Source organism: Apodemus sylvaticus, chromosome 5 (genome assembly GCF_947179515.1).
Source record: "Apodemus sylvaticus chromosome 5, mApoSyl1.1, whole genome shotgun sequence".
NCBI lineage: Eukaryota > Metazoa > Chordata > Mammalia > Rodentia > Muridae > Apodemus > Apodemus sylvaticus.
In genome coordinates, this window is record NC_067476.1 from 155,689,293 (window position 1) to 155,760,847 (window position 71,555).

The window sequence follows — 71,555 nt, forward strand, 5'->3', positions numbered from 1 at the left end:
TAGCGTGCAAAGGCTAGGTCTACACGCTGAGAGCCTGTCCAGAGAAACAAAAGGCATGGATGGGCATGGCAGGCTCAGCGCCTACATCCATCTCTGCTTCGTGGGTGTCAATCCAGTGCGACCAGCTCCGGCCAGCCCCGGCCAGCCCCGGCCAGCTCACAGAACTGTGAGCCAAGACAAACTTTGTCCCTTCGGTTGCTTTGTATCGCATAAACAGTAAAGACACTAAAGCAGACATTGAACATATGCAAACACATATACATACACATATGTCATATATATATATATACACACATCATTTTATTTTTATTCATTTATTTATTTATGTATTTATGTATTTATGTATTTATTTATTTATAAACACAGGGTCTCACTATGCAAGCCCTGACCATCTGGAACTCACAATGTGATCAGCCTGGGCTCCAACTGGTGGCAATCCTCCTGCCTCCACCTGCTGATTCTGCTGAGTATGGATTACAGGCCTGTGTCACCACACCTGGCTCAGCATTCCCACCTTAATGTACAAGCATTTGACCTCAACTCTAGAGGTGACGGACGCTCGTCCTTCCACCTCACAGTCCCCTTTATGAAATGGTGACAAGGACATTCACTCTTCACTGCACGGAGCCTTGGGAGCAAGCGAGCGAGCCTGCTTGCTAAACACTCTGCAAACTGTGGAGTCGTTTCCAGGGAGGAAAGGAAAGGCTGAGCTAACACCCCTTGAGGCAGAGAAATGGCTGCCACACCCTTTAAGCTCTGTGTGCCATCACACCCTTACCATTGACAACTGTACTCTCTCCGTCCTAAGAAATGGCCAGTTAAGACTTCAGGGACTCTCGGGGTCACTCACACCTGTCCATCTAGAACTTGGGAAGCTGAGGCAGGGGGCTCGCCACGTCTAGTACCAGCCTGAGCGAGTATGAGGCCCTGTCTCATAAAAACCACACTCCAAAATGGACATCAGTGCGTGCGTTTGTGTGTGTGTGTGTGTGTGTGTGTGTGTGTGTGTGTGTAAGTGCATTTCTGTGTTTGTGTGTTCCTGTATATGTATGTCTGTGTCTGTACGTGTCTGTGCATACATCTGTGTGTGTTCCTGTGTGTGTATATGTGCCTGTATGTGTGTGTGTGCATCACTGTGTGTATGTCTGTATGTGTGTTCCTGAGTGTATGTGTGTGTGCCTGAATGTGTCTGTATGTGTGTGTCTCTATGTACGTATCTGTGTATGCATCTCTGTATGGTATTCCTGTGTGTGTGTGTGTCTGAATGTATGTGTGTGTTTACCTTACCTGTTTGCCTGTGAACTTGTGTACTGTGCAGGTAGGTGCACGCGCACAGATGGTTAGAGGTCAGAGGTCACTCTCCACCCTATGTTTTGAGACCAGGTTTCTCATTGACCTAGGGTCTCATTGGCTCAGCTGGGGGGAGGGAGGGAGGCACCTACAAATCCTCCTGCATCGTCTGCCTCCCTGTGCTAGGATCATTGACGATTGCCACCCCAGCAGTTTGCGACCTGGGCCCTGAGGATCTGAACTCAGGTCCTAGGGCCCACACTGCACGCACTGTACCAACTGAGCCAGTCCCAGCATCCTCTGGGTTGATTTCTGAATAGTTAGAAAGCCTGTTTGGTAATCCCAGCACTTGTGAGGCAGAGGCAGGCAGATTTCTGAGTTCGAGGCCAGCCTGGTCTACAGAGTGAGTTCCAGGATAGCCAGGGCTACACAGAGAAACCCTGTCTGGGGGGGGGGGGGACGGGAGAAAGAAAGAAAGGAAGAAAGGAAGAAAGGAAGAAAGGAAGAAAGAAAGAAAGAAAGAAAGAAAGAAAGAAAGAAAGAAAGAAAGAAAGAAAGAAAGAAAGAAAGAAAGCAAGCCTGTTTGGAGAAAACAGAGGTGAATTTGTGAATTTTAGAGAAAGAGACATCTTAAATTCCCTTGAGAACACACAGGTATCTCCGAGAAGGTTTGTTTATTTTTTTTAAAGATGTATTTGTTTCATGTATATGAGCACACTGTAGCTGTACAGATGGTGTTGAGCCTTCATGTGGTTGCTGGGAACTGAACTTAGGACCTCAGCTCCCTCCCGTCAGCCCCACTGGCTCTGTCCCTGCTCGCTCAGGCCCAAAGATTTATTTATTATTATATGTAAGTACACTGTAGCTGTCTTCGGACACCCCAGAAGAGGGCATCGGATCTCATTTTGGATGGTTGTGAGCCACCATGTGGTTCTGGGATTTGAACTCAGGACCTTCAGAAGAGCAGTCAGTGCTCTTACCCGCTGAACCATCTCTCCAGCCCCTCTGAGAGTTTTAAAACTTTGTAAGCTCTAGCTGTCCTAGAACTCAGAGAACCTCCTGCTTCTGCCTCCCAGGCTCTGGAATTAAAGGCGTTTGCCACCACTCCCAGTTTACAACAACTTAAAAACATGTTTTTATTAAAGGGTCTAGGAGTTCCCTAGCTGTCATAATTATAATATCAAAGAATTTCCACCACCACACCCAGGAGAAATCAGGCAATTTCCCCTGGTGAGCACCGGGTGGCTTTTCATAAATAAATAATTACATGTGGTTGGGTTTGTTTTTTTTTTAATGTTTTGGAGATTTTTTAATTAGGTATATTTCCATGTATGTTTTGGCTGCATGCGTGTAACACAGGCATGCTTGGTGGCCTCACAGGTCAGAATTGGGCAAAGGAACTTCAATTGCAGATCACAGAGAGCTGCTGTGTAGGCGCCTGGAACCAAAGCTGCGTCCTCTGTAAGATCAATACGCGCTCTTGACCTCGGACCCATTGCTCCAGTCCCCTACTACAATATTTCCAAGTTGCAGGAAATATTCAAAAGAAACTGTCACGTTCCTGCGCTTGCAACTCTCTGCCCGGGCAGCCTGGCCAGCAATGCCGACCTGTTTTTATCTCGTGGAGATTCACTGGCCAGGAGCTCCTGAACCGTCTCCACCCAGCACGCTAAGTTCCCAGTGGCGGGTCACTACCAAGCCAGCCCCATGCTTCAGTGGAAAAACACAACACAAACTTAGTTCAGAAACAACAGTAACTCAATCGCTAGGTGCAACAACTAAAATCCTAACTTGTAAGCTTTATTAAATCTAAATCCTCCAGTTGCCAATCCTAACGGATTCGCCATTGAAACCAGGAGACACTAGTAATTACATCTGGTCTTCACACTCTGTCCAAAAAATGACCTAACTCTCTTCCTTCCTCTCGTGCCCTCTCCAACCCGGAAGTCCCGCCTACTCGCCCAGTTGATTGGCTCCTTCATTCATTAGGGGATTGGTTAACAAGAAGTGCATGTGACCTTATCTCCCAGGAGAGTGGAATCAGCATCAACATACAAACAGCACTAGGGCTGGGCGGTGGTGGCGCATGCCTGTAATCCCAGCACTCTGGGAGGCAGAGGCAGGTGGATTTCTGAGTTCGAGGCCAGCCTGGTTTACAGAGTGAGTTCCAGGACAGCCAGGGCTATACAGAGAAACCCTGTCTCGAAAAAACCAAATCCAAAAAAACCAAAACCAAAACAAACAGCACCAGGCCTACCCGCAACACCTACATGTATATATTTTATTACACGTATGTTTGGGGGATGGGTGGTACATACCACAGCATGTGAGTAGAGGACAGAGGACTGTATTCTCAGTCTCTACATCTGAGTCCATGTCAGCAGACATGGCGGGAAGCACCTTAACCCACCGAGCCAGCTGATTGATGCTGCTTCCATTTGAAATTAAAGAGCCTCTGATCTGACCACATTTCCCTCCTTCTCCCCTGAGACAGGCATCGCTCTGAATGTGCACCTTTTTTTTAAATGATTTATTTATTTATCTTATGCATATGAGCACACTGTAGCTGTCTTAAGACACACCAGAAGAGGGCATCAAATTCCCTTACAGATGTTTGTGAGCTATCATGTGGTTGCTGGGAATTGACATCATGACCTCTGGAAGAGTAGTCAGTGCTCTTAACCCCTGAGCCATCTCTCCAGCCCCCACCTTAAAAATATGTGTGTGTGTGTGTGTGTGTGTGTGTGTGTGTATTTAGGGGCAGAGTCGACACCAGGTTTCTTTGTGTAGCTCTGGCTGTCCTAGTACTAGTTCTGTGGATCAGGCTGGCCATGAATTCACAGCGATCCTCCTGCCTCTGCCCCCCAAGCACTGGGACTAAAGGTGTGTGCCACCACTTCCCAGCACAGGAATGCATTTTTCTCAGGGTCTCTTATGTGGTTTTCTGAGCTTCATTCTCTGAAGCTTACTCTGGGGGGAGGCAGGGTATGAGGAAGCGTTTGTACACCCGTCTTATTTGACAACAGCAGAAATGCTTGTCAAAGGCTGGATCCAGAGCCAGGCACAGGGCAAAGACCTATAAATCCAGCACTTAGACGGTAAGAGATGAAAACCGAGATCTAGGCCAGCTAGGCAACACAGAGCATGCGAGATCTGTCTGGACTACATAGAGAAAGAAACCCTCATTCCATAGCAGCCAAGTGTGATGGCCAGGGTCTTTAATCCCAGCACTCGAAAGGCAGAGGCAGGCAGCTCTCTGTGAGCTCAAGGCTAGCCTGGTCTACACAGCAAGTTCCAGGTCAGCCAGGGTGATACAGTAAGACCCTGTCTCAAACTACTCAGGTGCATAAGTAAGTTCTGACTTCAAAATGAAGAGAGACCGGGCAATTTATAGTAGATTCATGTTATATATAATCTAGCCGTTTGTGATCATTTACAATAGGTTGAGATTTGAAGTCAGGATGGGTAAGTGACAGAGGCCTAAACCCCAGTTACGTGTACAGCCAAGGCAAGGGGATCACAAGTTCAAGGCCCACCTGGGCAACTTGATGAGACGCTGTCTCAAAATAAAAAGCAAACACGGGGCTGGAGATACAGCTCAGTGGTCAGAGACGCTTGAGCAAGGAAGACCCTGGATTCAAATGCCAACACCACAGAAGGGAGGAAAAATACATAGACTCTGAGTTATACATAATGTCATTTACAAAACTGTACACTTCAGATGGTTACAAGAGTGAATGTTACATCCTTTACACATTTTAGCATACACCCAAATCAGTGGAGCCTGGGGGGGGAGGGGGGGCCACCATGGCCGCCTGTTCACATGCCCAAGGCCTGGGTGCGCAGTGTCACATCACTCACAGGGCCTCCTCAGCCACTCTCCGCTTTGTGCCATGAAGCCATCGCACGCTGCTCTGACTGTTGCACTAGCAAGGCCGCAGGTATCCAAGATTCTTCCTTTGCACGACGCCACCTTGCTTGCTCCAGCATTAAGGCCCTGGGAAGGGTTAGCAGGGCAGAATCGGGCAGAGGCCTGAGAGGCCTTCAGGGCCTCAGCCCCCAGATCCTCTCTAATTACAGTGATTGTTATGCTGCTGATCAGCCAGAAAGGGTGTCGACATTAAACAATCATTTATCAAACCCTGAAACTCTTTCTTCAATGGAAAATCATGACCCTGGCCCTGCACCCCGGCAAGCAGGAGCCATTTTAGTCACCCCTTGTCAGAGGGAGGCCAGGGTTCCCAGTCGGTTGAGGCACACTGACAGCGGACAGTAAGGCCTGTGTCACTACGCAGAGACAGGCCTGTCACTGGTGTGTGCGTGTGTGCATGTGTGCGTGCATGTGTGTGTGTGTGGGCGCACGTGCAAAAAAAACTGAGGCCCTGGCGTGCAGCTCACACACAGGCCTAGCTGAGTCTCAGGCCACTTGAAGGAGGGGAAGGGAAAAACCCCAAAAGTCTTTGTCCTTGTTCTTTCTTCTGAGACAAGGTCTTACCATATGGCAATGGCTAACCTGAACCCCACTGTGTCCACCGGACTGGCCTGGAACTCACAGTGATCCTTCTGCCTCTGTGTCTGCCTTTTTGGTAATTTTTGGAATTTAAAGATGTGCGCCACCATGCCTAGCTTCCATAATGCCTCAGAGTGAGTCCCTCTGTGTACCTCCTATGGCTAGCAGGTTGCCTCAGTGTATTCTCTCAGGGCAGGAGAGATGGCTCAGTGGTTAGAAGCACCAAGTGCTCTTCCAGTGTAGTGGGTAATAATTACTAATGAGTACCACCCCACCAGGCCTCTGCACCAAGTCCCGGCGGGTCTTACCCTACATTCAAATGCCCGGTAAATCATGACTCTTAACTTGAATAGGTAACCAAATATATTTATGTATATAAAACTCCCAATTACATAATGCCAATTTGCAATGATAAAATTTTATCCCAATATTTCCAACCTCTCCAAAACACCAGCAATATGTCTGAAGCCATCTGGATAGCCACATCTCTCTCTCTCTCTGCTCTGATCATCTGGTCCACTGAACCTCTCTCTCCCTCCTCCCTCACCTCTTAGCTCCTCCTCCTCTCTCCCCTCCAATCACTGGTCTCTCACTGCCTCAATGTGAATGGATAGGAAATATCTTGCAACATTCCAGGGGACCGACATTTGGTCGCCAGCACCCACTGGGTGGCTTACAACCCTCTGAGCCTCCAGTCCCGGGGATCTAAAGCCCTCTTCTGGCCTCCGTGGCACTGCACACATGTGGTATACATACATACATTTAGGCCAAACACTCATACCTATAAATCAAAATAAATCTTTTTAAAAGGAATCTAATCTCATAGGTTTTGGAAGTTTGGGATTCCAAGGCTAGGAATGGAGTGTGTCTCCTCACCCCTCACGGACGCCCATCCCTCCTGGAGCTCACAGCATAAAGTACACAGGACAGGGAAGAATCTGTCTCCAGCCAGCGAAAACTAAAGGCTATATGAAGTCATCGCTGGATGCTGGGCCCTTCCACAGCAGAAAACAACAAGGGATGCCCTAGTGCTGTATCACCGTCAGCATCAGGGCCACCTTGTCCCAGAGAGCTGTGAAGGACACAGCTGCAGGGCCAGCTACAGGGATCTGTGAGGGTTGCCGCTAAGAGCAAATAACGTAAGTTCGAAACTGCACTCAGGCACTTCTTAGCTGTGCAACGTAAGTGTAGCTTATAGTGTAGTTAACCTCTCCTCACCTAAAAACCTAAGGACGGAGGTTGGGAGGTGGGGCTCAGTCCGTAAAATGCTTGCCGAGGACACATCTCTGGCACTGCCTCACACTGGGTGTGGTGGCAGAGAGGACGAATCTTTCTGAGTTCCACACCAGCCTGTTCTTCGTGGTGAATTGAAGCCCATCTAGAACGGCCTGTCGTTAAAAAATAAAAAAATAGTAAAAATAAGTCTCGTTTTAGTTATGAAAGACAGTCATCATATCTCCTGGTCGTGTAACCAAGCAAGAATTTGGTGACCCACTAAAGATAGCACCGAACGCTGTGTCTGCTGTGTGGTTTGAGGGTGTCAGAGGGTTCCCAGAACCCTGCCGTGTACCCCGAACTCCAGCTTGCTTGTTGTTTGAGACATGGTCTTATGTAGCCCAGGCTATACAGCCAAGGACGACCTTGAAATTCTCATTCCCCTTCCCCCTACTTCCCCGCGATCGGGCACCACCATGGTTTATACAATGCTGGGATCGAACTCAGGATCTCCTGCATGCCAGGCAATCACTCTACCCCTGAGCTACATCCCTCCACTCACTTTTAAGACAGAGTTTTGGTGAATAACCCTGGCTGGCTCGACCATTTGAGCACTCTGTTTACAAGCATGGGTCAGCACGCCTAGCTTCCGGTTCCCCAACCTTCTGTGGACCGCTGCTCTGCCAGGCAGGCGCCACATTTTTTTTTTTTTCACCGAGAATCCCAAACGTGCGTACACTACATCTTGATCAAATCTACCTTCCACTCCTTCCAACTCCTCGATCCTCCTCACGGTCCTCCCCACTTCCTGAGCTCTTTGCATTTTGCATTCTCTTTAAAGCCGAGGCCCCCTAGGAAGAAAAACGGAGGCCAGTGCAGGGCTCTGTCATATCCCTGAATGTGGGAGGGTGTCTGGTTTCTCCTTCTCTGGAGAGAGGCGACTGAACGCTCGGAAGAATAGAGAAGGAGCACCGCCTTCCAGGGGCCCCTCGTTTACTTATTTACACCCTTATTGTAGAGGAGGGCACTGCACCAGTGCCGGGGGCCACTCCCTTTCCTCCGAGTGGGTCCCATGGACCAACTCAGGTCCCCGGGCCTCGAGACAAGCGTGTTTTACCTGCAGGACCGTCTAGCCAGCCCTCTCTTTCTTTTTGTACTTTTTTATTCAGTTGCATGTATGCAATGACCTGTCAGTGTATGCGCAAGAGCATGCAGGTGCCCCCCCCCCCCCCCCCGAGGCCAGATGCAAGCATCGGATGCCCCGGAGCTGTACTTACCTCCCGGCGGTTCTGAGCTGCCCGACAGGTGCTGGGAGCTTGGTCTTCCCGATAAGCAGGTAGTGTTCTTATCCGATGAGACGTCCCTCATGCCGTCTCTCATCTTTTAGTAACAGCCCTTCCGGATTTCCTTTGGGACCCACTCCTCCTAGTCCCAATAGATAAATTTTGGGGGTGGCTCATTTCCTGAGGATGGACAAAGATGAGTAATCTGACCCAACAAATCGGGGTGCACCATCTTCCAGGATACCATGACTAGTTCAGCCATCAGCTGTGTAACCAAGTCCAGCCAATGAGCATTTCCCTGGGGCTTAAAATTAAAAACCAGCGAGAAGGAAATGAAGGGGCCTCCTCGCTTCTGCAGTCCAGGCGTCCCCTACGGCAGCCGTTCTCAACCTGTGGGTTCGACCCTTTTCGAGGTATTGAATGACCCTTTCACAGGAGCCCCATAACAGATAATTCTGCTTATCGGATATTCACATTACAATTCATGGCACAAACAAAACTACAGTTATGAAGTAGTAGCAACGAAAATAGTTTTATGGTTGGGGGTGACCACGTGAGGAATTGTTTTAAAGGGTCAGTGCATTTGGAAGGATGAGAATCACGGCACTTGCTAGACTAGCAGTCAGCGGCTCAGGGGCAGTGTTAGTGGAGTCTGGGGCTAAATCCAGGCCCAGTTTTAGTGGGTTATAGATAAGAATCTCAGAGCCAGGGGCTGGAGAGATGGCTCAGCGGCTAAGAACACTGACTGCTCTTCTGAACATCCTGAGTTCAAATCCCAGCAACCACATACATCCGTAATGAGATCCAATGTCCTTTCCTGGTATGTCTGAGGACAGCTACAGTGTACTACATATAATAAATAGATAAATATAAAAAAAAAGTAAAATTAAAAGAAAAAAAGAATCTCAGAGCTTTGGGTTAGATGTGACTTCTTGTAAATGGGGTTACCTATTTTTAGGCAACCACTGCCTTTATTTTTGTTATTTTTGAATCATATGCATGCATGTGTATATGTGCACATGAGTTCATGCTGGAGCTGGAGTTACCGGCAGCTGTGCGCTTCCCAAGGTGAGTGGGACTGAACTCGGGTCCCATGCAATAGCTACTGACTTCTCCCACCAAACCACCTCTCCGGTATTTTGCTTTTTGTTTTGTTTTGTTTTGTTTTGTTTTGTTTTTAAATGAAGTTTAGTGACATTTTCCAGGCTGCCTTGTCCCCCTTTTGTGAATGGTAATCCTTAGCACTAATTTAACTTTGTTGCTGTATTTTTTAATAACCTTCCTCCTCTGGCAAAATCAAAATATGGCATCCAGTGACAACACTAACTGTTCCGTGCTGTTGCTCCGCGAATTACTGAAATCTATGAAGAACTGCCCCGATGCAAAATTAAATCTTTCATTCTCTTTGAAATAAAAGTATTTACCAGAGTTAAAAACAACAACAACAAAAACCCATACTCAGCCTGTGACAAAGTTCTCAGAGCAAAGCGAGGGTCTCCTGTGACCCCTGTCTCCACAGCTTCACACATCAGAACCTTCGATTTGATAGCCTCAGCCGGGACCTGGTGTGTATCTGTTTACTCACAGCCCAGGGATGCTGATTAATTTCCTGAACCTGGTCAGAATCCCAGGGACAGGTCATCTAGGCTGCTCTTCCGGCCTTTGTCTACAACTTGCAACCGGTTGCTCTCCTTGGCAAACGCTGCCCCCGCGTGGCTAAAAGCTGCATAACCTGCGCGAGGCCCGGGAGCCAGAGACTCTGCTACACCAAGCCAGGAAGTCGCCCTCATCGGCTTCCTTTACCACCAACACCTGACCTTCCGGAATACTCCAGAGAAAAGCAGCCCAGCCTGGCGAGGACTTCCCTTCAGTGTATCTAGACTTCATTGCTGAGGTCATATTGTGACCCTCGGCCTTCAGTTTCCCAGTTCATATCAAGGAGCAGAGGACCCCATACCCTGTGTGGCTCTGATATAAGAATTGAAAGCGAACGGCTCGGAGAGTAAGAGGCGCCAGACTGAGAGAGACTCCCCAGAGCCCACAGAAAAGTGAAGCAGAGATCAACTCCAAAAAGTTGCCCTCTGACCTCGTGTACAATGTCACACACACCTACACACAAGGCACCATATGCACACACACAATAACAATAAGCAAAGAAACAAATGTCAAATGCGCGAAAGCATCCGAGGTTGTTGAGCACAAATAAAGGCTCGGGAAACATTTGCTTTATTTGGGGGGGGGGGGTGTTCAGGATTGCTTTTATTATTTTTATTCTATCTAGGGGTGTGCATGTGGGTATGTGCACATATGTGCATGTACCCAAGGAGGTCACAGGGACCAGATGCCCCGGAGCTGAACCCCAAACTCCAAACTCCGGGCTTCTATTGAGCAGGAAGTTAACTGAATTTTTGTAGCTGGCTTGAGAACCACCTTGAGAACTAAAGGGCTTTGCAACCCTATAGGAAGAACAACAGTATCAACCAACCAGACCCCAACCCCCACCCCATCCCCAGCTCCCAGCGACTAAACCACCAACCAAGGGATACACGTGGTTCCAGCTGCATATGTAGCAGAGGATGGCCTTGTCAGGCATCAATGGGAGGAGAGGCCCTATGAAGGCTTGATAGATGCCCCAGTGTTGGAGAATTGAGGGCAGGGAGATGGGAGTGGGTGGGTGGAGGAACTCTCTCATAAAAGCAAGGGAGGGGGGATGGGATGGGGGTTTCCGGGAGTGGGGGAAACCTGGAAAGGGGATAACACTTGAAATGTCAATAAAGAAAATATCCAATACATAAATAATAATAAATAAAAAGAATAAAAATATATAATATAAATAAAATAAAAATATATAAATAGGTAATAAGAAGAAACACCTTGAAGAGCTGCAGAGATGACAGCTCAGTGTTAAGAGCACTGGCTGTTCTTGAGGGAGAACTGTCTCCTGGGAGGTGTCCTCTGACTCCCACTCACATGCCCTGGCACTCACCGCCACCATCCCCCAACAACAATGTAGTTTAATTTTTTAAAAAGAACTGCCAGCCGGGGCGGTGGTGGCACACACCTGTAATCCCAGCACTCTGGGAGGCAGAGGCAGGCGGATTTCTGAGTTCAAGGCCATCCTGGTCTACAGAGTGAGTTCCAGGACAGCCAGGGCTACACAGAGAAACCCTGTCTCAAAAAACCAAATCCAAAAAAAAAACCAAACCAAAACAAAACAAAAAAAACCCAAAAGTATTGCCTTCACAGAAAATAACTTAGGTTTTTTTTTTTTTAACTCATTTTTATTCTATGTGTGTTTTGCCAACATGTGTCTGTGCTCTGCTTGCTTGCCCAGTACATGCTAAGGCCAGAAGAGGGCATCGGGTCCCCTGGAACTGAAGGTACAGGTGATTGTGAGCTGCCACATGGGTGCTGGGAATCGAACCCAAGTCCTCTACAAGAGTATCGAGTACTCTTAGCCTCTGAGCCATTCCTCCAGCTCTGACTTGTCTTTGAGACAAAGGTTCAACTCTCGGTAGCCCAGGCTGACTTTGAAGGCTGGGGATTGCAGTCACGTGCCACCACACCCAGCCAAGGACAGACCATCCCAGCGAGGCTGGTTGACTCTAGACATTTCCCCTTGGAAGGACACCAGCACCTGTATATCCAAGTCATCCTGCCCAGCTAGCTGTGTGTCATTGTGCTCGAACAGTCCATGGGGTGGCGGATCTGGAAAGGCCAGAGTAGGTAGGTGGGGAAGGATTCCGGAATGGGGCTCAGGCTATACGACCCCTTGGTAGCCTTCATCCCTACTGGGTGCAGACCTTCCAATGTGGCTGTCACCTACATGCCTACTGGTAACTCCTAACCCTTGGAATGAACTTTGGTGGAATCACACCTTGGTTTGTCACAGGGTCCTCAATAGTGAAGGAATTTTCCCAAAGGGAAGGAATTTTAGCAATACAGTGCATGCATGCCTGTAATTCAAGCACCATGGAAATAGAGGTATGTTTAATGCCCTACAAACTTCCATTTTGTTGTGCTGAGCTGAATTCTGGAACATGGCCATGGTCTGGCTCAGAGGATAACCCTGTATACCGCATACCTCCAAACCCAGTGAACGTGGTTCTGAGGACAGGATCCGGGGTTTGCCTGTTACCAAGCTACAGCTTTTTGGTCATTGTTTGATTTGGTTGGTATTTTGTATGTGACAATGGGGGTTGGTTTTGAGACAGACAGCAACAGTATCAAAAATGCTCTGTAGTCAGCTGTGACCTTGACATGATCCTCCCCCTCCTTCTACCACCTTGCCAAGTACTGGGACGAACTGCCTTTGGGATCCGCTGCCAGAGCCTCTGTGCATCCTCTCAAAAGAAATCCAAAGCCCCAACATCACTCCAACCCCACAGAACCCGAGCCACAGGAAGGAGCAGCCGTACAGCCATGAGCCTGGTGCCAGCGCCACCTTGTGGCAAAGATATGAAGCTTCCTTCACTGGACTGTTCCTTCACTTGGACTGAAAGATTTTTGGCCAGTTCCTAAGCTTATGAGATTCATACATATTACCAAAAATGTCAGACACATAAAGAAATTTAAACCCATCCCTGTATGACGGTTGTAAAATTTGAGTGTATCTAATCTGACAGAATAAGATAGCAACTGAGCCACAACCTGTCAATCAAGGTGGAGGCCAATAAAGACTATTGCAGCTACATGATGAGTCTGAAGCCAGCGTGAGTTGCACTAAGACCCTACCGAGAGAGGAGAAAGGGGGGGGGGAGAAAGAGAGAGAGAGAGAGAGAGAGAGAGAGAGAGAGAGAGAGAGAGAGAGAGAGAGAGAGAGAGAGAGATTAAAAGAAATTGGGGGTGGTGGGACAAGAGAGACAGGGGTGTCTCTGTATAGCCCTGGCTATACTAGAACTAGCTGAATCTGTAGGTCCGGCTAACCTTGAACTCAGAGATCTGCCTTCTGGATGCTGGAATTAAAGGCTTAAGCCACCATGTCTGGCAAACACACACACACACACACACACACACACACACACACATACACACACACACACCCTAAAGGATGGAAAGATGGCTCTGTGGTCAAGAGTACTAGCTGCTCTGCGACTCCAGTTCTGAGGGATCCATCCCACGCTCTCTTCTGGCCTCTTCAAGCACCAGACACACAGGTGCACGTGCAGACCCACAAAGCACCTGCGTGGCCACCCTCCGCTGGTACTGGAGAACCGGGGTCCTGTGAGCTGCAGTGTGCTGGGAAGAGCCCTAGAATCATCTTTTTAAATGACAGACAGGAGAGGCACGGTAGAGCAACAGAAGAGACAGGCTTGACTTGCACATTGCTGCATGGAGGACCAGAGACTCCTCCCGGGGTTAGAAAGTTTTCCCCTCCAGGACGATCTACTGGGGTTTTTGTTGGCGGGTGACTTGTGTGTTCTCTTTTTGAGACAGACCAGGCTTAAACCCAATCCTCCTGCTTCCACCTCCCACACGCTGGGATTCTGGGGATGAGCCTCCTCGGGACACTTTGCCAGGCAGAAGGTGGTGGCATCCTAACAGGTGGGGAGCAGAAAGAGCCCTGACTGAGGTCCTGTTGGAATGCCTGCTGTTGACACAGGCATCAGGTGACAAGAATGCCATCAGAGAGGAAGCAAGGCTTTCCTCGGTCTAACGACAATGCACGCCTGACATGTCCACCATAGCTTTCTCCCCCAGGATGTTCGTTTATGTGCTGCTCCTACGGGGCCAGTCCTACTGAACTGAGCTAAACTCTCTCCTTGACCTGCCGCCTTCACCAGCTTGTATGCTATAACTCTACCTCTGTCCAAGTCGACATAATACAACTTCTGAGCTTCCCCTTAGGAGAGTGCTACGGCTTTTCCAGCCAAGCCCAGACTACCCAACCCCAACTTTCCTGTGTGTCCGTGTATCTCTTCACTCCCTCACTGTTCCGTCAGGCCCATTGCTGGAGCCAGGCTAGACACTGCAACCAGATTACAGAAGTCCATCCCCATCCTGATTTGGATGGTGTTGGGGAAGAGACCCCAGGGCTTCATGCCCTAAGCAAGCATTCTGGCAACCTTCTCGGCCTGGTTCGTTCTCTTTTTAAATTAAATTGGGTGGGGCTGGAGAGATGGCTCAGCAGTTAAGAGCACTGACTGCTCTTCCGAAGGTCCTGAGTTCAAATCCCAGTAACCACATGGTGGCTCACAACCATCTGTAATGAGATCTGATGGCAGCTAGAGTGCACTTAGATATAACAATAAATAAATCTTAAAAAAAAAAAAATTAAATTGGGTTTCTGGTGCCTCTGGGGGAAATACCAAAAAAAGACCTGCCCATTCTTCCTTGCAGCTGTGAAGTGTCACCACCAGTGGCTCCAGTAGGAATAAAGGCTGTTTCCTTGTTCCCAGCTTTGCTGTTCAACTGATACCCAGGGCAAGTTTTCTGAGATGTGTATGAGCTAACTGCAGGATGGCATAGTTTACACATTTATTATCTAGAGAGCTGCTTTCTGCTCTGTTCAGAGTCCAGTCTCCTCCCTGGCTCGCTGTTACATGGCTGTCCTCAAGAGGGAACCGATCCCACAACAACCCAGTCCCTGCCTGCAAAGGACCTGGGTGCTGCCGCACCCATGCCCATGGTGCCTGACCCAGCAGGTCTAGGGAAACCTGACAATCCACATTTCTAACGATTTCGCTACAAAGCCCTGCTTTAGACAAACAACTTCAAAAAGAAATTAAAGACCTCCATTCAAGATGCAGAGTGACACTGGCATTGTATACAGTAGGCAGAGGTCGTGGTGGTAATTATCACACAGACCCAGGGGTTCATACCAAAGGGAAAAGTCAAAGACTAGACTGTGAGCAGGCAAGAAGGGCTGGAGAGCAGGATTAACTCAGTAGGGTGTGCATGTGGGTGTCTGTGTCTGTGTATGCACACATACACACATACACCCTAAAAGACATTTTTAGGGAGGGGAAAAAAAGCCCCTCCCTGCTCAAAGTGAGTTCTAACCTCAGTCACATGCACATAATTAAGGACTTGAGAAACAGCTCAGTGGTTAAAGGCACTTACTGTTTTTCCAGAGGACCTGTGGTTCAATTGCCAGCAACCACATAGGACAGATCCAGCTGCCTCCAAGGATCCAATGCCCTCCTGGGTAGAGTGTATTCACAAACACGTGACATAATTACAAATAAGTCAGGCTGGAGAGATGGCTCAGAGGTTAAGAGCACTGACTGCTCTTCCGAAGGTCCCGAGCTCAAATCCCAGTGACCACATGGTGGCTCACAACCATCCGTAATGAGATCAGATGCCCTCTGCTGGTGTGTCTGGACAGCTACAGTGTATTTACATTAATAATAAACCTTTGGGCTGAAGACCCAGAGTGAGCAGAGGTCCTGAGTTCAATTCCCAGCAACCAAATGATGGCTCACAACCATCTGTACAGTATACTCATATACATAAAAATCTTTTTTAAAAAATGTTTGCTTTAATCCCAGCACTTGGGAGGCAGAGGCAAGCGGATTTCTGAGTTCGAGGCCAGCCTGGTCTACAAAGTGAGTTCCAGGTCAGCCAGGGCTATAACAGAGAAACCCTGTCTTGAAAAATAAAAAAATAAAAAAAAAAATAAAAAAACCAAAAAATGTTTATTTAAAAAAAAAAAAAAAAAGGTGGGCTGGGAGTCATGGTCAGGAGCACTTGTACCATCTGGGGTAGCCAAACACCTCCTACAGCTCTGGCTCCAGTGAAGCTCAAGTCCTTTTCTGACCCCTGTGGGTGCTCACACACAGGTGCACATACTGAAAATAGTTTTAACTTTATAATAATACAAAAGGACCCAAGATGAAATCTGGTCAATTCATAACAAAAGGGTAAGGCCACAATACTCGGAGCAAACCCTGGGACACCAGGAGACACTGCCACTGGCCAGATATGAGACTCTGGGCTTCAGAGTAGCCAGCTGCTATCACCCACAACAGTACATCCATTCCGGGGTCACTCCTGAAGGTCGAGGGGCCACTGAATCAGGAGGTAGTCAGAGAAACTCAATCTATTCCCAAGTCACAAAGCAAGTTCAGGGGTCCTGCCTTTGTTACTTTCAGGCTGGCACAGGATTCACAATCTTCCTCCTTCAGCCTCAACTACCAAGCCCCACTCAGAGTCTTCTTTATATAGATGAATAATGCAATCTTTTAATACTCTATTACATTTTATTAATTGTATTCATTTTATGTGAGTCTGTACGTATGTGTATGAGTACTAGGGACTGAACTCAGGTCATCAGGTTTGGAGAGCAGATATTTTTACCAAAGCATCATTACTCTGTGTGTGTGTGTGTGTGAACAAAGTGACAAAACCAGACCTCATCCAGGACAAGGGCTCAGTGTCTAAAACAGCGTCTCAGTGTAGAGAAGGGCTTAGGAGGGAAATGCATGGACTGGCCAAGGTCAGTGTATAAGCAATGGCTGAAGGACCCGGGCTTGGGTCCCACATGCTAACTCACAATGACCCATGACCCTAGCTCTGGGTATTCCATGCCCTCTTTTGGCACACATGGGCACATACACATGCATGCAGGTGACACACTCAGTCTTTATCTTCTAAAGATTCACTCTCATAGTTCAGAAATAAAATTAAATTCTAAGGGTTGCTTTCCAACAAACCCAGGAGAAACCAGGCATACAACCCCAGGATGTGGGAAACAGATGCACAATAGCAAGTCTGAAGCCACATGCGGAGTCTGACGGGGAGCCTGGGCTATACAGTGTGCTACAGAAGCAGTCTCCACATAAGGACATCTCCAGGGAGGGTGCTGGAAAGCCCTGACCTGAGTGCTTCCAACTGCCATGGGTGGCGGGGCGGCTGGCTCTGGGGGCCAAGAGCAGTTAGGGTCCTGCACTCAGCACAGGTGGCTCACAACCATCTATAATTCCAGTTCTCAGGGATGTAACTCCTTCTTTCTAGCCTCCATAGGCACATACAAAAAATACTTCTTAAATAAGCAAAAATTGAATTTAAAACAGGAAACAGGACCCAGACAAGACAGCTCAAAGGGTTAAGGATTTCTGCAGGCAAACCTAACACCTGAATTTGACTACCAGCACCCACAGGAGAAAACTAAGCCCTGAATGTTCGTGGAGCACACACGCGCACACTCGCACACACGCGCACACTCGCACACACGCGCACACACACACATCAGGAACACAATAAAAACCAGAACACCAAGACTGTAAAACACCAAATCTATATTTACATCCACATATAATAACATAACTTTAAGCTGAAATATCATAAATAAAGCATGTCTACTGACAACTTAAGTATGAACAATTAAAATAAATCAAACTGGAATGAAATAAATACATTAACAAAAATCCACCGAATGTACCTCTTCTCCCACATCCTGTTGCCTCCCAGAGAGAGACACACAGAGCCAGTAGTATCCCAGAGTTAATACTGATGACAAGAACACACTGACGCACAAAGGGCTGCTTAAACAAGAAAAAACCTGGAATTTTCATGCATTCAGAAAATGTAGCTTGAGAAATTTGAAAGCCCCCCAAATTTCAGCATTACATACACTGACTTGTTTTCTAATAGATTTGGTGATTTATTTTTTAATACAGGTTTAATTTTTGGCCCCTACTGTATATAACTCCGAGAGCGAGTTTCCTATACGCTCACTGCATTTAGGCAAAGATGGAGCCGATCACCTTGCAAATCTTCAAAAACAGGCTATAAAAGTGCAGACCTAAGAAAACAGTCCAGACTACGTACACATGGCTCAGCTTGGGGACAGGACCGGGGCCTGGTGTACATGTTCCTGATACACAAGCACTTCCTACAAGAGCAGACACAGCTCAACCCAGGAGGTGAGATGTCTCCCAGGGACCCCTCATGGTCCACAGTGAGGGCGGGGGTGAGGATGGGGACAAGTTGGGGTTCTTTGAGATCTTCACCCTTTGTCCCATTGAGAGAGGTGGGGCAAGAAAAATGAGCAGTGCAAATTTATTATTTTTGAAACAGTTTCTTAATAAAATATTTTGGGTTTGCTAAACCCATGAACTGTTGAATAAACTCAGACATCAAAGGAAGTCAAGTTTAAAACGCTGAGTGAGCTAGCTGGTGGCTGTCCTCCCTCCATTCCGAGCTGCCTGTGCACTGAGGAAATCACCCTGTAAAACAACCAATGGAGAGCCACGGGTGTCTTCCTCCCAGGAGACTCGGCCAGCAGTTCCTCACCCAGACTCAAGGTGTCCACGCAAACACGAGACACACCAAGACTCCAAATACAAACTAAAATATTCCCCAAACTTTCCACTCCCTTTAAAATTGCTTCCAAGCATGCAATTCACACAAGGAGATATGGCGTTATTTATCTAGACCTAACTCAGGCAACTCTCTGAGAAACCGAATCTTTCAAAAGAAAAGAACTTAGATACCTCCCCACAGAGCCTGGCGAGTGGGGACATCCACCACTCTACAGAGGCAGCTTCTCTGTAGGCAACACCCGCTCAAAAGCACCAGGCTGTCCATCCCAGGCAGCACACTGGGGCTCCAGGACACCCTGGACACACCAGCTCTAACAGTGCAGTCAAAGGTGCCAGCTTGGGGCCTGTTGGCCTCAAGATGCACAGCACATCTCCCAAGTGCCAACCCTTCCATCAGCCACGGGAAGACAGACGACAGACTCAGTGAGGATGTGCATGCATTAAAGCACGCTTTAAATGAAAATGGAAAAGCAGAAAACGCTCAATCACTGAGCTCCATGAGGGAGAGAAACACACAGAGAACTTAAGCAAGTTTCCGACGACGTCATATTTACAGTTACCTGAGGTGCAAGCTTTACAATACTCCCCACCCAACCCCACCCAACCCCACCCCACCCCAAATGATTCCTTTTCAGCAGCGCTCAAGTATGCAAAAAACTTATTTGGTCAATTCTTTAAAAAAATATTTAGGGACAAAATAGATTTCAGTCCCCCTGGCGCACAGCCAACTGCTCCCACTAGTTTTATTGCTATGTGGTACAAAGGTTAACAACTTTAGAGAATGTAGTGTTCCTTCTCTGCTCCTCTCAGGTCTATGTACAATTCAGTCACAGCTTGTTCAGTAGCTATCACCGTGTGCTCTCACGATGGACCAACGGGATTCCGGGCAAAGTATGCACTTGCATCCAGGGACCTGATGGGAAAGCATTGAGCCTGATTAGGAACACAACCATTAGAGGACCAGAGAAATGAGCTGACCGTGCCGGCTTTTCCAGAGAACCCAAGTCCGTATATCCCAGCACCCACGTTAGATGGCTCAACCCCCCAACTCCAGGAGCCAACACCTTTTCTTTTGTCTCCACAGACACCTGCACTCACAGGGCATTGATTCACAGATGCAGATGACAAAATCATAGGATCTTCGGGCGGATGTGAACACAGCTGGGGGGTGAGGAAGTAAGTACAAAGGAGTCCACTTCCTCCAGTTTACACAGCTAGATGGACTAACTACTCAGAAGAACGGGATAATTACACCAGGAGTCAAAACCCACTACTTGGTACATCATCCTATGTGGCAACTCCAACTGCCACCAATTCAGAAGGTGACATAGGTATGCTGGCTCACTTCTGTACTGAGGAAATTGTACAGGTTCAAAGCCAACCTAGGTTTCACAGCAAGACCCTGTCCCCCATTTCTTCCCTCCCCAAAAGAGGAAAATGGAAAAAGCTGGAGACGTAGCTCAGTGTTAAAAGCTCTTGGTTAGTGAGGGTCACTTGGTCAGACTCTCACACAGGAAAGGGAAGGAAAGGACCCAGGAATGCTGACATCCTTGTGACATGTAAAAGGACAGGCAGGCAGAGCTGGCAGCGTCTGAGCTCAGGAAGCTCATGTCCATCAAAGCTGTAAGCCCTGGATGAGAACACACTTCTGCCTAGACAGGTCAGGGCTTCCCAATGCTTTCAATCACCTCAGAACTAGACAGCAGGCCTAGCTTCACCTGTGTGACCCAGGCCTATCTCCTCACTGGCTTAGAGTGTGTGTGTGCCTCCAGCCTAGGGTCAGCAGACCCATGATAATCCAATGTCGCAGTTGTGGCAGGGAAGCGGCTATAGCACTAAAAGAGCAGTCAGTGCTCTTAACCACTGAGCCATCTCTCCAGCCCTTGTTTTGTTTTTAAAGACTGGGTTTCTCTGGCTATCCTGGAACTGGCTCTGTAGACCAGGCTGGCCTCTAACTCAGAGGTCTGTCTGCCTCTGTCTCAAATACTGTAATCAATGACATGTACTCCCACCATCCAGCAAGTATTATAAATTTTCAAACATCTTTTTAAAAAACAAAAATGGGGGAGGAGGGCCTGGAGAGATGGCCTAGTGGTTAAGACCACTGGATGCTCTTCCAGAGGACAGGGTCATATTCCCAGCACCCACATAGCAGCTCATACCGGTTATTCCAGTTTTGGGGAAGCAGACACCCTCACATAGACACACATGTAAGTAAAACACCAATGCACATAAAATAAAAAATAAATCATTAATGAATTAAAGGGGGGGGCAGTTAGATGGCGCCTACTGCTGAGCCTGAGCCTGGTCATTGGATGGGAGAACTCTCACACTATGGAAGGATTAACAACAACTAACACTCTCTCCATCTGAGCACAGACCCATCAATCCACAAACAAATATTCTATAACAATAATCAGTTTTAGAAGTTCAAAATGAAAATTAATTTGATATTATTCAAGTAAACCCATTACTTAATTTAAGGACAATAATGCTCACCTTTTCCCCAGGAATCAGACTCAAGATTTTTTGTCATTTGGTCGATAATGTGTATTTCCAATAAAATTCTCATAGCTTCTCTTTTGCAGCATGCTGTTAGATAGGTGCTGATATGACACAGGCCTCTTTCCTAGTTAAAGAGAGAGAGAGAGGTGACCCAGAGCCCAGCATCATGCACGGGGCTTCCATGTCTTGATGACAACACTCCCCAGCGGAGCCCCTTAGACTAAGAAAGGACAGCAGCACTGAGGGCACCTCTAGCCCCGAGTGGAGATGGAAGCAGACAGGGCTACACAATGTCACACTTTCTCTTTTTTTAAAAAGCAAGACCCGCCAGGCCTGGTGACACTTGCCCTTAATCCCATAACTTAAGAGGCAGAGCAAGGGGAATATCTAGAAATTTGAGGCTATCCTGGTCTACATAGTGAGTTCCTATCTTGAAAAAATAAATAACCTTGGCGCGCGCGCGCGCACCAACAAAAGCCCATGCACCAAGCAGTAAGCCCCTTACAGAGCCTGGGCCTGGAGAAGGGAGTGGTCTGTGGTGTGCGCTCATCCACACATCAACCACAGGCAGGTAAGCCTAATGCACAACACCAACTCTGCAGAGGAGGAGGGGTAGTAAGGCTCACACTGCAGCACACAGCATATCCGCAGCACGGACAGAGCTCAGCAGGCAGAGTGCTTCCCTGAGGCCCTTGGTCTGACACCAGCACCCATAAAGCACAAGGTACTATTTCAGGACAACTTTGAGACAATTCCCTGCAGTGGATGAAAACACTTGTTTTTGTTCCTAGCAGAATGTACCCAGAATGCACTACACTAATAGCTCTCAGGGCTTTACAAATGGTGTATAGTAGTGATCTTTAGAGGACTCAAACCCTCAATACAAATCTGCAAATTTAGACAAATCTGTAAGCGAGCACCCTGGTCTACCTTCTGCAGCACCAGAAACCTCCATGAAACACTGGAAAAGAAATGTTTCCTCCTGAGAACTCCAAGTCACCCACAAGGTGACCACTACATACAAGACAACCTGTCAGGAACGCACCAACAGCAACACCCAGTGCACCAGTGCAGTGCCATTCACACTCAGCTGATACAGTCTCTGTACTCAGGAGCTCCTATTCTCTCTGCTTCTGACAGGCCAAGGGCCCACCCACGTGTAGAAACTGACACAGAAGAATCCCAAACTCCACCACAGGAGATTCGTGGCAGTGACGTGTGTGTGTGTGTGTGTGTGTGTGTGTGTGTGTGTGATGACCCTAAGCAAGGTTTTATCGACACTCAGAGGTTTTCTTTTCCTAGAATGATCTATGAAGCCCAGGCTAATCTCCAGCCCCCTCCCCACCAGTGCTGGAATGACATTGGTGCCCCACCATGATCAGCCAGCACCTGGACTTCAACAGCAAGGAAAGGAACTTTTAGCTTATTTTTATTTTTGTTTTATTTTGTTTTATTCTACATTTCCTCAAGACTTAATCCTATACAGTTAAGCTCCACTGGCCCACAATCCATTGCTTTGTACTAGATATGCCTGCATCTGAAAACTCAATGCTCCTCCTGTGGGGTGTGTTCTAACCCCAGCCTTGTGCCTACAGTAATACCTTCAAGGGCTGGGCTGGCTCCTGTGTGTCCCACAGGTCCACAGGTATACAGGGATCCAGAGGCACTGTAGGGCTTCTGTACAGTCAACACACTGGGCGACTCCACCTCCCCAGGGCTCAGGAAACGGGCTTTGGGGGGCAGCACAGGTGGTGGGCACACATACTCTGGTGGTAACAAGGAAGTGATGCTCCTGACCACATGGTACTTGGGGAGCTCAAAGCCCCTTCTGCCATTGGGCCCAGGATGCTCTGTGTCCAGGGACACCCCACCGGACTTGAGTCTTTTGGGATGTGGCTCACTGTACTCTGCTGTGGCACTGCCAGCATTCCGATGGCAGTAGTAGTCTCTTCCTTGCTGTGCCCACGGGCCATCAACCTTCATGGGATACTCAATAGAACCGTTGCTATTGCTACTGCTGAGGGGGGCCTGAGATGGGGGAGCGGGCAGGGCCTTCAGTTTTGGCTCAGGTCTTTTCACCTTATCCAGAGCAGCAGGGACACCACCTTTGGGAAACAGTTCTGACTGCTGCTGCCTGGTGGCACTGGAGCCTCCGGCACTGGGCTGTGACTTGTGCGACTTCAGATTACTTGGGGCTAAAGTGCTGTTGTCCGGTCCTGGAGTCTGGGGAGCTTTGCTCTGCCCCGAGGTGCCCTGCCGAGCCTTCTCTGGGTGCAGGGACTTAGGCTGTGAGGAGAAGGCAGTCTTGGGCTTGGGCTTGGGCTTGTGCAGGCCGGGCAAGGGAGGTACATCCTTTCCCAGCAGAGCAGGAGGGCACCCTGTGCGCCTGTTCCTCAGCACAGACTTACTGCTGATGGCCTTGTGCGTGTCAGAGCTGAACCGGTGCTCAAGTCTCTGGTGCATCATAAGGACTTCCGGATAAAAGGTCTTAAAGGTACAAAAGGGGCAGGCAATGCTGGGGATGAGACACTTGCTCAAAGAGATTGCAGGGCAGGTATGGAGGGCTCCAAGGGATAGATTCAAAGGCCTGTCCTGGCAGCCAGCACCTGGCTTATGTCTGCAGTCAGCCTCCCGACCCGTCTTCTCCCTGTGGCCAGCTTCCCCTGCTAAGGGCCCAACGCCCTCCGATTTGCAGGCGGGGCTGCTGGCCCGAGGCTCCCCAGCTTTCCTTTTCTGCATGTCCAGATAAGGGGCAGGGCTCTTTCGCACTTTCTCGGCACTTTCAGCTGCATTTTTATGGAAATCCTGAGTATCATTGTTGTGTGCTGGTGAGAGAACACTCTGAGAGACAGAGGGCATCTCCTTAAGCTGCTTGGCAGGTGGGCTTCCCTTAACATCTTTGGCACCATCAAGAAATCTCTTTAAATTTTTGGTCTGCGCGCTGTCGGCCGTTAGTAGCGCGCTCTGTGGCTCCTGGCTCCGGCCTTCACTTTTGGACTCAGTGGCAGCATCCACCGGCTGCTTGTCTTTGTGGTGTCTCTCCAAGTGGTACCTCAGAGATGTCTTCTGGGCTGCAGCATACTCACAGAATTCACATTTGTATGGTTTTTCACCTAAAACGAGATATGCCACTGTATCATGACGTTTAGGAAAGGTGCCAAGAGAACTCTAACTGACCCAACCCGACCTGCAGCTTCCCTGTGGCAGCATCTACGCACTTTCCAGCGCAGTGGACGGACTGACCAGTGCGCCCAAGCCAAGGAAGCCTCACAACCTTCTCACCCGCACCACCACTGCACCTACATCCAAACAGCACCAAATACACCCTTGCTTCACTCCAAAATCATAAAAGCGTTTTAAAATGTAGCATTTAAAAATATTACAAGTTTGCCTTAAGCTATGGTAGCCATAAACCAACCTCGAACCAGGACCCAGCATTCAAGCTGCAGTGGTGCCGTGGATACACAACAGCTGCCAACACCACACACTAAAGCCATCTGAACCACAGAGCAGCATGGGATTGTTTTAGCTAACACGATTTAAAAACCCAGTCCTTTACCTGTATGCGTTCTGAGATGAATATTGAGGTAATAGTTTGAACGGAAAAACTTCCCACAGTAACTACACTCTCTCGAGGACGGGAGGGGCTTTGCTTTTCCTCCATCATCATTTTTATCTTAAAGCAGAAACAAAAATAATGGTGTCAGTCAGGCAAAGTGCAGGATTCAGGAATTTGGACTCCAGGATTCTCAACACAAAACATTTGGGGGAAACCATTAAAGAAGTCTTTTAGTTCTTGGTAGAAGTTTCAAGGGCTAAAATAACATACCAAATGCCATCGGGCATTGTTTAGTGTCTTAGACTGTGTGCTGCTGTTTTGGAGATGAGGTATGTAGCCCTGACTGGCTTGGAACTCAGAAATACAGACACAGGCACCCAGACAGACAGAAAGACAGACAGACACAGACACACACACACCTCCATAGTGTTAAAGTTGTGTGCCACCAGGCCTGGCACTTCCCTGTGTATTCTGAGCATAGCCTAGTGCCCTAGTAGAGGTTCATATTTCCATCATAAGAATGACCATTAATAGATGAAACGTTCTGTTCCTGACACTTGGCATATGCTACTCCTGGTTCATACTGGTAGATGTGCACTCACTGGCCAGAAAAACTGCAGGAACTCAAAACCCATATTTGGAGAATTAAAACCTCCCAACCACCAGCAGAAAACAGCCTGAGATTACAGAAGCTACCACTAGAGGGCGGCAAGCACAAAATAACCTCAGAAGCAACCCAGACTTGGCTTTGGGCAAGCACCTAGGAAAGCTGATCAAAATTTAGCCAAGTTTGGAAAAGTAGAATCTGTGGTTTCCAAGTAATCTCCTATTCAAAAGGGGCCTGGCTTCCTAGAACCTATTTCAAAGGCAAGGCTGAGGTGCCTGATGACAAGGACCCACTGAGGATTGGCTAGGGCTTTCCACTCTCACCAATCCACCAACTTGCAAGTGATGCTAGTATGTCAGTCTATCTGGGAAGTAAGTAGCTCTCTTGAAGTCTAGATCAGGGCCCTGGTGCAGCAGGGCAGTCAATAACAACTACACAAATGTCCCACCTGGGGTCCAAAATGCTTAGGTAAACTAAATTTTGCCTTAGAAACTTGTATTTTCAATTATAGGCCTCTCCCCTTCTCTGCCAAATGCTGCATTCTTACTAATAATTCCCAACGGCAGTTGATCCACATAGCTGGGCAAAAGCAGGTATAGTGGATGGACTAGTCCACCTCCATTACAACTCCCCTAAAGTTGTATAAGAGGCTTTGAAAAGTCATCACAGCCTCTTTCTGAACTTCTTGAAAGTAAGTATAAAGCAGGCTGGTGGGCAACATGGTGGGACGCCCTCAGTCCACTGCACTTACAGCTCACCCACAGCTCACTCTGCCTCGAGCTGTGTTGGGGTGTGAGCTTTGTTACATCACATGCAAGTGGCTCGGGACACCTCTCTAACACACAGGCCATAGCCTTCTCAACATCTGGCACCTGCCTTGTAGCCTGGAACTTGGACTATGTTGTTCAGTACAAGGCTGTAACTAATGCTGAGCTCATCCTAGGAAGAGTGCCAAAGGTGGATGATCCTATTTTGCAAACAGGGAAATCTCAAGGAAAGGTTGGACAATGTATAATGGTCACCAGAAACCACAGCCAGACTCCAGCACTCCCACCTGTGGCAAGCCAGACCAAAAAGCCTTGCGACAGGACCCCAGCGAGTTGTCCACCATGCACAATAGCTGGGGACTCTTTCAGGGAGCTACAGCGCTGATGCTGTGGAACTGCACAGATGCAGAAGCTATGTGTGAGTACACCACCTATCTTTACGTTTCTGAGGACTAAGGAGTGTGATACGATAAGCTCTAAGTTTGCACTGTCCTGGAAACTCAAGTGACTGAACACCAGTCATGAAAGGAAAGTTCCTCAAGTGCATTAGTGATCAGAAAGAGAATTGGGCAGTGGTTCACATGCTCAGTGGCTGACAGATCTGACTGTTCAGACTCACTCTGGTCTCAGAGAGTCCAGACTGCCCAGTGGCCACACACATCTGGAGGTGTTACAAGTAACCCATGGACCATGCCCACACATCAGGGGTGTTACTTTAAGTGGCAGAGCTTCACATTCAGAGACCTGAACCAATGGTTCAAATGGAGGTAAGCGGCAAGATGAGAAACAGGTCAATCTAATCCCAAGGTTCTAAGCTCATGCCAATAAGGAGACTGTAGGCAACAGCTCATTTCTATAAACACTATTAGAACACACTGAATTTGTGGAGCAGGCCCTCACCCTTGGATTTCAGCAAAAGACCATGTCAGGCCAGGCGGTGGTGGCGCAGGCCTGTAATCCCAGCACTCTGGGAGGCAGAGGCAGGCGAATTTCTGAGTTCGAGGCCAGCCTGGTTACAGAGTAAGTTCCAGGACAGCCAGGGCTATACAGAGAAACCCTGTCTCTAAAAAACCAAAGACCACGTCAGAAGCTCCCTCATGAACAGTGGCCTCACAAACACCAAGGTGGTCAGAGTACACAGAATAAGTAGGCCCACTGCACTAGTGGACTCTGAAGAAGCTTCCTTGTGGGAGCATTAGACAGCCATGTAGGTGAAAACATGAACACAGCCTGTGATAGGCAGCCCAGTCTAACAAAAATGGGAATGCCCTAGAGCTGGTAAAGTCCTAGCTCTCAGTCCCATAATTCCTAGTATTCTACACAAGGTCAAGCCTCAGTCCACTGCCTGAAGAAGCCATCAGCATCCTTGGTCTCTACCTACTGGTGCACTAGCTATAAAAACAAAGTCCTCTGGGAGCAAAAGATACAGAGCCCTTTCATAATGAGGTTTTGGGCCAGCCTTTTAACTCACCTCCTTATTAAAGAAATGAGAAAGGCCTGGGATGCTTCTCTGAGACTATATGGTGATACCAAAAAGCACTGAGATGAGAACCTGACTCCCAGAGGCCCCTGCAGCAAACGCTGCCTGGGAGGCAGCAGAGTACTCACCCAAATGGAGCCCTTCAGGGAGCCCATCCTCAGACCCATCTTCAGAGCCCCCTTCTCGGTCCCCGGCCCCACTGTCTTCCAGAGGGGTGCCGAGGTCTGGAGAGCAGGTCCCAGGCTGCCTTGCATCCACAGCCATGGTGGGTGATAGGGCGTCAGCCCTCCTGTCCTTCCTGTGCACCCTCGAATGCAGGACCAGCTGGTGGTATGTCCTGAAGGCTTTACTGCACTCAGAACAGTGTGTGGGCTTCTCCTTGCTACTGGGCAACTTGGAATCACCATCCCCAGAAGGCACTTCAGTATTAGTATGTCTAGACTTCTCTTTGTCTTGTGAGAGACCTGGACAACTGCTTCTATTTGTTTTGGACTTTCCAGAACCTTCGGCCTTACCCCCAACCCATATTTCTCCTAGCTCCTCTTTTTCTGAACATGAATCATCATTGTCCGTGCTTCCTTCTTGGCCTGACTCTTTCACCTCTTCTTGGGCAACGGCCACTTTTCCTTTGGTAGCCAACTGCCAGGCCTGGTAGGTGGTGAAGGGGTCAAGCTGAGGTATGCAGGCCCCAGGCTTCCCTGTACTGTCTGCAGCTGATCTGGGTCTCAAGTTCAAAAACTGCAGCAGCTCCTCCTTCGGGGATATGGGTTCCTCTGGGTGGGCATCAGGGGCTGTGTTGCTGGCACTGGGGACAGTTTCTTTGGCATGAACCTTGCTGTGCTCAATGAGGCTCTGCTTATTTGGGAAGAGGAAGCCACAGACCATGCAGATCTTGTAGGGAGTGGAGATGTTCCCAGGTGCATGTGCCTGAACCACTTCGTTGATGGTGACTGGACTCTCCGTGCCTTGCTGCAGCTTGCTCCTGGTGCCAGACTTGCCATTGTGTGTCCGCATGTGGTTCTTCAGGAACCACGGCTCCTTGAATCTCCTCCCGCACATGCTGCACCCATACGTGAAGGAGTCCTTATGTTTTTTCATGTGGCTCTCAACATCAAAAGCCACTGGGAATGCCTGCCCACACACATCGCAGCTCAACTCCTCAGTGTCTTTGCTACTCTTCTCCTTCGGTGGCTCTGTTGGCACCTGACCTTTATCAAGGGGACTTAGGTACTCGGCCTCCACACGCAGAACAGCTGGCTCACAGAGGGTGGGCCGGTGCTGCAGGAGCACATGCTGATTGAGATCCTCCGCATGAGAGAAGACCTGGCTGCAGAACATGCAATCCAGGGGCATGTGCCCCTCTGCTGCGGCCGTGCTCTTCTCCTGCGCAGCTCGGAAGGGGACTACAGCCGGCCCTTTTGTGGGCACAGCATCATCCACCTCCATCTGGGTACCTAGAGAGCTGCCAAGGACTTCCGGCCCGTCCATGTACACGAGGAGGGACTGCGTCGGCATGCTGCCAGCCACTTCAGGGTCTGACAGGATGGACAATCCAGCTGGTCTGCTGAGGATCTCTAGAGTTAGAATAAGGCCACTTGTGAGATATCACCACTCAAACCTCTTGGGAGCCCTGGGCTTCAAAATTAGAGCACCTCTAAGTTCAGAGGGCCGTGTGTATCCCAGAGCTTGGGAAGCTCAGTGATGGAGACGGGTGTTCGCACAGACAAGGCATCCAGGCTGCCCTGGGCTGCGATTCAGATGTGAGTCAGCATGAGGGCAACAGTCCTGTCCATCTCCACTGGGTGAGTGGCTCAGTTGAGCAAGACGCTGATCTGGGAGATATGAAGGCAAGGGACTTCCAAAATCTGAAAGGAAAAAAACAAGCCTCAGTGAGGAAGGCTCAGGAACAGGGCTTGGCCTATGAGTCACATGATCTTTTCCATAAAAAGGGACTAGACTCAACTACCTCACTAAGCCATAGTGCATCCTGCTAAACATGTTTCTTAATTAAATCGTTAGTATATTTACCAGTGGATACACTTACTAAGTGAGTAGAATTCTGACCAGTCTTTTAAGCCAGAGCTCTGCTCACTGAAATATAAACACGACACGTAGTTTAAACAGGAAGGGGCAATGATAGGCTGGCCAGATAAGCTACACAGTGAATTCAAAGCAAGACTTGTCAACATAAAACACAGTCCTGATCAGAAACAAATAGGCCAGACTTTAGGATAGACTTGTTACCACTGTGCTGTCTCGGGTGCCACTGAGATATGCGCTGTGTGTCCTCCACAGTGACTACGGGAGTTACAAAAGCACAATCTGGGAGAGCAGACCTTCAATCCCAGAGCTCATGAGAAGAGGCAGGTGGATCTGAGAGTTCAAAGCCAGACTGCTTTCCAGAGCCAGAGCTACATGAGGAGTCGTCCCTATCTCAAAAGAAAGAGAAGTTATGAAAATGAGCTGACAAAATGAGATTGGTCCAAAACCTCAGCAGAGGACACAGGAACCTTTCCTTGCATTAAGCATTGCCTTGGCCCAGGATCCTGATGTTTCCGGTACTGGATGCTGCTGGGCAGGGTTGGGCTTCAAAGGGTAAGTGACCTACTAGATGCAGATGCCACTTATTTTCCAGTGTCCACATTTCTAACAGGCCTCCTCAGACCTGGCTCTGTGTGGCTCATCCTTCCATCCGAAAATACACCTCCTACCCATCTCACTCTGCCTTCCACTGAGCCACTGACCAGGGAGAAGGGAGTGGCTTTAGTTAACACTCTAAGGACATCCCTAAAAAAGCCAATGTCTTTCAGAGAACAGAGAGGGTTTGTTTTTAAATAGCCCTGCTTCTTCTCCTAAAACGATTGTGAATTCAGTCCATGGAAACAAAAAGGCGCCAGACCACCTGCCATGGTAATCTCTCCCTCCTCTCGGCTCCGCCCCACAGCAGTCACGAAGCTGGTTCTTCCCTTCTGCCCCATGCGCGGCTGTGAGACTCCAGAGCACAGCCCAGCAGTGCTTTATCTTAGTTTCTGCCTTTGTTGCTATCACAATGGAGGACAAGTACCTGGGGTGGTTACCATCCTATGACATAACAGAGACCTGAGACCTGAGTTCCAGCCTAAGTCAGGACCTTCAAAGGTGTCATGGCAAAATGAACTCAACCCAGGGTGCACTTTCTGTGGTTAAAACTACAGCAAGGTTGACAAGCACTACACCCTGTCTATGGCTGAGGACAATTCCATACAACCAAAGCACTGGCAGGGTCTCAGCTTGGGCCCAGTGACTCAGATTTCTACATAGTCACTAAGCAGGCACCCACAACCCAGGCAGATGTTCACAAAGAATGAAGCACATAGTCTGGAAAGGCAGGACCACACCCTGCGGAACCAATCCTGTTCCATGTCAGAGGGTTTACTGCACCTGGAATACAGTCAGTTACCAGGTGACCTTTCTTTGAAGTTCTAAAATAATCATTTTAAAATTGCAGAAAAGCAATCACCAAATTCAATAGTGAGTTCCAGGCCAGCCAGGAACTAATGTGAAACCCTATCTCAAAAAAACTAAAAGCAACCCTGCTTGAGTTGGGGCACAGGAAACAGGAGAGGAGGACCAGGAGGGGAGAGTACCACTGACCCAGCAAGCCTCAGCTTGGGAAGGAAGAACAGTACTCCTCTACAAGGTCCCTTTCCAAAAGGTTATCAACCCCTGGCTCAAACCATGACCAAGCTGGGGTAGGATACCATAGATGCAGGAAGCACCTGTCTGTCCCAGGCAGTCAGAGAGCAGCAAAGCTAGAAGCACGTCCTCCTGAAGTTTCCAGAACAGTTTGATAATCTAACTGCTCAAATGAAGTCCTAGACAGCTTTAGTTACAGCATCTGAAGACTCAAATGCAAGCTTGTCCCACACAAGCCCTGCCCACCATCTACCAAGGTTCTGCTGTGACATGCTCAAAACTATATAGTCCACATTGAAAACCAACCTATAGCCAGACAGTGGTGGCGCACGCCTGTAATCCCAGCACTCTAGGAGGCAGAAGCAGGCGGATTTCTGAGTTCGAGGCCAGCCTGGTCTACAGAGTGAGCTCCAGGACAGCCAGGGCTGTCTCGAAGAGAGAGAGAAAAAAAGGAAAAAGAAAAACAACCTATGAGGAAATACAAATTTAAAAACAAAGATAAAACAAAATTTAAACTTCCATTTGCTGTAAATTATCTTTCTCTACTATGATCTTAAAGATTTGTAAAAGGTTTTCAAATATAAAAAAATAACACCTTCCAGATCCACAGGACAGAGCTGCTGGCTGCCCACTCTCTCTCTCTCTGGGACCTGGCACTGGACTAAAAGACACCCAGAACTCTGACAGAAACCAGGGACTGAAGCAGGAGACATCTTTCAGGCTATAGTCCCTGCCATCCCTGTACTGAGGCTAAAATGAACCATAAGTCAGAGGTTACACCCCATGACCAACCACTCCCTGCAACCAAGCTATAACAGTATTTAAGATACATGTTTATTCTTTTATTTGTGTGTGTGTGTGTGTGCGCGTGCGCGCGCGCACGCTGAAGGTTGGATAGAAGAGGAATGTCAGATCCCCTGGAGCCAGAGTTTCAGGCAGTGGTGAAACACCTGCCGTGGATGGTAGGAAGAGAACACAGATCCCTCTGGAGAGCAGCCGGTGCTGTGAACCAATGAATCATCTCCCCAGCCCTCCAAGATTTTTGATTAGCTTTTGTTTGTTTTTTTGAGACAGGGCTTCTCTTCACAGCCTGGCTGTCCTGGAACTCCCAGTTCCATGGCAGACCATGCTCAGCCTTGAACTCAGAGACTGCCTCTGCCTCCTAGCACTGGAATTAAAAGTGTCCACCACACCTGGCTTCTCCCAGATTTCCGCCCCAAACTATAAAGCTGACAGCCATCCCTGAGCTGAGCTGAGGCCAGTGTCATCAGTTGCAGAGCACTGGGCTACACCACCTAATGTGTAATGCTAATGTGGAAGTCTGGGTTGGCTCTGTGGTACTGACAAACAAAACTGTACTCCCTAAGCTTGTCCCCTCCTGTGGGCCACCAAAATCTGACAGCAGGTGCTCACCCTCCTCACTGAGAAGTTGTTCAACTCCAGCTGGACTGTAAGGCGACAAAATAAAGGTGCACGTGCACAAGCCAATTAAAATCAATTTGCTAAACTCTGCAAGAATTGCACAGTTGGGAGTTTGAGAACCTATCACCAGCTGTGCTACTGTAACTACTACCTAACAAGTGGTCCCCCTGCCTCACATGAACAAGCAAATGTAGCTTTCCCAAAATGCTCTAGCTTTTCTCCTGAAGTGCCGGAGGCACCAGGCCTCTCCAGAGCATGCTTCAATGACTGCTTCTTGACAGAACTGAGGAACATCACCGCAATTCAAATGTGTTTGGACGCCAGGAAGGCAAGGATTCTAACCACCAAAGCTGGTTAAAAAGTACTTGGCAGAGCTGGAGAGATGGCACAGGGGTTAAGAACACTGACTACTCTTCCAGAGTTCAATTCCCCACAGCCACATGGTAGCTCACAACCATCTGTAATGGGATCTGATGCCCTCTTCTGGAGTGTCTGAAGACAGCTACAGTGTGCTCAAGTACATAAATACATCTTTTAAAAAAAAGAAAAAAATAAGAGTACTTTGCCAAAAAAAAATAATAATAATAATAATTGTTTTAAAAACATTTTTCACTCTTCTTTCCTGTAAAGGAAACACTGAGCCTCCAGTCGCACACCCTGGAGCCGGCCAGGGCCTCCCTCAGGATGCCTTACATTCTGCGGCTTAATGCCCACAAGATTACTCTTTTATATACAACAACCTTTGAAATTCAGTAAGAAGCAAATGGCTTTCCGGGCATTGTTGGCACACGCCTTTAATCCCAGCACTTGGGAGGCAGAGACGGGCAGTTTTCTAAGTTCGAAGTCAGCCTGGTCTACAGAGTGAGTTCCCGGACAGCCAGGGCTATACAGAGAAACCCTGTCTCAAAACAAACCAAAAAAAGATGAAGCATAATATGGCTTTAACTGTTCAAGTAAGCTGATAATTCTCAAAGTCACTAACTAGACACTGATGTATGACTAAAATGTCAGTGAATTCTACCAGTACCTGACTGAAACATTATCAACGTTACAAGATACTGCAAAGGCCGATAAACTGCTCAAGACAGCTACCTGGGGGAACTGCCGCTTGTGACACCTCCTGTACTTAGGACTGAGAAACACCACATAACTATGCTCATTGCTAGCTGCCCACAGCCTTGCACATCTATCTATGAGTATGCTAGCTCCATTCTTGTGTAAAGGCTATCCCAAACTGCATCAGGAGAGAACAATAACTGCTGACCCAGCATTTAGACCACCCGCCATCGTCTCCAACCCTTCACTCAGGTAAGAGGTGTTCCTTAAGGCACTCAAATCACAGAACTAGGTTCTGGCCAATTTCTTTCTTTCTTTTGTTGTTGCTGGTTTGGTTTGGTTTTTCAAGACAGGGATTCCCCATGTAGCCAGGGCTGTCCTGGAACATGCTCTGTAGACCAGAGGCTAGTCTGGAAATCATGGAGATCCACCTCTGCCCTACATCTGACTCCTCAGTCCTGATCTTTAAAACATGCGCCCCCACAACCACCCCAGTCCCCAGTTATTTCTATCTTTAAAACTACAAAACTAGGACTGGAGACATGGCTCAATAGTTAAAGGCACTACTCATTACTCTTCTAGAGAACCTAAGTTCATTTCCCAGCATTCACATGGCAGCTCACAACCATCTGCAACTCCAGGTATGGAGGACACACCACCCTCTTCTGGCCTCTAAAGAACACATGCAGTGCTCAGAAGTACATGAAGACCTAACAACTACACAAATGACTCTGTGATGGGAAGAGCGCTTAAAATTTAGTTACTTGGGCTGGAGATGGATCAGCTGTTAAAGGCTAGGCTCACAACCAAAAATATAAGATCTACTTGAGTGTTCTGCCTGAGTGCACGTGTTTGCACAACCTGCATGCAGTGCAGGATCGCCTACAACTTGGAATTATGAATGGTTGTGAGCCACAAATGTGAATGTTGGGAACCAAACTTAAGTCCTCTGCAAAGCAGCAAAGGCTGCTAACCTACTTTGCCCTGAACCCTAACTTCTACGCCAGTCTACAAGAACAATCGAAACATACCACTTTTTTAAAAATCTATATTAATTTGTGTATGTTTGGGGAAATGTAAAGATCAAAGGGCAGCCGATTATAGGAAATCAGTTCTTTCCTACCAACATGGATGCTCCCAAGAATCAAAATGCAGGCCCATCAGACTTGGTGGCAAGTGGCCTGGCCTTTTGTGCCATCTCCATGGCCCCGAAACTTTTTTTGATCTTTCCACAATATTCCAAGGAAAAAGTGGCCAGGTCAACTTTCCTAGCCAGTAGGGGGTAGGGGGAATAGTTAGAATTCTCAGTTTAAATCCAGCATCCTAACCCAAATCACAGGCCAAACACTACTTTAAGGCAAGGTAAGAAGATCCTGGGCAAAGCAGCCCAGTATCTTTTAAAGTCCTACAGAAATACCCAACTCCAACAGAATGAGACCAGAGGACTGCTAGATATAAACTCCAACCCTTTCTTTATAAACTGGAAACTGCATGACTCACCCTTAATCAGTTCAGGTGTGCTCAAGGATCCAGTTTTACTTTCAATATTATCAACCTAAAGATACTTTAGGTAAACCGGCTTTCAAATAAATACCCCGTGTTCATCTGCTTTAAAACAGCTTATCGGGCAAAAGACATTCTTGATAATTTTCAATTAGGTGAGATGGAACATTGGTGTCCCAAGTTTCTCACTGTAACTTCTACTTGTTCAGGGCAACCTTACATGTCATGTGCTCTGAGATCTGATAGGACCAACTACACAGAGGAAGTTTCAGGAAACTAAAGCAGCAAACCCCACCTTTACCTCATCAACTCAATAGAGACTATGACTCAGTGTCTGTGTGCATGGCACATCTGTGTACACACACACACACACTCAACAAATTGTATGCCCATTATATGGCACCAAGAATTACACACTATGCCACTTTTGTTAAATGGCTAGTCTAAATTGGAGGCAATTAATTTAGCTAACTTCAAGTAGAACAGGAGCTCAGGAACACCCTTAAAGCCCTGGCTGTCCTCAACCTCATGGACCATCCCTTCCTACATTTACTAAAGTTAAATAAATGCTAGTTACCTGTTTATATCTCAAATTAAATAAAAATAAAATCTCTTTTCAATAATAAGACCATTCGAGTGGCCCCTTGTTCTAAAAAGACTCAGTGAAGCAGTATAGAGCAAAATCAGAACAGGGAAGTGGGAAGGGTTGGGTGGGAAAACAGGGGGAGGGAAGGGGACTGATGGGACTTTCGGGGAGTGGGGGTCCAGAAAAGGGGAAATCATTTGAAATGTAAATAAATATATCAATAAATTAAAAAAGAATAATAAGACCATTCATAGCTGGAAAGATTCACAAGTTAAGAGTTAAATAAATCATCAGCTACTAGGAAATAATAACTGCCACCAAGACCGACCTGTGTCCTGTTGAGTACTAGACCATCCGGAGTGTCAAACAAACCACTTCTTTACATGATAAACTGTTTTACAGCCACCCGGCCAGTCAGCACTCTTAAATCTGAACCATCATCACAGTCACCCATTATCAACTGGTGAAGCTAAAGAACAAAAGCCATGAGGACTCTGCACACACACCCTTGCTCAGCTGCCTCTCCAGGGTCACTGAATTTATTTCTCACCTTTGTCATAAAATTACAAAACCGGCCCCAAATTTCTAGTACCTTATAATGTTGCCAGCCTGGGCAGGAAGCAATAGACTGTTGGAAAGCTGCAGTCAACAAATGTTCAAATGTAAGCTCTCTAGGCAGCTCAGCATAAAGGGGTAAATTTGTGGTAGCAGTCAGCTGACAGGGACTTCACCCCCCCAAAACCCCCCTTTCTTTGGAAGCCAGACATCCAAGAGTTGAGCTTGCTCATCAAGACAGGAAGGTTAGAAATGGTGGTCTCTCCCCCCACCCCCACCAACTTCCTTCAAGGCAAGATTTCTATCTGCCCTCGTGGTCTGAATTCAAATCCCTTTGGCCCACATACCATAGCAAATTTGCCTGGCTATATTACTGGCTAGCCAAGATCCAGATCACCTAACTGAAAGGCCAGCTTTTCAGCTCCTACAGTGCCCCCACAAGGACCATTAAATGATATTCCGCCAGGCCTGCCCTACACTGCAAGGAGAAAGACACTTTCCTTGTGTAATAATATGCCTTCTTCCAGGAGCATTTAAACTAGTTAACACCGATTCCCCTGAAAATTCAGGAGCTGAGGTGTGTGAGCAAGCGGAGGCTCCTCCACTATCACAGCTTCCTTGCATGCCTGTAGCAAAGCCTTTCCTGGTTCAGAATATTTCTTAGAACAGAAATCCTTTAATTCAATTTTGGTAGCTGTTCTACATGTCTTCCAGGTTTTTATTTTTTAATACCTAAAGTAAAAATTATTCCATATGCTCCGCTGTGATCAGTTAACTACATTTTGATACTAATATTCAACAGTTTACCCAAACTGCCTGAAGTTGTTTCTTCTGATTTCAGAGATGGAAAGCCTCTTCTTGATGTCTCAGATCCCACTTTCCAGATTATCAGTTATACATACGGCCACGGGGTTAAACTGCAATGAGGAATCAGGAACCAGCCATTTAAAACAAATTATAGCTAGTGACCTCAAAAATCCAAAATGCAGGCCACACAGCATATGAGACCGAACAATCCCAAAATAATTATTTTCTAGCTGACTAGAAACTCAGCTTTCTATGCAGTACTTTAAGGCCCCAGTCATCTGTTTTCACAGCAGTCAGACAGCAGATCTTTTTATGACGTCCTGTGTTTTAGGCAGTCAAGGGTCATTAAAACTACTCCAAAGTTCTTGTCAACCAATATCATGTTTGAAACTAGTGAGAAAAAGAATGTCATTTGATAACGTGAAAAAGCAGCTCATCTTCTGGCACCCCGAGGCTCTAATCAGGCAGCTAGGAATGAAGAGGGCTCCTGGGCTGGGGATGGCAGCCCTGCTGTGGCCAAACAGCATTTCAGACTCAAGTGAGGTTACAGGAGAAAAGTGATTAGCACTTATCTGCCAGGAGACAGAGCCTGAGTCACCGAGGGCCACTGTAGGCCTCAATTATTTCATCAGTTTATAAGAGACTTGATGATTAAGTCTTATTTTCAGATTTCCTCCAAAATAAGCCCACTGGAAAAGGATTAGGGGCTCCTATCCACTCCAAATTTCTCTGCCAAAAGTGGAGGCTAACAAAGAAAATGCAAATCCCTCCCCCTTGAAGAAGCCAGAGTCAGAACTTTCTCTGCCCCTCTTCCTCCCCTACCACCTGGGGGGGGGGAGAAAAAGAGAGAGCTATTATTAAAATAGATTCTTCAGCATAAAGGGGAAAATTTTTCTAAGCAGTATCTTAGTTCCTTTTTTAAAGTAAGAAGTGAAAGGGAATAATACAAAGCCAAGACAATCAGGGAGCATCAACCTCTTCAATCTTGCCAGTTATTCCACTAAAAGGAGATCACACTGCAAAGTGTGGAGGTGTTGTGAGGATCAAAGGAAGTGGAGACTACAGAAACGTATTCTTCCCCCAGTTAGGTCTGTCTTTCCCCTGCTTCCTCCTCCTGTATACAGACCAAGGTAGAGTCTAAAGAGCCAAAATGTGTGTAAATTCCCAGGGATGACTACCCCTAACTATTCACAAGTTAAGTCTTCAGAGGTCACTGCCTCTTGGATTTTATACTTACATAACTGGAATGCTGGCAGCATGGTGGAGAGCCTCAACCAAATCATCAGGATTCAAAGTTAAAATCAAAAGAACAAAAAAGCCTAAATATACCACCAGACTCCATAGTTAAAAAAATCAGTATCTAAAATAAATGCGACTTCTTCCAGCAGGAGTGGGAAGTCATCACCATTAAGGACACACCTTAAAAGTTCTCAGCACATTAACTAAGGACACACTAGTGGCTTGATATATTCTCCAGACAGAAAGCAATTAGGTTACTTCTCTGCACTTGTCACTACAGAAAAAAAAAAATTTTTTTTTGAAACTAGACCTGTTACTCATCCTCCTCCAAGCAAAAACTTAGCATCTGAAATCTGATTTGGTACCAAGGTGACAGATTCACTTTGGGAAAGTGGTCAGGAAGAAGGCTGTGGACATCCTTCACTTACAAAGAGAGGTAAAAGGCCCCCTGAGGCCCCTACCTAGTTGCCAGGCATGGCCAGCAGCTGTGGCTACCCTGCCTCTTCTTTTGTTGGCCTTAATCTCATGTCAAGTTATTCAACCAACTCAAAAGCAATGAAGACATAATTGAATCAACCTGAACTAAATCAGACCTAGGCCTCTTAAAACATACAACTTAATGGCTCCAACCCATCCCAAACCAGGAAACTGACCACCGAATCCGTAGTACACATGGTGCCCTACAGCCCTGGACCCCAGGTTGGCGCCCCTTAATCAACGCATGCTCAGGAATGCCTGTTTCTCAGAAAGAGAAACTAAGGTTCACAGGACACAATCCGTGAGGCTGGGAACGACCAGCCTACGCCCCCGACCTAAACAATAAAAAGTTAAAAAGTTCCTGCTACTGTGTGAGTGCGGACTGGCCCCCAACTGGGGATCCAAGAAGTGGGCCCCCGGGACTTCGGTTCACTTCAGGAAGCAAACCTTTCGGGAGAAATCCCCGCCCGCTGTCCCCACCCCCACCCTCCCCGCCCAAGAATGCGCTTCCCGTGCGCCGAGGGTCTGAGGCGGGGGCGCCCTTCACTGCGCGCCCGCTCGCGTCGAGGCTAAACTGAGGCGCACGGGGAGGCGCCCTCGGATGTGCGGTTCCGCCTCCCGCCACCCCGCACGAACTTCCCACGGGAGTTTGCGGGACGTTCTAAGTTTGGGAGTGAAACCGAACACCTTCCCCGGCTGGCAGGACGCAGGTCCGGCAGGGGCCCGGACCCCCGACGGCCACGCCGCGCCGGGCAGGCCATTGTCTCGGCCGTCCCTCCCTGCCCCACGCGCGGCCACGGCCGTGGGGACGCGACCCCGGCGCCCCTTTACCTGCGGCCGTCCGGCTGCACCGCCCAGCCGCCGGCTGAAGGAGCAGCAGAGGCGGCGCGGCCTTTGTGCGCCTGCCGCTAGCCCCGACGGCGCGGGGACCGGGACGGGGCCGCACCATGCCCGCCTCCCACGGACGCGGGCGCCGGGACCCCCACCCCCACAGCGGCTCCGGGGGGCCGGGCTCACCTCCGGCGCGGGGAGAGGGAGCGGCGCGGGCGCCCCCTACTCGTCCGCGCGGGGACAGTGCAGGCGCGGGGTCCCTGCGCGGGCGGCCGGCGTCCGGCGGGGGAACTGTTGGGGCAGAAAGTGCTCGCAGCAGCTGTTGCGCCCTCCCCCCCGGCCGCGCCGCCTGACGCCCCGCCCCAAGCCGCGCCGGTCACGCCCCCTCAGTGCCCGCGCCTATGCGCAGGCGCGCCCCCGGACCCGCCCACCACTGCCGGCCACGCCCCCACGGACCCCCGAGGCGCGAGCCCCGCGGAGCGGCGCGCGCACCCCACTCCCACCCCGTGGGCTCCCGCGCACGCGCGCCCCGCGCCGCGTCCCGCCATCCGGCCTAACGTGGCGCGCTCGCGCCCAGGCGGTTCTAGTGACAGGTATTCTGGAAGGGGGGGGGGGCTACAAGCGCAGCGCGCAGGCGCACGGCCAGTTCTCCCTCGCCGCCTCCCCCTCCCTTGCAAGGTGCGCCCGGGGAGGGGAGAGAAGGGGAGGGGCCGGTTGCCCAACTCCCGGGTCGACCAGAATCACGAACAAAAATAGTAATAATAAAAATAAAAAAATAAACCAACCTTGCCACTGGCTTGAGGAGCTCACAGGATAGCGGTGTTCTGAGGTGTTCTTGAAGGTGAACACTTCAGAGTCAATGTGAGGAAGGTCGGGGACCTAAAAGGAATACATTTCTCTAAATTTATATTCAAAAAGCTTTTCCCCCCCTTAACACCCTGGGTTTGTGTTTCTATTATAATTTCATATTTGAATTTGGACTTGGTACCTAATAAATCTTAATTTGCAGAGAAATTCACTTGGGTGAAACTAGGCTTAAAAGTGTGATCAAAAACAAGAAACACACACACTCCTTTATGCCCAACTCACTTAAAGCGATTCCCTACTGTTTTGTCCCTGACTCATATTAAAGATGAAAGAAGACAAGACAGGAAAAGGTTTGACTCCAAAGGCCTGGGACTGATGTCCCGTTTTAAGCAAGCCCCAGGGAGGAACTATGGCGGCCACAATCACATCCAATAATTTTTCTGCTCCAAAATGCAAATGAATTCAAATGTAAAATAGATTTACTGCTTAACACCAAACGAATGGCCAACTTGCTTGTTTCTTTTTCAAGCTGGCCCTCCGAGTATCAAAAAGTGGGAAAACATCAAGAAAAGCATTCAGACCCATTTCCTAAATCAAAAGAAGCGTGGGGGTTGGGGGGGAACGAGACAAAAAAGGAACCGACCGGAACTGGTAAGCAACGCAGTCCTTAATAAATAGGAAGAAGAATTCAAGAAGACAGCTTAGCAAAGGGGCAAGAATCTGCCTTGTAGAATGTTTTTCCTGTCATTTTACATATAACTACCAACCCACATATGGTCTCGTTAGTCTTTTTTTTTTTTCCAAAGGAAGTGAATCAATTACTTACTCACAATTAATTAGCATCGCTGGAAGTAGATCCTTAAGCCAGCCCTGATTCTCATTCAAGCACAGAAGATATTGATCATTTTTAGTACTAGGGTTCCTGTTCTCACCACAGATTAATATCTTTCTCTAAAGTACTGGTTAAAGCCCTATAAATATTCACGATCAGAACGTAACAGCTCAGCAGACATTCATAAGCAGGAGACTTCATTTAACTTTGTCCTCTCCCCCCCCCCAATAAAAAACGATGGGGGGGAGACTTTGATACAAAAAAAAAAAAAAAAACAAGTGGACAGAGGTTGAGCCTCAGTCTACATGTTAATGGATAACCTTTGCACTCTGAAGCCTTGAATACTGTAAACACAATAGGGCTCCCTGATAGTTAAAAATCCTAGTGTGGAGATGGAACATAAAGGAAAGTCCAAACTTCTCAGCAGCAATAGGGAAACAATCAAATATTTTGACAAACATTCATTAGGCTAAGAACAATGAGACTCACTAGGGCTCTCAGACCTTGTAGCTACTGAGTTATTTTCGAGCAAAGGAAGAAGGGGGGGAGGTCCTCCTTGCCCTCACAAAGCCATACTCTGTTAAGCCATTTTGGCATCAGATGGTCTTTTACTGTTTCTCATCCCTCTCCTCCCACCACCACAAATAAGGGGGAGGGGGGACTTACTATGTTGTAGCTTTTAAAATTGAAAGAGATTTGCCTTCCCTGGTCTATCTGCTAAGAGATTTGTATGAGATTCTGATGTCTGAGCAAAGAATTACAAAGAACCTTCCCTCCTGGAGACGTGCCAACAAAACTGGGAAATCGTTGCAAAATTCTGCCAGTGACGGCTGAGCTTGCAAACACACACTGTGTTTTCCAAGGGACATGGAGGGATCGGCATTTCTGCCTTGGAACACGGAGGCTCGCGCCTAGCGTTGATTTAGGAAGCGTGGGTCCTTAAACACAATTAAAAGTCTGAAAGTCACAGGAGAACCCGAGGGACGTTTGGTTTCGTAATAAGCAGCTAAGAACTCCCCACTCCTGGGCGAAGTGGAAACTGAAAAATCGAACGTTGGTCTCCACGGCCTTGGCCCCGCCCACGCGGAGCCCAGCTTCGCCATCACTCAGTTCCAGGCTGTGTTACCTCTAAAGGAATCAGGTGCTGGAGGACGCAGCCACGCAGAGTGGGACCCGGCTTTCCCGTCCCTGTGCTGGGATCTGCACGTGGAGCCAACTTCAGGTCCCAATCCACCTCCTGAACCTGAACAACCTCTTCCACCTCTCGTCTTTTTCACAGTTCCTAAACACGCCCTACACACACACACACACACACACACACACACACACACACACGAAACATTTCCCAAAGTGCGCTTATAAACTCACTCGCCATTATCTCTGATTTCATCTTAGTGCTAGCAGGCCGCTTCCTTAAACATCTGATTTTCTATCCAGATCCTTGCCTGTATTCGAAAATGTAACAAAAACAATAGCAAATCTGGTTTTCTGTATATACATCTACAGAAATTATCTTTCTTGGGACTAAGTCCTAATTAGAAGTGCAGATGAAATATATAGTCTTTCCCAAGTATTTATTTCACTGTGGAACAGATTACAGAGAAACAGCTTGGAAACGAAATCCCCGGAGCTGCAGCAGAAACGGCGTAGACGCTCAAAAAGAACTCAGTGCAGGGCAGGAAAACCAGAAAAACTGCAGGCAGCAGGAAACAGAAAAAGTTAGTCGGAACCTGCATTTACAAACTACAAAGGACATCTGAGAGGCAGGCAGGGGCAGCACTCTTCCCCAGACGGAAAGCTCTAAGTTAAGGAGAGATAAACAAAGCGGAGGGGGCACTCCACTTTCCCTGCCTAAATCCCAGCCCAATGGAAGCCATCCGTTTCGAAAGCACCCAGTAAGGTTAAGAGAAAAGTAGATGGCAGAAATTACCTTTCAGGAGGGAAGGTGGTGCTGGGACCTGGAAATCCTAGGAGGCAGCCAGTGCACCTGGCCGGAACAATACAGGAGGAGACAGGATTGCTGGTTTTACAAGCAAACCAAGAAGGGAGGGGCTAAGCCCAAAGCTCAATTTAAATAGAGGTTGAGATATAATCCGACTTGATTGACTAAATCAACCTTGATTGGGTTGAGAGCACCATTTGATTCTAAGCACATCTGCCCCTGAGTTTTGTTTCCCCCTTACAGGCACAATGCCTCTTCCTCTAATACTGCTGGTTCACAAGGATGCCTTCTCAGAATGTTCGTGGAAACTGCCTTATATTTACACATAGAACATTCCCAGGGAAGCTCCCCTCAAAACTTCCTTGACTCAGCAAGTTTTCCCAATAGGACGAGCGAGGACAGAGAAAAGTAACAAGCACTGAAATCCAATCATGGCCACCATCTCACTGAAGAGAACCATTTTCTGTTCACACTTGCAAACCAAAACACTTTGGAGGCAGGAAGACATTCAAGGCTAGTCTGACTGCAAGAAACCCTGCCTCAGAAGAGACAAAATCGGGAGGGAACAGGGTTCCGACCTGCCTGCCTGTATGCAGGAGGCCTGGGTCCCAGTTCTAGCTCAGCAGGGCGGCCATGACGGAGATGCCAGCCCTGGGGAGAGGGAGGAAGGAAGATCAAAGTGCAAAGTCATTCTTAGCCAAACAGTGAGCCTGAGCCCAACCTGGGCTCCCTCAGAATCCAGTCTCAGAATAATAATACTAACAACAGCAGCAGCAGCAGGCCCTGGGTCCCAGAGCTCTGGAGGCAGACACGGAAGCAAGCACTAGACTCTGAGGCTAGCCTAGTCTACATAATGAGTTCTAGGACTTCCAAAACTATGGAGGCCCTGTCTCAAAAGAACCAATTAATGTCTATGATTATTTGTTATATAAATAATTGTGTTATTAATGATAAATTCATTACTGCTATTATTATTTAAAGCTACAGGAATACTCTAGTTCTGCCAAGTAGGTATGGTGCCACCTCCCTAGTATAATGAATAAACTTTTCTTCCCCACAAATTGCTCTACTGAATTGTATATACACATGTATCTATCAGCAAATTCTGTATTTTCACCTTTGGAGCTGGGCATGGAGCTGAGTGGGAGAGCACTCACCCAACAGGCCAGGGCCCAGAATGGATCCAACCATCTCAAAATATTTCACCCCTCAACTCCTGTCTCTAACCCCAGCTGGGTACAGTGTGCCCCGTTCCTGCTCATCACACACGGTGACCCTGTACAGTTACTCAGCTTCTCCTTAGCTTGGCCTCATGCTTTCTCCATCCAAAACAAAACACACACTAGACTGGAGAACAGAGCCTGTCACCACCCTCCTCAGTGACTTCCCACTGCCTTGAGCAAGAGAGAACGGGTCCCAGCCCTGGCTAGCCTCTGGGCCGGGCTACCACCCAGCTCTCTTGCAGTCCTGGCAGGATCTTCACTTGAAATCCTGCACACATCAGCCAGCAGTCTTCTCGGACCAGGACTTCCCAGGGTTACTCTGCCTCTGCCACCACTACTTCTCACACTCACACAAACAACCCGCCTGCCTTCCCTTCTCTCCCAGAGTGTCCGGCATGGAGGCCTGGACAGGCACATCTCCTTCACTCTAGCCCAGATCCTCAGGCTCCACCACTTAAGAGCTAATCCTAAATATTATCCTAAATAATCCTAAACTAGTATTTAATCTCTGTTCAGGCTCAATTTTCTTACCTAGAAAAGGATGTGGTTAAGCCTCACCTGGTGGCTCAGGGCAGTAACCGCAGCTGCTCAGAAGGCTGAGGCAGGAGGATTACAAGTTCAAGACTAGACTGGCCAACCTGAGACCCTGTCTCCAAATAACAGAGACTAAATAAAGGATGTGGCCGGGCAATGATGGCGCACGCCTTGTAATCCCAGCACTCTGGGAGGCAGAGGCAGGTGGATTTCTGAGTTCGAGGCCACCCTGGTCTACAAAGTGAGTTCCAGGACAGCCAGGGCTACACAGAAAAACCCTGTCTCGAAAAACCAAATCCAAAAAAAATAATAATAATAATAAATAAGGAAAAACAATAAATAAAGGATATGAAGGAACAAGCCTTTAAGGAGGCAGAGGCAGGTGAATCTCCACAAATGTGAGGCCATTCTGGCTTATAGAGAGACTGTCTCAATCAATTAATAATTAAAATAGTTATATAAATCAATCATTAAAAGTGTGACTGTGCGTTGAGGCAGAAGCATGGGGATCTGGAGTTCAAGCCTGAGCTGGGTTCCACACCAAGTTCTAAGCTAGCCTGGACTCCATGAGATGCTGTCTCAAAATCAGTGACAGAATGAACTAATTAGGATGCTGGGTGTACCAAATCCTAACCGTGGAGGCTGAAGCAGCTTGCTGTTCAGAACAGCCTGGGGATGCAGCACAATGGTCCAGCACTCCCGAGCATGCGAGGAGCCTAGTCTCCAACCCCAGCACTGCCAAAAGAAAATAAAGGTGTTACAGGAGAGGAGCATGCTAAGAAAGAATGGCAATACAATTATCCAGATTATCTGCAGAAATGATACACATTTCTATAACTCTCACAGCTTCAAGTCTGAGCAAACCCCACCTCCTGGTCCAAGCTGCCGGGTACCTTGAGCTGGCTGTAAGCACAAGAGGCAGAGTGGTTAGGCCAAACAATGTGTCCCTGTCCCTTCTAGGCTTATCTCCAGAAGACAGAAAGAAGGGAACTGAAGAGCAGAAGTAGAGATTCCCTTCCGTTCCCAGAAATCAGGCCTCAGGCAGTATAGGCAGGTGTGGTGGTATACCTCTGTAATCCTGGAATAGGGGAGTATAACCCAGAATAAGGAACTCCCCACCAGCCCAGGCTACCCAGCAAGAGATAGACAAAAAAAAAAAAAAAAAGTAAAAATAAAAACAGCAGCCTTGCAGTGGTGGCGCACGCCTGTAATCCCAGCACTTGGGAGGCAGAGGCAGGCGGATTTCTGAGTTCCAGGCCAGCCTGGTCTACAGAGTGAGTTCCAGGACAGCCTGGTCTACAGAGTGAGTTCCAGGACAGCCTGATCTACAGAGTGAGTTCCAGGACAGCCAGGGCTACACAGAGAAACCCTGTCTCCAAGAAAAAAAAAAATCCTGCTGAGGCAGGGGCAGATTTTTTATTTGGAAGGCCAGCCAGGGCTACAGAGAGAAACCCTATCTCAAACAAAACAAAACAAAAACAAAAAGCACCTGCTGCTAATCTTTGGAGCCAAGTCAGGTTCCGAGCACCCCCATCAAGTAGCGACACATAATAAATACACACTGAGTTTCCTAAGACAATCCAAGCTATACAATAGACCCAGACCGAAGACCAAAGAGAAAGGAAAATCTCTACTTATCTATTAATCTTTTCTCAGCTGCAGAATTTATCTATTAGGGTAATAATGTACGTTTCTTGGAGTAAATGAATCTTTAGTTAGCACAGGTGTCTAAACTTTATTTTTGTAGTAGTGAGCCTCTGGCTGGCCTATCCCTTCTCCTAGGGCTGGGCTCTACTCAGATACTCCTGACTGGCTCCCAAATGCTGGACTAAAGGCACGTCATCACACCCTGTCTAGAACACATCTGACACCCTATTTCCTGGATGTTCAGCCACAGAGAGCTCTGGAACACCACCTTCCCTTCTTCCACTCTGTCCCAGCAACACTGTACTCAGTCACCAAGAAGTCACGACTCACGTCTTGGCTTTAAGTGCAGCTGCCCGTGTCTTTCTTCCCCACGAGAGAAGACAGTGTCTAAAAGTGATAGGAAGGTCACAAAAAGCAGGGTCCAGACCAGGGCTCTCTCCACAGAGCAGAAGGCTATAAATGTTTCTAAAATGTAAATAACTCAGCCAGAAGGACACATGCCAGTCACAGGGCCTGCCGAGGTGGGAGGCGGAGCCTGAACTACAGAGTATGTTCTAGGATAGCTCTTGTCTCAAAAACACAAACAAAACATAACAACAGTACAGAAAATACTTGCTGCAAAGCAGACTGGACAACCTGAGTTAAATCCCCAGGACTCAAAGGTTGTCCTGTGACCTCCGTGTGCATGCCATACCACAAAGACGGGCAGATATAGATAGATAGATAGATAGATAGATAGATAGATAGATAGAGATAGAGAGATAGACAGACAGATAGAGATACTCTCTAAATGTAATTTAATTTTTTTCAAAAAACAATAAATAAGTATCCCTGACAGGCATGATGTTGCTTGTCTGCTATGCCAGCACTTGGAGGATAGAGGGGGTAAAGATTAAGAGTTCAAAACAGCCCTGACTCCCTGAGACCCTACCTCAATAAATAAATCAGGTTGCAGGGCAGGCCTGTAATCGCAGTGATCAGTTGGCTGAGACAGGATTGCCAATTTGAAACCAGCTTGAACTACAGAGGGGGTTGAAGGCCAGCCTGAGCTACAGACAGGGTTGAAGGCCAACCTGCATTATGCAGAAAGGAACAAAAGCTGGTCCTGGGAGCCTTGGCCTATGCCAGCAGAGAGTGAGCTGGCGGCAGGAGTCTAGTGTTCAAGTCTAGCCTCAGCTACACAGGAACTTCAAGAGCAACCTCAGCTATATAGGATCCTGTCTCAAAGAAAACCTAAAATAAAATCCACAAGCCAGGAACCAACTTTCCTCTGTACTTCCTTCAGCCTGCCTCTCAAAGGTACTTAGTAACTTAACTACCTGTGTCTCCCAGGCCACGCCTCTCTCCAAGCATTCTGGATTCCTCTACTGTGTCAGCTGCAGACCCCTTCCTCCTCCCAGCCACAGTCACACAATAACCATAGGGCTTCTGTCCTATAAGAAAAGCTCCTTTTCACCAGAACCTGACTCAGTTCACTCTCTGGAGACCAGGATGCAAAGCTATACTGTGGCCTCATCCAACTTTCCTGCCTGATTCACTTAGTAAATATTTACAGTCCATTTCTTTCTCCGAAGCAACTAAGCTGGATAGTAATTACAGAGTGAGGCTAAGACCAGTCAAAAATGCTGCCCTCCTGACGCTTCTATTTTAACAGAAGCAGATGTTCAAACTTAAACACAAGTGAGCACAGAGGTGTAAATGTGGTATCTCCGGACAGAAGTCATCACTTCAGCGTAAGAGAGGTAAACACAAGGTCCTCATCCAAAGTTTCATTGAAACAGGGAAAATCTTCAAACTCTGAGCGGCCAGATTGCAGAATATAAATAGCAGCTTGCATTAACAACATAGAGTCTAGAGGCCCAAGCAGCTGGACCACAAGAATTAAACAATAAGTAAGGCTGCCAACGTTTGCTTAGAGAAAGTTTTATATGGGTATGGATGTAAAACAGGTAGCCCTTCTAAAATAAAAGAAAACCACAAGACCAATGACGTACCTTTGTGAATGCAGAAAATCTGGAAAGACCCCTACAAAAGTCACTAAGTCTTGAACTGAAAGAGAAAGAGAAAAAGAAAATCAGAACACTTCTAGTGGTAAATGTTTTCAACTTTTTTATATAATTAACTAAGATAGATTTCTCTATGTGACTAAAAATTAGTGGCCTGTAAACATATAATTAAGCAAAACACAAAAAAGCCAGCAGTCTTTCCTGGAAATGTAGCATCTGAAAAATTAAACTCAGAACAGACTACAAATAAATCAAGTGTGCTGGGGCACACCCATAACACCTGAACTTGAGGTGGAGGCCAGAGGATCAGAAGTCCAAGGTCATCCTTAGGCTATAGGAGGGTCTCATGCAGCCTGACTAGCTTGAAACTCAAAGAGATCCACCTGCCTCTGCCTCTCTAGTACTAGGGATAAAGATGTGTACCACCACACCTGGCCTTTATATTAAGTAGAAGGAGCCTGCATGCCTGGAGGAAAATCCAGACGTATACTTACATAATTAAATAAAAAAATCTAAACATTTAGATCCTACCACCTAAAACATGGAAAAAACAGGTCTTCCCCACCCCCAATCCCCAAGGATTCCTACTGAAGATGCCATTCAAGATTGGGGACCAAATAATCAAGGAAGAAGACCAGCCTAGCAAGGAAACCAGTTGAAAACTGACCTAGGGCAATGTGTATCATCTGCCTGGAGTCTTCTGGAACCTTCTGGCCATGGCTACAGCAGAGTAACAAACTGGCTCAGTTATTTAATGAACCATATCCTCAAACAGTAACATAGACCATCTCTGTCTGCTGTATCCACTCAGGTATGTAAGTATGTCCAATTTTCAGGTCCCATTGACAACTACATATATAACTAGTAATAAAGAAACAAAATGGCGGTCTGTGTTTGCACACACCTTTAATCCCAGTAGTGGGGGCAGGCAGCTCTGAGTTCCAGGCCAAAAAAAAAAAAAAAAAAAAAAACAACAACAAAAAAAAAAAACTAAAAAGAAAACAAGAAAACATGTACTGGGACCTGAATGTGACCTCCACATTGTGACTTGGGGACACTTGAAATCCCAGATGCCAAGAGACTGTGACAAGGGGTTGGGGTGGAAAGTTTCTCCTTGCCACTTACAACCAAACAAGGGGGCACACACCTGTAATCCCAGCACTTGGGAGGTAGAGGAAGGAGGATTAGGAGTTCATGGCCACTCTAGACTACATAGCAAGTAAACGCCATGAAACTTTGTCTTAAAAAAAAAAACATAGTTAGTATTCATCTTCCGAACCTCTCCCACTCTGGGAGTCCTTTATTTTCCTTAATAAAGTCTAAGTTCTCTCTGCTTTTTTTTTTTTTTAAGTAAGCCAAGTGTCCCATTAATGCCTGTAATTCTAGCAGGACTAAGAATACTGAGGAAGGGGGTTAAAGAGTTAAAGGCAAGTCTAGGCAAGAAGAGACCTGGTCTCAAACATAATACATTCATACATAATACATACATATATACATACATAATTTCATACAGAAAATAGGTGATAATAAATAACTTGGTACAGAAAAGAAAGTAGGAGATAAAAAAATCACCACACTATCTGGTTGACTAACTTCTCTAATTTGAGCTCTCTGGCAGGTTTGAAGTCATGTGGCGTTTCATCTCACCAATAGCATCTTGTATGAAGGATTTGGGCCTCAAGACCATAATTAACAATCAGCAATCGCTTCCTGAATAGCTTTTCCGGGTCAAACCAAAGACTCTTTGAATCAATCTTTTTTTTTTTTTTTTTTTTTTTTTTTTGGTTTTGTGGATTTGGTTTTTTTTTTTTTTTTCGAGACAGGGTTTCTCTGTAGAGCCCTGGCTGTCCTGGAGCTCACTCTGTAGACCAGGCTGGCCTCTGCCTCCCAGAGTGCTGGGATTACAGGCGTGCACCACCAACGCCTGGCTTCTTTGAATCAATCTAAGTCTGAGGTCACCCCTATTAGAACACCTTTGTTTGCCCTTGACACTTACTTAGATTTCTGAGTTCCAAACCAAGGTCTCGCTGCCTGCCTGCCTGCCCACCTACACACCATTAGATGTTCCGTCTACCTGTTTTCTTTTCCCATTTCACAGATTAAGTGGTGTAGTAATCCTACTCGGGGAACAGAGACAGGGGGATTACAAATCCAAGGCCTGCCTGAACTATAGAACGAGTTCAAGCCTGACTTAAAATAGAAAAACAAAAACAAAAAACAAAACAAAGCCAAAAAACAAAAAAACAAAACAAAACAAACCCACAGAGCTTGGGACACCTTGGGTTCAATGCCCCTGTATTCAAAATGACACAAAATACCAGTGACCACAGTCACAGGCTCCTACCAAGACATCAAATCTGGGTAAAGCCCGTAGACAAGTTCTTGCGGAGGGAGGGGGGAACGCGAGGGGGGGGGAGGCTACGACCCCGTGTCAGACTCAAGTCTTGATTTGCCTAATCTAGACTCGACCCTCAGCTAGCGGTCCTGGTATGAACGACGCAGGTGGAATTCGCCGCGCAACCTGTACCTTAATGTGGGAGCTCCCCAGGAAACAATCCTGTCAGTAGCGCCTCCTCAGAGTAACTGGTCCAGCTTGAAGCCGACCCAGCCTTAAATACCAACAGGTGGGCGGGCCAGCAAAGATCCTACCAATGAGCTTGCAAGGAAGCGAGATTAGGGCGGGGCCCAGCACATTCAGGCACCTGCTGGGGCGCAGCGACCGGAAATGGGCGCCGCAGTTCTCGTGGACTTCCGGAGCTCAGTCTTGCCTTTGCTGCGCAGCCTTGACCTCTACTCTAGTTAGAATAGAGTGAAGGCGGTGGCCCTGAGGGTGAGAAGAACCCGCCACTGAACCCTTGGTGGTTGTTTGCTTGAGACTGCGTCTTAGGTAGCCCAGGCTGGCCTCCAAGGCACTGTACAACCGAGACTGACTTTGAACTCTGGATAGTGCCATTCTTGAGGTGCCAATACCTCGGCTTCTCTGATACTGGGCGGGAGGCGCGGGAGGGTTGAGCCCAGGTCCTTAGGAATGCTAGGCAAGTTTACCACTGAGCCACACTCCCAGCAGGCCTTGCAAGCTTAAGATAAGGCCTGCAATGGCAACCAGCAGGAGCCAAGAATCTCTCCCTCCTGGTTTAATCCCTCTGCCTCGCTGATAACTTAAAAAATAAATAAATAAATAAATAAATAAATAAATAAATAAATAAATAAATAAATAGATGTCGCCTGATCTACAGAGTGAGTCCCAGGACAGCCAGGGCTACGCAGAGAAACCCTGTCTCAAAAGAAAGATTGTCGACACACTTTTATAAAGACTAAGCCGGGGTGGGTTCTCTTGAGAAACGTTTTAAAAGATTGAATTTTGACGTACTTCCTGGAAGGAGTTTCTTGAATGTCCTGGAAGGGTCAAAACACCTGATACTGGGACCAACATTCCTGAACTGTTAGACCAGGCTGGCCTCAAACTCAGATTCACCTGCTTCTGCTCTCCTGGTCTTAAAGGTGTGCACCGCTACTGCGTGCCTAAGACAAGGCAATTAAAATTCAGACACTGGCCTTTTTAGAACCGGGAATTATGCGTATATAGGGAAATGTCAAAGGAAAAAATGATTTTTTTAAAAAAGAACTCCCCCTGCGAGTTCTTATCACTGCTCCCTTACATAAACACCACACTAATGACTTTTCTTTCTTCCTCAAAGGAGTGGGGGAGGGGTGCTCGGGTCATAAACCTCCAAACCGAAGAGAGCTGGATCTTCTGCAGAACTTGTAACCCCGGGGCGGTATATCTATCCCTTAAAGGAAACAAAACAAAACAAACAAACAAAAAATGCTAGGAACAGAATAGGCAATAAGATTGGGAACCCGCAAATAAAAACAGCGTCCCCAGAAAACAAAATAGAATCTGGCTGAACGGCACCCGCTCCTCCTCTACCCCCCAACGCAGGGGCGCTGGAGAGGAAACCCCCTTCCTGAAGACTGCCAAAAGTTTTCTACAGTGTGCTTCATGAACTCAGCCATATGGAAATAAAGTATTCACTGTGAAAAGATAAAAAAAAATAATCATAAGTCAATACAGAGGGTGCTCCACTATGGAGACTATGTACCACAGACATGGTCACACAGTAGAGTGGCCTGGGGACCCCTGCAGGGTCATCTGTTCCCACCCCCAGGGCCAGGCGGTGGGAACTATTTCAAGACCACGTTTTTAACAAGTCCTCCAGTTTCCCCTTTTCATCCAAGTCGTTTGGTGGCCGTTCGACAGTGCACAGAAGCGAGTGTTTTTACAGCTATAGAAAACCTGTGTTTGGACAGGGCAATGGTGGAGCATGGGAGGCAGAGGCAGGCAGATTTCTGAGATGGAGGCCAGCCTGGTCTACAGAGTAAGTTAGAAGAGAAAAGAAAAGAAAACGTGTGTTTACTTTCAGAAAAGCACAGGCACGTGACCAACACAAGCCAGCCTCCCACGCAGGGACTCAGAAGGACTTTGAAAAGCAGTGCTTGGACCATCTTCCCAGAGCCTCTATCAGCCTCTGTAGATGGCTATGTAATTGGTACAGTCGTTTTACACACTCGGCAATGAGATAAGGAAGGGGCTTACAGAGATTCAGACATCTAGATTCAGCAGTTCACAGTCCTGGGATGGAGCCTAAGAGCATAGGCTCCAAGGAGGAAGAATTGTTTAGAGAGAAGATGCTCCCAGCAACAATGGCTGGGAGGGAAATACCCTAAACCAAACGATTATCCCCCACTAGTGTACCTAGCGGATTTTTAAGTCAAAACGTGGACCCTACAGGCTCCGCCATTAAGAAGCTTGCTGCTCAGGTCAGGCAGTGGTGGTGCAAGCCTTTAATCCCAGCATTTGGGAGGCAGACAGGTGGATCTCTGCGAATTCAAAGCCAGCCTGGTCTACAGAACAAGTTCCAGGACAGGCAGGGCTACACAGAGAAACTCCCTGTCTCAAAAAGCCAAACGAGAGAGAGAGAGAGAGAGAGAGAGAGAGAGAGAGAGAGAGAGAGAGAGAGAGATTAGATAGATAGATAACTAGATAGAAAGATAGATAGATAGATAGATAGATAGATAGATAGATAGATAGATAGATAGATAAAATCAGAATACATGTAATCTCAGTATTTGCGGATTTCTGAGTTCAAGGCCAGCCTGGTCAACAGAGTGAGTCCCAGGACAGCAAGGGCTACATAGAGAAACCCTGTCTCAAAAAAAAAAAAAAAAAAAAGAAGAAGAAGAAGAAGAAGAAGACAACAATACTGATACATATGAAAATATTTAAATTCACCACAGAGGTGATCCAAGCCTGAAATCCCCCCAGCCATCAGAAACTGAAGCAGGAGGAGCAGCCTGGGCTTCCTAAAAAGGCTATCTCAAAGAGAAAACAAAAATAAACGAGAATTTAAACCCACTAGGCAGTGGTGGCAGGCATCCTTTAATCCCAGCAGAGGCAGATGGATCTCTGTAAGTTCCAGGCCAGCCTGGTCTAGAACAGACCAGAGCTAGTTACAGGGCTGGCAGGGCTACACAGAGAAACCCTGTCTCAACAAAACAAAACAAACAAACACCCCCCCCCCCAAAAAAACCAGAATTTAAATCAGGCCATGAAGACAGCTCAACTGGTAGACATCAGGTGCCAAGCTGGATAACCTGTGTTCAATTCCCAGGACTTACAAGGTAGAAAAACTCCCAAAAGTTGTCCTTTGATCTCTGCACGTGTTCTGTGCTGTGTGCATATACACATTTAAATAAACAGAAAAGAACTGAAGGAATTTTCTTATCATGGAAACTTTTAGTATGAATTAAATAGACCAATGGACTATCTATAAAGATGCATAACATACCTATAATTCTTTAATAATTCACATGAAGCTATATGTGTTTAGAGATGTATGCAGAAACCTATAGAAAACTGACAGGATAAATTAGAATTTATAATACTTTACCAGATTACAGGAGAACTGAATTGAAACAGTTATGGTTAACACATTGAAATTATAGAACTGGGTACTGGGTTACAGGAGAATCTGTTTACTATTTTTCTACTGTTCTATTTACATGCACTTCAAATTTGTTCAGACTAGTTCTGAATAGTCATTTTTTTTTCAATAATGGGATATGAATGACCTTTTCTCCACTTCCTGTTTTTCTCTATTTTCCATAAACCTGCCAGTAAAAAAAAAAAAAAAAAAAAAAAAAAAAAAACTTTGAAATCAAAGATGTCTTTGACAAAAAAAGAAACTTAAAACTAGGATCTAACAACCTAATAAGATGTTTCCCTTGCTGTGAAACTTTAGGGGCTGAAAAACCCCTGCTTGTTACCGGTGCGTGCAATGTTCATTTGGGACAGCACTGTGACATTAGAACCTATGTTGTAAATATGGTCAGATGATAAAAGGGCCAGATGCCAGAAAGGCTTTCAAAGATCAGGAACCTTTTAAGCAAGCAAGCACACACACACACACACACACACAAGCCCGCGCGTGCGCGAGAGCACACAGCACCCCCTTCCTGCTTCTTAAATGTTATATGACAAGATGCTCTGGTTTTATTTCTTAACTTCCATGCAGTAAGCCAAAAGCAGGGCAGAGTTCTACATACCTCGGTGCTGACTCAGAAAGGAAGGGTTCCACATTCCTTAATTAGCAGTATCAGAAGCACTCCACTTCCGGCACGGCAGTTCCCATTTCGCCTAACACACAGTGTGCGCAACACCCCACAAGTCCACGAACAGGCCCGTGGTGGGAAAGCCTGGAATGTAGATGGTGCCACTTAGCTTAACGTGTTCTCCTCTATTCGGCTACACGCAATCTCTTGTCTTAATGTTTACCAGACAAAGATATCTGAGGAGCTTCAAGACTTCAAGCATACGCTATGTATCTGCAGATCACAGTAAGGAAAAGATAAACACTAAATTTAAAAATATAGCTGTCTTGGCAGGGCGTGCCCTTTAATTCCAGCACTCCAGAAGCAGAGACTTGGGAATTTCTGTGAAATTTGAGGCCCGTCTAGTCTATATAGTAAGTTCCAGGCCAGCCAGTGCTACATAGTGAGACCCTGTCAAAAAAAAAAAAAATTAATACCAGGCAGTGGTGGTGCACGCCTTTAATCCCAGCACTTGGGAGGCAGAGGCAGGCAGATTTCTGAGTTCGAGGCCAGCCTGGTCTACAGAGTGAGTTCCAGGATAGCCAGGGCTACACAGAGAAACCCTGTCTCGAAAATAATAATAATCATAATCATATAAAAAGGTAAACAACAGAAACAGCTTTCTCAGCTACTCGCAGGCAAATGATTCTAAGCCTGGCGGCCAGCACTTGACTTTTTAGCACCATTTACTGGAATTGTTTATGATCTGTCTTCCGAATACAAAACCTTGAGGAAGATTTCCAAGCTAGATTACATGGCTGTCCAAGGTGCCATATTTGATCAAGTTTGAAGAGTAGGTAGCAAAGCTATCAGAGCTTAAAGGAAATGTCAGATTCTTACAGAACATTTTTTCCTTGTAAATACTGGGTTTCAATATAGCCACAGTTATATCAGCAAAAGTCCAGAGAGCTTTGTTATGGTGGTTTGTCTTTTGTATGTGTGTGTGTGTTTATTTTTAAAACAAAACAAAACAGGGTATCACAGACTAGCCTGGTAAAACTCATGGTAATTCACAGGTTTCAGCCCCCTAAGACAGAATGACATTCAACCTCGAAAGCGCTAGCAAGGAAAGTGTTAGTACAGAAAGGACCACCACTCCTGGCCGGAGGGTTTTAATAGAAAATAACTCCAAGGAAGCAGTCAGCTGGTTCACCGGGGTTTTATTGACAAGCTATTGACAATCATTTTGTACATTGGAGATACCCAAATCTCTTCCCCCAACATATTGTATTCCATGATCCTTACATGTTTGTTTGCCTCTTTATTCAGAGACAGGGTTTCCCTCTGGCTGGTCTGAAACTCATGATCCCCTGCCTCACAGGTGTGTGCTTCCTCAAACTGTCTATAGCCCTTCTGGTAGGTTTCTATTTGTTTTAACAGTAAATATGGCAGAATGACTCGTGCCTGTAGTGTCCACACTTAAAAATCAGAGGCAGGAGGAGACCAGCCAGGAGTATATAGCAAGACCATGTTTCAAATAGTAAACACACACACACACACACACACACACACACACACACGTGTGCATAAGCCAGGCAGTGAAGCCCATGTCTATTTTGTTTGTGAGAAGGATCACAGGATTGAATAAAGCCAACCATCTGGGAAATATTCAAAAATCTTTCCTCAGAACAAGAAAATTTCATTCAGGCTGGGCCTGGTGGCTCACACCTTTAATCCCAGTAGAGGCAGGTGAATCTTCTGCATGGCAGGTTTCAGGCTAGAGTCAGGAAGTGAGGCTAAGTCTCACAAAATAAAAGATTTTTTTTAAAAAAATGTGAAGCCGGGCAGTGGTGGTGCACAGCTTTGATCCCAGCCCTTGAGAGGGGCTCTGCTTTCCAGGCCAGCCTGCTCTACAGAGTGAGTTCCAAGACAGCCACGACTACACAGAGAAACCCTATCTCAAAAACAAGCATACAAACAAACAAAGGAGAAAGCAATACATATACGTGTCTGTGTGTTTTATATAGATATATTTTACATGCACCCTTGAAATACATTTAATTTATTTTTATTTTATCTGCTTTTTTAATTTACAGAGTTTCACACTGTAACCCAGGATGGCCTGGAACTCAACAATTGTCTTTCCTCTGCCTCCCCAGTGCTGAGATTATAGACATGAGATTCCATACCCCTCCAAAACACATTTAGTTAAAATAAGAATCATGTGAGGTGGGGGCTGGAGAGATGGCTCAGCAGTTAAGAGCACCGACTACTCTTCCGAAGGTCCTGAGTTCAAATCCCAGCAATCACATGGTGGCTCACATATAATTAATAAATAAATAAATAAATCTTTAAAAAAAAAAAAAAAAAAAAAAAAAGAATCATGTGAGGTTTAACAGACAAATTGTGGTAAGCCAATGGCCTTGGTGAGTTGAATAGATCTTGAATTAAGGATGTGTGTTAGGTAGTTCTATGCCAGTTTAGGATTTTCACGGTCCTGGTTCAGTCTTCAGGAACAAAGCAAATAAATATGCATAGAGAGGAGTCTATAGATAGACAGATAGATGTATGGATAGATGAATGGATGGATGGATCTTGGAATTTTTGTTAGGAAATCATGTAAAACAGAGTTTGCCCTGACACAGTTTCCTTTATCTTATAAGATACAATCATAGGAGCCTGGCGGTGGTGGCACACGCCTTTAATCCCAGCACTCTGGGAGGCAGAGGCAGGTGGATTTCTGAGTTTGAGGCCAGCCTGGTCTACAGAGTGAGTTCCAGGACAGCCAGGGCTACACAGAGAAACCCTGTCTCGGGAAAAATAAATAAATAAATAAATAAATAATAAAAAATAAAAACAACAACAGCAAAAGTATAGGGTCTAAATGGACTCTCGAAGGTTGACTCCTTCCAGCACCATGGATTAGAAAACATTTTTTTGTTGTTGTTGTTTTTGTTTTTGTTTTTCCAGACCGTGTTTTTGTGTAGGTCTGACTCTCCTAGAACTCACCCTGCAGACCACTCTGGCCTCAAACTCCACCTGCCTCTGCCTCCTGAGTGCCGGGGTCAAAGGTATGCACCACCAGTGCCTGACATCATTTTTTATCTTGACCTTACTTCCTGGTTCTACCCTGAAACCTCCTATGCTACAAAACATTTTTTTAATGAAACAAAGTTGGGGATTTTATTGAAATTATTTTAACTACACCTAAATATGAAGGTTGTAAAAGAGAGTGCTCTAATGTGTGGGTACAGGTTCCTTAGGGAAGAGGAACCAGAAAACAATTTTTCCTGCTCATTTTTTTTTTAATATTTTAAAATGTTCAGGCCTCTCTTCATTTCCAAGCCATGAAGCAGAAGAATTGAACCCTGTCAGGGAGACACTGCAATCTATGTCCATAACCAGTCAAAGCTTTTTGTTTGTTTGTTTTGAGACAGGGTTTCTCTGTATAACCTGTCCCGGAACTCACTTTGTAAACCAAGCTAATCTTGAACTCACAGAGATCAATCCTTCTCTGACTCCCAGGGGCTGGGATTAAAAGTGTGCACCAGCAGGCCAGCTGGCTATGAGTCAAAGTTTTGAGACTTTCATGTCCCTAGGTTTCATCTGAAAAAGAATACTGAAAATAATAACAATAACAACAATAACAACAACAATAATAATAAACAGGGACTTGAGATTGTTGCCTATTATGTGTAAAGCCCTGTCTTCTACTCTTAGCACCACCTAAACCAGGTATGGTTACCCAAGCCTGTAGTCCCGGTGCTGGGGAGTTGGAAGCAAGAGATTCAGAAGCATACCGTCTACTGGGCAGTGGTGGCGCACACCTTTAATCCCAGCACTTGGGAGGCAGAGGCAGGCAGATTTCTGAATTTGAGGCCAGCCTGGTCTACAGAGTGAGTTCCAGGACAGTCAGGGCTATACAGAGAAACCCTATCTCGGAAAAAAAAAACAAAAACAAACAAACAAAAAAACTTAAAAAAAAAAAAAAAAAGTTCACGGTCACTCTACAGAGTATGTGAGGCCAGCCTGGGCTACAAGAGATTCTGCCCCTGAAGTGAACTAATTCTAAGCTTTGGGACACAAGGACACTCACCCGGGCTGGTAGATTCTGTTCTGTTCATACAGAATGGATGGAAACGTTGCTCTTCTGTGGTTAGCCGTGGGCTGAAGCCCTCTTAGCAACTTTGCCAAGGTTTGGGTTCAAGCACTGCTCCCTTGCCTGCCAGCGGTGCCTGCAGAAGGTGCAGATGTTGTTCTGACGGTTAGATAGCAACCTCAGGCCTCCTGGCCCTACAGATATTTCTCCACCTATCTTCATTGGTTGTAATTATTTCCTTAGTCACAGACCAGCCGTTTATTAGGAGTCTGTCAATAGGAACTATGAAGATAACAAATTATTTAAACAAGATATATATATATATATATATATATATATATATATATATTCTTTTTTGGAAGGACCTATGATTATTTTTTTCTGTTCCTTAAGTTTTAGGCGGTTTTCAGAAGAGCGATCTGGTGTTTGTGTCCTTCCTAAGACATTTGAAGGTTTAAGTCTTCTGCAAACATTTACATTTCTGACCAGCCAGCAGCACTTAATATCTTCGACACTTCCTAAGATTAGAAAAAGGAGGAGAGAGCTTGGAGAGCGATCTGGCAAACAAGCCTGCCACAGTCTGGCAAGGGAGTGCGGTGGCAGCACTATCTGGCTCTAAATTTATTGGGACATTTGAAAGCAATTAAAATATCTTCTCTCCCAACTTATTTTTGTACGTTTTAAAGCACACGCAGGCTGAGCATTGAAAACTTCCATTACAATGGAAATGAATTGTCACGCTGATTAGAGATGTTTTTTACCAGACTTTCTGTTTGTCCCAGTAAGAATATAGTTAATGTGCCAAGCCAGGTGGCCCATGCCTTCAATCCCAGCAGAGGTAGGCAAATCTATGTGAGTTCAAAGCCAGCCTGGTCTACATAGTAAGTTCCAGATTGCCAGGGATATCAAGAACAGACACTGTCTCAAACAAAACAAACAAACAAACAAACACAAAAAACAATCCCCAAACCCCCCACAAAGGTGGTGATAAAGGTCTGTAATCGCAGCACTCTGAAGTTGAAGACAGGAGAATCAGAAGTTCAAAGCCATCCTCTGTTATATAATAAGTTAAGAGCCCATTCTGGGCTACATCAAACCCTGTCTCAAAAATAATTAAATAGGGCTAGGGTTATTATAGCTCACTGGCTAGAGTTCTTGCCCACCATGCATGAAGTCCTTGGTTCAGTTCCTAACACAGCAAGAACTAAAATAGGGCTAAGTCCTTGAGCATTATGTATGTGTGGGTGTGTGCGCATGCAAGTGGACTCATGTGCCACAGCCTACATGTGGGGGTCAGAGGTCCTCCCTCTCCTTCCACATGTGGGTCCCAGGGACTCAATTCATCTGCCCCCTAGAGAAGCCTGTTGCTCACTGAACCCTAAGACCAGCCCCGCCCTTGCTTAACTTAAGTCTCCTCTGTTCCCTGGCAGAGTTAACCGACCTGTACTGTCGATTTGCTTTTAAACAGTTTTAGCTGGGCGGTGGTGGCCCACACCTGTAATCCCAGCACTCTGGGAGGCAGAGGCAGGTGGATTTCTGAGTTTGAGGCCAGCCTGGTCTACAGAGTGAGTTCCAGGACAGCCAGGGCTATACAGAGAAACCCTGTCTCCAAAAAAACCAAAAAAATTTAAAAAAATAAAAAATAAAGTTTTGTTCCTTCTTTCATTTTTGAGACAGGATCTGATTATGTAGCCCTGGGCTGGCTTATAGCTAGCTCTCTTTGTAGACCAGGATGGCCTCAAGCTAACCAAAATCCTCCTGCCTCTGCTTTGAATAAAGTTTGTCACTTTGCAAAAACAAACAGAAAAATAAAAACAAACAAACAAATAAATGTATTGAACTAAAAATGCTTTTAAAATTAATGTTTTCCCAATAAGCATGGTTCTTGTTGCTCATCCTGGTGTGTCCTTGGACTATTTCCAACACACACATGACAATTTCTGTCCGTGTCCCCCCCACCCCCACCCCAGCTACCAGCGAGTCCGGTTTCCCTTCACGGGATTAAAGCGGCTCTATGTGTAAAGCAAAAGGCACAGGGGCGGTCTCCGGGGCGCCCCGGCTCCCGAGAGTCCATCTGCCCCTGTCTGGCTTGCAGAAAGATGCGGGGACCCTCTGTGACCTTGGGCCCACGCAGGGGCAAAGCCCACTCCTGAACCCCGAGTGGGAACAGAATCAGTCCCGACCCAACCCGGCAGTCCCTATGGACATAAAGTTTGGTTGTGCAATTTTCTCCGTAAGATGACCTGAGGCCAGCGGCTCGGTGGCTGCTTACACGGGGACCGTTTGGGTGCGTTTGGGTTTTCTAAAGTCAGCACTTTATTTCCTGCGACCCGGCATCGTCTTAGGCGACTATATTTTGAGAACATGTGGTGAAAATTGGGATTTTTTTTTCCTTCTTCCTCCTCCCCTCCCCAGCCTTCTTCTGCCTAAAAAACAAGATAAGCCTGTATGCAAATAGATTCCGGGTAACCTCTGATACGCTCTCGATTTTAACTTTATTTACTGAGTTTCGAACTACAGGGTCTTCCTGCGACCCGACTGATTTCTATTTGCATACCTACAACATTACCAATATCCACCACCACGTCTGAATCACTGGGTTTATCGCGCCGAAGCTACTTTTAACCACACGAACAGGGACAATGGGCGTCGTCTGTGTCAGCTTTGGGACTGTTTATGTAGGATTGTTTATATGGAGAGACACAAAGGGGCAGGATTTATTTTTTATTTATTTACTTATCTTTTTACATTTTTAAGATTAGTCTTTCTGGATTCGCAATGAAAGCAATGGGTCGCCTGGAAGCTTTTCCACAACGCTGTGCCGTGGCTCTGCCTTCTCATTGGCTCAGGGATATTTAAGGAAGTTTTAAAAATCGAAGTGAGGGCTGGGGGTTGGGGGGGGGGATGTGACTCAGCCACGCGGTGCTCAGCCTCCTTCTGCACAAAAATGAAGTTATTAAATTAAAAATTAATAATAAATGGGTACCGTGGCCAAATGTAACATCTGAACTAGTTTTATTTATGTAGTTCATGCGCTAAAGAAATACACAGTATGCCATTCTAACGAATACAACTACTCTCCTTCTGAGGTTAAAAACACCAGTTTCTTGAAGAAAAGATAGACTTTTAAACGTTGAACAGTTTAAGATGGTCAAACACCTCCCGCCTACGTTCCCGAAAGCAGCCCTAATTAAACTCGTTGGGTAACGCGCAAAATAGAATGGCCATTTTAAAAATAAAAAGGGGGTGCCTGCTCATACCTTTAATCCCAGCGCTTGGGAGGTAGAGGCAGGCAGCCAGCCTGGTCTACAGAGTGAGTTCCACAACAGCCAGGGATACACAAAAATAAATAAATAAAAAATTGGGGGGGGGCATTTTGGAAGGTGGGGGCGGGGCAGAGGTAGTAAAGGGCGCAGTATCAAATTCATCATATACATGTTCGAAAAGGCCACAATGCAACTCATTATTACGAACGATTCATATACGCCAACTGGAAAGACAGCTTAGCGAATAACTCCAGGACCAGAAATCCAAATGAATACAATGGAAAAGCCAAACAGGAAACAGAAGCGAGGAGGACAACCTCGAGGCGTTTGCCAGAGAGCAGGAAGTCAGAAGGAGCGAGCGAGTGTGTGGCCGTTTGCTTTCTGCGTTTCTTGTTATCAGGTGAATGAACTCCCTCTGGAGGATGTAAACAGCAGATCGGGGCGCCTGGCCGCTCCCCGGAGCTTAGAAAGCTTCCCAAAGCCAGTTCTTCCCCAGCTCCCAGCACCAATCGCGCGGCTTTGCTGGAGGGAAACACTGACTTGTTCGTGAAACCATCAAGATTTCGAAACCTGCTTACACCATTTCTCTCTCTGTCTCTGTCTCTGTCTCTGTCTCTCTCTCTCTTTCCTAACTCTGCCAAAAACAGTCGGTGGCCTAGACCCGGATAGGCTGTCCCAGATTTGCTGAGGACTGGGGAGTTTTAGGGCAGAGTGGACATGGCTGGGGGGCTTGGGGTGTCCAAGCAAGACAGAGCTCAGAACCTCCCCCTACCCTGCTAGTCTATGTGGAGGGGATTATCTTTTTCTTCCCCGGGGCCTGTGATTAACTAATTCTGGTGCAGTAAACTATTTGGCCATACCCCTGGCCTGCCTCCAAGTTTCATGTGGAACTGTAAATGGGCGTGGTCCCCAGATAGGCTGGCCTGTGTTCCTAGGAAGCCTTACGTGCAGCCCCAGCCATGCAGAATTTGGCCAGAGATGGGTTACAAATGAGAGTGTGTTTGGATAAGGAATACTGACTTCTTTTTTTTTATTAGATATTTGCTTTATTTACATTTTTTATTAGGTATTCGCTGGAATACTGACTTCTTGATCCTTCTCTCAGTACTGAGCTCAGGCTAGCTCAGTAACCAAAAGACAGTCAATAAATATTTGTATCAGGAAGAAATGTGAGAGAGCTCGTTTTTCGCTTGAAACAGTTTCATCCTGTCTCTTCTTAAACGGGGAGACTTTTTTTGGATATATATATATATATATGTATGTGTGTATGTGTGTGTGTGTGTGTGTGCTATATATACATATATATAGCAAATATATATCAACATTTATTTGTTGTATTTAAATAAAACAACATATTGTATATAAATAAAACAAATATATATCAATATTTATTGAAAAAACATATATCAAGTGGGTATATAAATAAAATATTACATATTTGAGATGAACTATCATGGAAGTCCTGGCTGTCAGCTATAATTTCCTTTGTAGCTGAGGCAGGCTTTGAACTCCTGACCCTTCTGCCTTCGTGTCTTGAATTATAAGCGCATCACCATTGAAGGAGTGGAGCCCTGTGTTTCATACGTGCTGAGTAATCACCTTACCAATTCAGGTACATCCCTAATGTATTTATTTATATATTTTGCTTTTTGACACAGAGTGCCTCTATGTACTCCTGGCTGCCCAGAACTTGCTGTGTAGACTAGCAACTCCCAGAGATCCTCCTGGCTCTTCCTCTGGTGTGCTGGGATTAGAGGCGTACACCATCACACCCAGCCCTCAAGATGCAGTCTTTAAAAGATTATTTTCATTTTATCTGCGCGGATGTTTTGCCTTCACATGCCACGGACATTCTCAATGCCTAGAGAGGAGGCCAAAGGGCTTTGGAACCCTGGAAATGGAATTAGAGTCGTAAGCAGAGCCAACCCCACGGGCCAGGTCTCATTTATTCTTGAAACATCATTCGGGTTGGCAGAAGCAGATGGATATCTGCAAGTTCCAGGCCAGCCAGGGCTACATAGTGAGGTCTTGTATAAAATAAAACAAAATAAAACCTGATAAAAATTTTTATAAAGGTTTAAAAATGTATAAAATTTTAAATTGTGGCATAAAATCAGTGAGTTGGGGTAAAAACTCAGTCAACAGTTGGCGTAGGAAGCTCCCTGCATTTCATCTTTACCTAGGACCGTAGAATCCCCTCCCTCAAAGGGCGCCTTCTGTCTGCATGGCAGTGTTAAGAGGATTTCACAGGTGACTTCAAGGCACAGAAGCAGACGGTCCCGATTGATAGGTTGGGAATCAGTGACCAAACAAGAAAAAAAAAATCGGTCCTGTAGGATTCCAGGACTGAGTTCAATGCCCCACCCACCCCACCCCCGAATTTACACATTCTTTTCTTGAACGGGAGAAAGGGGGAGTTTGTGTGGCCTGCTTTCCAAAGGAACCTGTGTTTGTAACTTCTGGAATCCACAAAGAAGGTTTCTGCCAGTTTCCTCTCTCTGCCTTGAAGCCTCCTGTTCTCCTTCTGTCTCCTCTCTCTCTCTCATTCTCTCTCTCTCTCTCTCTCTCTTACAACACGCAGATTACCTGTAAGAGAAGGAAGTGGTCTAAAGTATGGGTTTTCTGTGAAATGGCTTCCTCTTTCTTTTTTCTCCCAGAGTGCATTCTGGTATCATTTTTATCCCAGCCCCTCCCCCCTCCCCTTCACCACCGTCTGTCTATGCCACCCCTGTCATCCCCTAACATCCTATTAATGATCCCCACTGAGTTTTAATTTCCTTCATGTGGCTAATTGTGTGTCTGATTTCACAATTGTAACGATGATGTAAAAGTGTGGATTTTTTTTCCCTATCATTGAGGAAGAAAACTATTATTATTTTTTTAATTATCATTTTTCTAGGAATTCACTCAGTGGGTGGTTATGCAGGCGCCATGAGAAACACGCGGTGGAGTTTGATGACAAACTCAGGCTGGTCTTAGTGGGACAGGGAAGCCTTCTCAAGTGGGTCAACAAAACACCTGGGAGACGGGACATTTCTGCTGGGGAAGGAGGCGGAAGGCTGTGTGGGGAGGAATTCTGCTGTATTACTCAGCTAAAAGTCCCTGCGCCCTGCCCTCCTGCCGGGCCGGGCCGCGCTGGGCGGGGTCAGCCTTTTCCCCTGCCCTTGGCATTCTGTCTGGCTGTCTTCTGACCCAATTTCATTTCAAATCGTGTAAAAGAAACCCAGTTCTCTGTTGTGCGATGCTCCCCTCCGACGGCGCAGACCCCTCTCTCTGACGCTGGTTTTCTCTGGGTCACATTTGCAGAACACTAGGCATTTCAGGGGCGGGGAAGAGGATTGTCAAATGTCTCCTCCCTTCCCGGCAACACCTTCTGACTGTCACCTGTATTCTTTCCTTTAATCCTAACTGCAAGCCCCCAGTGGGACAGAATGTATGAATGTCCTCACTCACTCGTAGATGGGGAAAATCCGGGCACAGAGGTGACAAACGGCCCAGAATCACGCAGCTAAGCTCTGCGGCATGGAGCTAGTCACTCAATGATGTCTTCAGGCTGGGTTTGCCAAGGCTTGCCACTCAAATCTTGTCTCAGAGGCACAGTCTGACAATCTTCCCCTCCTCTCTTCCTTCCTGCCTCCCCGCAATCTCTCAGGAAAGCCTTAGGAAGTCAGGGAGAGCCCACTCTAAAGTAGACAGAATAGGGAACTGGAACCCAGTTAGAGGGGACCTCTCTTATTCTTTTTTTTTTCTTTCTTTTCTTTCTTTCTTTCTTTTTTTTTTTTTTTTTTTTTTTTTTTTTTTTTTTTTTTTTTCGAGACAGGGTTTCTCTGTGTAGCCCTGGCTGTCCTGGGATTCACTCTATAGACCAGGCTGGCCTCGAACTCAGAAATCTGCCTGCCTCTGCCTCCCAAGTGCTGGGATTACAGGCATGCGCCACCACTGCCCGGCTCTTTCTCTTTTTTAAATCTGATAATGTTGACCCCATGTGCCGGTTGACATGTCCAAAGTGTCTCTCCAGCAAGTTCAGGTCAGCCTGAAGAGAAGCTGTGGTTCCTATATTAAGAAACGGCACAGAGAGCCTGCAAGATGGCTGAGCAGAGGCTATGGGGGCTGGACCATGAGTGCACACTCGCCTGCCGGCTTCCGTGTCATCCCTGGAACCCACACAACGGAAGGCACCGACTCCCCAAGTGATGCCCTGACCTATACACGTGAGCCAAGGCACAGGTGTCTGCTCACATGCACAGCAGATACGTTTTAAAGTGTAAAGTACGCGTTTGTCCTCCACATCGTCCTGGAGCACACACTGTATATTAGGCTGGCTTTGAACTCACAAAAGATCTTCATTCCTCTGCCTCCCAGGTGCTGGGATTAAAGGTGTGTGTACCACACCTGGCTGAAAAAAAAATATATGTAAGTATATATGTATGTATGTATATACATATATATTTTTTAAAGCAGCAATGAACAAACAAAACAGAGACAAAAAAAAACCAACAACAGCAGCCAGAACAAACTAAAAATATAAAAACTAAAATAAATAAATAAATAATAAAAATCCAACCTCATCTCAAGCCTTAATGTTTGGAGGGATATTTCTCTTAGTTGAAAATTTTCTTCACTTGGCCACAAATAAGTTTTTCTTTGAGGTGAGGGAAGGCTGGGGGGCTGGAGAGATGAGAGACACAGTGCCTAAAAGCATTGGCTGCTCCTGCAGAAGACCCAGGTTTCCTTCCTAACAGAATGGTTAGGAATGAGCGTGGTGGCTCACACCAGCTGTAACCCGAGTCCCAAGGAATGAAACACCCTTCTCAGTCACCAGGCATGTGGAGTAGAGACATCCCTCCATCCGGGCAAAATACAGATACAGAAAAAAATAAATAAATAATTCTCAAAAGTTTTGCTTCGTTTCTTTATACATCCTAACTATATATTAAAGTCTATGCGCGTGCGCATGTAAGTATCTCTCCTTCGCCTTCGATAGACAAGAAATGCTTTTCAGAGTCTAACTATCCACGGTACGGTGGATGCTATGTGTTCGGAGGTAAGGCTGGAGGTAAGCAGCAGAGCTGCCAGCAGATCGACGTCGCGTTTCCCGTGGAGACTTTACAAGCCTCCAGTGGTCTCTTTCTAAATCCACATAATTGTTCCTGGTGGACGCAGAACAGGCGGAAGCCCAGCTTCGTCCACACGGACTTGATAACATTCCGGAAACGTCTTATTCTGGACCAAATCCTCCTATCTCTTCTCCTCTGGTGATTCATCCCTACCGCCTTCTGAAGAGGAAGTGAGCAGCGGCACACAGGCTTTCCTGTTCTTTTAAATCTTTTGTTTATTTTGTTTTTGTTGTTCTGGGGCTCCACGGATAAACCCACGCCTTGCTTGTCATTAACGCCGGGCAGCCAAGCCACACCCCCAGCTTTCTTTGTCTGGGATTCCCTCACACTTTTCCCCCTTTGCTTTAGACGGGGTCTCCCCATGTAGCTGGGCTGGCTCACAGTTCCCCGGGCTGGCCTCAGGCGCTCATTCAGTCTCTGCCTCCTGGGTGCTGTGACTAAGGCTATGCCTGCTGCTACACACATTTTTAAAAAAGCAAGTCACCCGCTTTGTGAAATAACACTGCATGCAACTGATAATTAATTCCCCCCCCAGATTAATTCATTTTATGTTTATGAGTGTGACTGGCTGCTTTCCCTGCACTCGTGTACACTATGGGCGTGCCTGGTGTCCTTGGAAGTCAGAAGAGAGCATCGGAGTCCCTGGAACTGTAGTCAAAAAGGGCTGAATCCGCCTTTACTCCCAGCACTTGGGAGGCAGAGGCAGGCGGATCTCTGAATTCGAGGCCAGCCTTGTCTACAGAGTTCGTATACAGAGAAACTCTGTCTCGAAAAAACCAAAAAAAAAGAAAAAAGAAAACCAAAAAAAAAAAAAAAGAAGAAAGAAAGAAAGAAAGAAAGAAAAGAAAGAGTACATATACATATAACTAAAGACAAGATTTAATCTTTCATGTGTGTGATTGTTTTGCCTGCGTGGATGTTTGTGCACATGTGTGCCCCTGATGCCAGCGTAGGTCAGAGTCCATGGACCTGGAGTTAGAGAAGGCTGTGAGCTACTATGTGGGTGCTGAGCACCAAACTCCCGTCCTCTGGGAGAGCAAGCAGTAGTTTAAGCGGCTGAGCTGTCTCCATCCTCTTTTTCCTTTGTGAACATGAGCCTCGTGTAACTACTTAAAATCACTAAGTCGTGAGCCTCGTCTAACTACTTAAAGTCACTAAGTCATGAGCCTTGTCAAACTACTTAAAGTCACTACGTCGCTGCAGATGGTCTGGAGCTCCTGAACCTTTTGACTCCCAAGCACTGAAATTAGAGACATGAACTTAAAATTTTTAGTATCTTTCAATGAAAGAAAGAGCTCACCAAAAAAAAAAAAAAAAAAAAAAACAGAAAGAAAGGAAGGAAGGAAGAAAAGAAAAAGAAAGAAAGAAAGAAAGAAAGAGAGAGAGAGAGAGAGAGAGAGAAAGAAAGAAAGAAAGAAAGAAAGAAAGAAAGAAAGAAAGAAAGAAAGAAAGAAAGAAAGAAAGAAAGAAAGAGTCCCTTGGAACAGTTAACTTGGGGTAAATGACCTTCCAGACTCTGGAAGTTTAAATGGAGGTCGGAGAGGCTGTGGATGCTGCTCTAACTGTAGAGCACCCGCCTCGGATGCTCCTTTCAGGTCTAGGCCTGAAACTCCAGCTTCTGAAGGAGAGGAGGAGGATGAAAGGCTTCAAGGGCATTATTCTCTACACAAACAGCCGGAGGGCAGCCTGGCTGTGCACCGCACCTCGGAGAGAGGGTGGGGAGGTAGTGTTTTCTGACTGCATTGGCAATAGAAAGGGGTTTGCTCTGCCAGGATTTATTAATCTATACTACGTAGATTTTCACATAGAAAACAAGCAAACAAACCAACAAAAAAAAAAAAAAACAGCGTGTGTAGACAGAGCTAAGACCTCACAGGAGACTAGCAGGCACACCATAGTAAAGACAGGATGGAGGGGGACAGTCGAGAGAGGAGACAGAGAGAGGAAGAGTTTTCTAAGGAAGGAGAACAGAACATGCAAAGTCCCTGCGCTAAGTAGGAGCAGGAGATTTTTTGGAAAACTAAATAAAGACAGAAGAGATCTAAAAATAAATGAAACAGAGAGAGGGGCAGATGAGGAGAGAGGAGAAACCAGCACACAGAAAGGGGTTTGGTCTGCTCTTTGGGGAGGTAGGTAGGTGGAGTTATTTGCCTTCATTTTATTTTTTTATTTTCCTGATTCCTAGCTTTCTTCCAGCAGGGTATTAATCGTTCAGATGTTACCTAGTGCAAGGGGTGTGTCTGTGTTGTAGGGGCGTGTCTGTGCTCTTCTTAGATTAGAATTTTTTTTTTTTTGGATTTTTTTTTTTTTTTTTTTTTTTTTTTTTTTGAGACAAGGTTTCTCTGTGTAGCCCTAGCTGTCCTGGCACTCACTCTGTAGACCAGGCTGGCCTCGAACTCAGATATCCACCTGCCTCTGCCACCCAAGTGCTGGGATTAAAGGCGTGCACCACCACCACCCGGCTCTATCCATCTATCTATCTATCTATCTATCTATCTATCTTCTATGTCATCTATCTTCTAATCATCTGTCTATCTATCTATCTGTCTATCTATCTATCTATCTTCTATGTCATCTATCTTCTAATCATCTGTCTATCTATCTATCTATCCGTTCTCACTATGTAACCTTGATTGTCCAGGAACTTACACTATAGACAGGGCTGGCCTCAAACTCAAAGAGCTCTGCCTGCCTGTCTCTTAAGTTCTGGGATTAAATGTGTTCATCACCACATGTGGCCTATTAATTATTTTTTAACTGTTTGTAATCATTTTCTTCTTTGCTCACTTATTTAGGTTAGGTTTTAGGCATGGCCTTGGAAAAAGAACAAATGTTCAGTATGTTTCTGCATGTGGCCCAGAGTAGTTTCTGTGTCCCACTGTTTCCTTGGTCTTTGGTTGTTTTTTGATTTTTGTTTAAGACAGGATCACAGACAACCTATCTTGACCTCTGACTCACTACAAACCCAGAGGATGACTTAGAAGTTGAGTTTCCAGCCTTCACCCCTCGTCCAGCCTTCACCCCTCGAGCAACTGAGTTGCAGACATGGCCCCACCTGATTTATGGGGTGCTAGGATGAAACCCAGGGCCTCCTGAACGCTCTGCACACACACACACTGCCAGCGGAACCACATCTCCAGCCTCCTCTTGGTCTTCTCTGACCCCTAGCCTTGGCGTGAGACTGAACGTTTGTATGGGTTAGTCTTGGCTGTCACCCTGATGGGACTGAGAAATACCGTGAAGATTGTGAGCACATCACACCTCCCGGTGTGCCTCTGAGGACTGACTCCCCAGATGCTTTGATCCTTAGGCAGATTCATTTGAAACGGGTACTGGGAGGCAGTGGCAACACTGGCTGTAGCAAGCCCTGGTCCTTCCTGTTTCCATGATGGGAAGTCCTCGGCTCCACCCCCTCACCCCACCCCATCCCACCCATGACCCACGAGAAACTGCTAGAAGCAGAGCAAACACATGCTTCCCTCCCCCCCGCCCCTCTGGTTTTGGGTTTTCGAGACAGGGTTTCTCTGTGTGGTCCTGGCTGTCCTGGAACTCACTCTGTAGACCCGGCTGGCCTCGAACTTAGAAATCCACCTGCCTCTGCCTCCCAAGTGCTTGGATTACAGGCGTGCGCCACCACTCCCGGCTATGCTTCCTATCTTAAGCTGTTTCTGTCCAGCATTTTGTCATAAACGTGGAAGAATAGGAATTAATATGATCATGTTGTCGCCACTGACATGGTAGTTTGGAAGATCCTCAAAAGCCTTCTGAAAGTCGTTTACTTGTTTAGCGTGTGTATTTGGGAGGAGGGGGAGGGGGAATGAGAGCCTATGGAGACCTGAGGACAACTTCTGGGAGTTTG

At 46.7% G+C, this 71,555-nt stretch overlaps 1 protein-coding gene and 1 long non-coding RNA gene across 8 annotated transcripts; both read right to left on the reverse strand.

Annotated features, from left to right (window-relative positions):
• Positions 1-6,150: 6,150 nt before the first annotated feature.
• LOC127686313 (uncharacterized) lies at positions 6,151-9,207 on the reverse strand. Its single transcript, XR_007978072.1, has 2 exons — positions 8,293-9,207; positions 6,151-7,188 (listed from the first exon to the last, which is right to left on the reverse strand). It is a non-coding gene; the product is annotated as an uncharacterized LOC127686313 (long non-coding RNA).
• Positions 9,208-17,520: 8,313 nt separating this feature from the next.
• On the reverse strand, positions 17,521-59,497 carry Znf217 (zinc finger protein 217). 7 transcript variants are annotated; one of them, XM_052184407.1, is made up of 9 exons: positions 59,311-59,497; positions 55,230-55,379; positions 48,612-48,666; positions 40,418-40,511; positions 27,610-29,346; positions 24,628-24,744; positions 22,670-24,181; positions 21,063-21,192; positions 17,521-19,476 (listed from the first exon to the last, which is right to left on the reverse strand). In XM_052184407.1, the coding sequence occupies exons 5-8, from the start codon at positions 28,994-28,996 to the stop codon at positions 21,083-21,085; spliced, it is 3,126 nt and encodes a 1,041-aa protein (XP_052040367.1). In that variant the 5' UTR covers positions 28,997-29,346; positions 40,418-40,511; positions 48,612-48,666; positions 55,230-55,379; positions 59,311-59,497; the 3' UTR covers positions 17,521-19,476; positions 21,063-21,082. The 7 variants fall into 7 exon arrangements, with proteins under 7 accessions (XP_052040367.1, XP_052040372.1, XP_052040369.1 ...); XM_052184412.1 differs by lacking the exon at positions 55,230-55,379; XM_052184409.1 differs by lacking the exon at positions 48,612-48,666.
• Positions 59,498-71,555: the final 12,058 nt, after the last annotated feature.

Coding starts and splice junctions, on each gene's coding strand:
- Znf217 (XM_052184414.1), bottom strand. CDS start 28,996: ATGCCGACGCAGTCCCTCCTCGTGTACATGGACGGGCCGGAAGTCCTT. Junction 24,745..27,609: donor CCCTGAAGGGCTCCATTTGG/GTGAGTACTCTG, acceptor TTCTGCTTTAAG/ATAAAAATGATGATGGAGGA. Junction 24,182..24,627: donor TCATCTCAGAACGCATACAG/GTAAAGGACTGG, acceptor ATCTCGTTTTAG/GTGAAAAACCATACAAATGT.